This window comes from Oncorhynchus mykiss, chromosome 28, assembly GCF_057628025.1.
Source record: "Oncorhynchus mykiss isolate SJ-2025 chromosome 28, ASM5762802v1, whole genome shotgun sequence".
NCBI classification, from domain to species: Eukaryota; Metazoa; Chordata; class Actinopteri; order Salmoniformes; family Salmonidae; genus Oncorhynchus; species Oncorhynchus mykiss.
In genome coordinates this window covers 29983779-30055468 of record NC_143049.1, presented here as the reverse complement: position 1 = coordinate 30055468, position 71690 = coordinate 29983779, and the positions used below count along the sequence as shown (strand labels likewise).

General features: G+C 42.5%; 6 protein-coding genes across 11 annotated transcripts in view; 4 read left to right on the top strand and 2 right to left on the bottom strand.

Moving 5' to 3' along the window:
* The window catches only part of LOC110508874 (schwannomin-interacting protein 1), an 18900-nt gene extending 10261 nt beyond the window's left edge, over positions 1 to 8639 (top strand). For 2 of the 5 annotated variants that reach the window (XM_021589744.3, XM_021589746.3), the window contains 5 exons: positions 608 to 725; positions 981 to 1184; positions 6569 to 6692; positions 6988 to 7081; positions 7380 to 8639. In XM_021589744.3, coding sequence (XP_021445419.1) covers positions 608 to 725; positions 981 to 1184; positions 6569 to 6692; positions 6988 to 7081; positions 7380 to 7431 — 592 coding nt within the window. In that variant the 3' untranslated portion in view covers positions 7432 to 8639. Of the gene's footprint in view, positions 1 to 607; positions 726 to 980; positions 1185 to 1680; positions 3688 to 6568; positions 6693 to 6987; positions 7082 to 7379 lie in introns of those variants that run through there. The other 3 variants (XM_090226143.1, XM_090226144.1, XM_090226145.1) reach the window with 2 other exon arrangements.
* Positions 8640 to 9401: 762 nt separating this feature from the next.
* LOC110508876 (interleukin-12 subunit alpha) lies at positions 9402 to 11565 on the top strand. Its single transcript, XM_021589748.3, has 7 exons — positions 9402 to 9468; positions 9705 to 9859; positions 9957 to 10043; positions 10174 to 10233; positions 10406 to 10522; positions 10719 to 10763; positions 10970 to 11565. The coding sequence occupies exons 1-7, from the start codon at positions 9447 to 9449 to the stop codon at positions 11123 to 11125; spliced, it is 642 nt and encodes a 213-aa protein (XP_021445423.1). The 5' UTR covers positions 9402 to 9446; the 3' UTR covers positions 11126 to 11565.
* Positions 11566 to 13017: 1452 nt separating this feature from the next.
* On the top strand, positions 13018 to 17612 carry LOC110508873 (zona pellucida sperm-binding protein 3). Its single transcript, XM_021589743.3, has 8 exons — positions 13018 to 13466; positions 15155 to 15267; positions 15350 to 15453; positions 15733 to 15910; positions 16091 to 16208; positions 16288 to 16373; positions 16630 to 16865; positions 17126 to 17612. The coding sequence occupies exons 1-8, from the start codon at positions 13086 to 13088 to the stop codon at positions 17350 to 17352; spliced, it is 1443 nt and encodes a 480-aa protein (XP_021445418.3). The 5' UTR covers positions 13018 to 13085; the 3' UTR covers positions 17353 to 17612.
* A 16697-nt stretch (positions 17613 to 34309) lies between these two features.
* arl14 (ARF like GTPase 14) lies at positions 34310 to 39193 on the bottom strand. The gene has a single exon (XM_036966793.2). The coding sequence runs from the start codon at positions 35338 to 35340 to the stop codon at positions 34726 to 34728; it is 615 nt and encodes a 204-aa protein (XP_036822688.1). The 5' UTR covers positions 35341 to 39193; the 3' UTR covers positions 34310 to 34725.
* Positions 39194 to 41616: 2423 nt separating this feature from the next.
* LOC110508871 (protein phosphatase 1L) lies at positions 41617 to 71060 on the bottom strand. 2 transcript variants are annotated; one of them, XM_021589741.3, is made up of 4 exons: positions 70092 to 71060; positions 50517 to 50691; positions 44503 to 44664; positions 41617 to 43826 (listed from the first exon to the last, which is right to left on the bottom strand). In XM_021589741.3, exons 1-4 carry the CDS (start codon positions 70488 to 70490, stop codon positions 43474 to 43476), a joined length of 1089 nt encoding a protein of 362 aa, XP_021445416.1. In that variant the 5' UTR covers positions 70491 to 71060; the 3' UTR covers positions 41617 to 43473. The 2 variants fall into 2 exon arrangements, with proteins under 2 accessions (XP_021445416.1, XP_036822501.1); XM_036966606.2 differs by lacking the exon at positions 70092 to 71060 and adding an exon at positions 61332 to 61393.
* LOC149970821 (uncharacterized) lies at positions 53128 to 55822 on the top strand. Its single transcript, XM_090225002.1, has one exon. It carries the CDS (start codon positions 53754 to 53756, stop codon positions 54564 to 54566), a length of 813 nt encoding a protein of 270 aa, XP_090081128.1. The 5' UTR covers positions 53128 to 53753; the 3' UTR covers positions 54567 to 55822.
* Positions 71061 to 71690: the final 630 nt, after the last annotated feature.

The window sequence follows — 71690 nt, the reverse complement described above, 5'->3', positions numbered from 1 at the left end:
TTTAGCATGTTAGCTAACCGTTTCCCTAACCCTAACCTTAACCCTTTAACCTAACTACTAACCCTAACTCCTGGTCTAGCTAATGTTAGCAACAACATTTCGGGAATTCCTAAAATATCATACGTTCGGTTACTGGCCCAATGCTCTTCACAGCTAGGCTACCTGCCGCCTCTATAACTGGGTTACTGGTGTAAAAGCAATAGCTCCACCTTTCATGTTTTTGAAAGTCAGACCTCAGGTTAGCGAAGGACAGTGAATGAAATGCAGCCAGGATTTGTAGAGGTTATATGGATCAGGGGTAGGGTTATATGGATCAGGGGTAGGGTTATATGGATCAGGGGTGGGGTTATATGGATCAGGGGTGGGGTTATATGGATCAGGGGTGGGGTTATATGGATCAGGGTAGGGTTATATGGATCAGGGGTGGGGTTATATGGATACATTTGGAATTGAGCGATTATCTCGCCCCCTTGCTTCATCTAACTGTATGCCTCTCACTCCTGCTCCCCTTTTTTCAGGCTGTGATTTGATTGTTCAATCTATCTCTCCCCCTCTCCTTTTCTATCTCCTTTTCTATCTCCCGTCCCTCTCTCTCTCTCACTGTCAGGCCTCAAAGCGGTGTGAATCTGCAGGTGTGTTTTGTGAATGACAGCAACAGTGACAAGGACAGCGATGCAGAGGACAGCAGGACAGAGACCAGCCTGGACACGCCGCTGTCACCTGTGGTACACGCTAAAGATGTAGATGTGTGTGTGGCGTGTGTTCTCATTCACACAACTGATACTTTGGAACCTGACATAACAGGACTAAACAGGAGAAAAATAAGCTAATTGACTGTGGAATGTGTGTGTGAGCACACACACCAATGTGTTTGGGTTTGATGACTATGAAGTATGCATGTATTTACATTACAATCTATGATTCTGTATAACTAGCATGTGTATGTGTACTTACTGTGATGTATGTGTGCGTCCATCCAGAGCAAGCAGAGTTCATCCCTGTCGGACCGGGACACGGGAGAGGAGGACTCAGACCCCCTGGAGGATTGTGGCTTCTGGCGGGTGCAGCGGCGGCTCCAAGAGGAGGCACGGGTGGCCCTGGCGTTGGCTCGCCCTATGGCCCGCATGCAGGTAGAGGTGGAGAGACAGATCCAGATCCACCGCCGCTCGCCTGTCGCCGACCTGGTCAGTGTGTGTGTTGTAGACCTGTCATTTCTGATAAGTTGACTTGGCTGGAGAGAGAGGACACTTGAGGCCATGGTGCAGTCAGAATAACACATTTAATACCTAGGGTGGTGTAGCGGTCTAAGCCGCAGCTTAAGGCACACATGTCTAGTGTTGACATAGCTTAGAATTAAGGCTACTGCCCTTTGACACAACCTCTATCTTTCCCCATGTCAGAAAAATATGTATTTAGAATTATTCTGGGTACATGCATTTACATTAAATATGCAAGATGCGAGATCAAGTTACATCTTAGATGCAAGGGCATAGTACAAAATGAATAGCATGGTATTTCCGTTTACAGTTGTTGGTGTTAAAAGCACTTGCTAAAAAGCCCTATAATGTAATGGCTAAGAAGCCAATTATTCTCAAGATCAGATGTTGGTTGAAATGAAACTGATACCACTTTCAGTCAAACAATGAGAACAATGAGACTTTTTCATGTTTCCTGGTACAGAGAGTGAAATTCTGCCGTCTCAGCCAGTTCCAGATTGGATTGTCATGAGTTCCTGAGGCCTTTGAGAACTCTTTCCTGTGTGATCTGAGGCCCAGGGTGATGGAAAAACACTTGTACTTCAAACCATTTGAACTTACACTACCGTTCAAAAGTTTGGGGTCACTTAGAAATGTCCTTGTTTTTGAAAGAAAAGCACATTTTTTGTCCTTTAAAATAACATCAAATTGATCAGAAATACAGTGTAGACATTGTTAATGTTGTAAATGACTTGTAGCTGGAAACGGCTGATTTTTAATGGAATATCTACATTATTGTACAAAGGCCCATTATCAGCAACCATCACTCTTGTGTTCCAATGGCACGTTGTGTTAGCTAATCCAAGTTTATCATTTGAAAAGGCTAATTGATAATTAGAAAACCCTTTTGCAATTATATTAGCACAGCTGAAAACTGTTGTACTGATTAAAGAAGCAATGAAACTGGCCTTCTTTAGACTAGTTTCTTCTGAAACTCGTCAGTCTATTCTTGTTCTGAGAAATGAAGGCTATTCCATGCAAGAAATTGCCAATGAACTGAAGATCTCGTACAACGCTGTGTACTACTCCCTTCACAGAACAGAGCAAACTGGCTCTAACCAGAATAGAAGGAGTGGGATGCCCCGGTGCATAACTGAGCAAGAGGACAAGGACATTAGTGTCTAGTTTGAGAAACAGATGCCTCACAAGTCCTCAACTGGCAACTTCATTAAATAGTATCCGCAAAACACCAGTCTCAACATCAACAGTGAAGAGGTGACTCCGGGATGCTGGCCTTGCTGGCCTTCTACCCTCTGAGTCGGGAAGCAAGTACAGGGAGTGAGTGTTTTAATAAATAAAACTATAAACACAAAACGCAAACAACGCCCCAACATGAAACAGAGTCAATAACACCTGAGGAAAGAACCAAGGGGAGTGACAGATATAGCAAAGATAATCAAGGAGGTGATGGAGTCCAGGTTAGTGTCATGAGGTGCTGGTGCGCTTGACGATGGGGACAGGTGTGCGGGATAATCAGCACCCTGATGACCTAGAGGCCAGAGAGGGAGTATACGTGACATATTCCATTAAAAATCAGCAGTTTCCAGCTACAATAGTCATTTACAACATTAACATTGTCTACACTGTATTTCTGATCAATTTGATGTTATTTTAATGGACAAAAAACATGCTTTTCTTTCAAAAACAAGAACATTTCTAAGTGACCCCAAACGTCTGAATGGTAGTGTATGTGCAAGCAATTAACGTATGTGCAAGCAATTAACTTATGAGCAAGCAGGTTACTCTTATTATGATTGCAAACAAAGATAATTAGGATATGGCATCCGGATTGGATTGTCCTCCGTCCTCAGTGTGTGTGTGTGACTATGTGTGTGTGACTATGACAGTGTGCGTGCAAGAGGCCTGACAGGCAGCCGTGGCGGGACAGTGCGTTTATTAGCCTCAGCTGGTCGACCTAGTAATTTACTGGAATAAACTTGGTAGTCGACTTAGTGCTTTTTTGGAACAAGCTTTAGCACTTCTAAGAAATTGGGAGCTACCTAGATGTAATTTTTTATATTTTCCCCGCCCCAAAGATTGTGGTGAATGAGTTGTAAATACGACCATACAGTCATTGTGTGTCAGACCGAGTGAATTCCCCCCTGACTGGAGTTTTACTGAACTTGTTGATGTGTGTGTCAGTACCTAAACAAACAATGGTGAGATGATGGCATTTAAGTTGCCCCGGTCTAAAGAAACTGCTCTGAGATCAGGACAACAGAAAGGATTGAATTATTTGCATATAGAGTGCATTCAGAAATTATTCACACCCCTTGACTTTTTCCACATTTTGTTGTGTTACAGCCTGAATTTAGAATGGATTAAATTGAGATGTTGTGTCACTGTCCTACACACAATACCCCATAAAGTCCAAATGGAATTATGTTTTTATTTATTTATTTACCAATTCATTAAAAATCAAAAGCTGAAATGTCTTGAGTCAATAAGTATACAACCCCTTTATTATGGCAAGCCTAAATAAGTTCAGGAGTAAAAATGTGCTTAAGAAGTCACATAATAAGTTGCATGGACTCACTGTGTGCAATAATAGTGTTTAACATATTTTTTTACGACTACTTCATCGCCACACCCCACACATACAATTATCTGCAAGGTCCCTCAGTCAAGCAGTGAATTTCAAACACAGATTCAACCACAAAGACCAAGGAGGTTTTCCAATGCCTCGCAAAGAAGGGCACCTATTGATAGATGAGTAAAACATAAAATAAAAATCAGACATTGAATATCTTTCATCATGATGAAATTATTTATTACACTTTGGATGGTGTATGAATACACACAGTCACTACAAAGATACAGACGTCCTTCCTAACTCCCTTGCCAAAGAGGAAGGAAGCCACTTAGGGATTTCACCATGAGGCCAATGGTGACTTTAAAACAGTTACAGAGTTTAATGGCTGTGATAGGAGAAAACTGAGGATGAAACAACAACATTTTAGTTACTCCACAATATTAACCTAAATGACAGAGTGAAAAGAAGGAAACCTGGACTGGAAAAAAAGATTCAAAAACATGCATCCTGTGTGCAATAAGGCACTAAGGTAAAACTGCAGAAAATGTGGCAAAGAAAATGACTTAATGTCCTGAATACAAAGCATTGTGTTTGGTGCAAATCCAACACAACACATCACTGAGTACCGCTCTTCATATTTTCAAGCATTCTGGTGGCTGCATCATGTTATGAGTATGCTTGTCATCAGCAAGGACTAGGGAGTATTTTAGAAATGGAATATAGCTAACCACAGGCAAAATCCTAGAGAAAAACCTGGTTCAGTCTGCTTTCCAACAGACACTGGGAGACATTCACCTTTCAGCAGGACAATAACCTAAAACACAAGGTCAAATATACACTGGAGTTGCTTACCAAGACGACATTGAATGTTCCTGAGTGGTCTAGTTACAGTTGTGACTTAAATCGGTTTGAAAATCTATGGCAAGACTTGAAAATGGCTGTTTAGTAATGATCAACAACCAACTTGACAGAGCTTGAAGATTTTAAATAATGTGAAAAATGATGTGCAAGTATTGTGCAATCCAGGTGTGCAAAGCTCTTTGACATTAGAGAATTTCGTGTGTAAAATTGATAACAAAAAAAGACATTTAAATCCATTTCAATCCCACTTTTTAACACACACAAAATGTGGAAAAAGTTGGGGGTGTGAATACTTTTTGAAAGCACTGTAATCACCCTAACCCCAAAGGCCCAAATACAGTGCATTCGGAAATTATTCAGACAACTTCACTTTTTTCCACATTTTGATAACGTTTTAGAAATTTGTGCGATTTGAAAAATATATTTTATTTTTTTTTTCCACTGAAATATCACATTTACATAAGTATTCAGACTCTTTACTCAGTACTTTGTTGAAGCACCTTTTGCAGCGATTACAGCCTTGAGTCTTCTTGGGTATGATGCTACAAGCTTGGCACACCTGCATTTGGAGAGTTTCTCCCGTTCTTCTCTGCAGATCCTCTCAAGCTCTGTCAGGTTGGATGGGGAGGGTCGCTTCACATCTATTTTCAGGTCTCTCCAGAGATCTTCGATCGGGATCAAGTCCAGACTTTGGCTGGGCCACTCAAGGACATTCAGAGACTTGTCCGAAGCCACTCCTGCGTTTTCTTAGCTGTGTGCTTAGGGTCGTTATCCTGTTGGAAGGCGAACCTTCGCCCCATTCTGAGGTCCTGAGTAGGTTTTCATTAAGGATCTCTCTGTACTTTGCTCCGTTCATCTTTCCTTTGATCCTGATTAGTCTCCCAGTCCCTGCCACTGAAAAACATCCCCACAGCAGGATGCTGCCACCGCCATGCTTCACTGTAGGAATGATGACAGGTTTCCTTCAGACGTGATGCTTGGCATTCAGGCCAAAGAGTTCAATCTTGGTTTCATCAGACCAGAGAATCTTGTTTCTCATGGTCTGAGAGTCATTTAAGTGCCTTTTTGCAAACTCCAAGCGGGCTGTCATGTGCCTTTTACTGAGGAGTGGCTTCAATCTGGCCACTCTACCATAAAAGCCTGATTGGGGGAGTGCTGCAGAGATGGTTGTCCTTCTGGAAGGGTCACCCATCTCTACAGAGGAACTCTGGTGCTCTGTCAGAGTGACCATCGGGTTCTTGGTCACCTCCCTCCCCCAATTGCTCAGTTTGGCCGGGTGGCCAGCTCTAGGAAGAATCTTGGTGGTTCCAAACTTCTTGCATTTAAGAATGATGGAGGCCAGTGGGTTCTTGGGGTCTTTCAATGGTGTAGAAAGTTTTTGGTACCCTTCCCCATATCTGTGCCTCGACACAATACTGTCTCTGACCTCATGTCTTGATTTTTGCTCTGAAATGAACTGTCAACTGTGGGACCTTATATTGACTGCTTTTTGCCTTTCAAAATCATGTCCAATCAATTGAATTTACCACAGGTGGACTCCAATCAAGTTGTAGAAATAACTCAAAGATGATCTCAAGGATGATCAATGGAAACAGGATCCACCTGAGCTCAATTTCGAGTTTCATTGCAAAGGGTCTGAATACTTACATAAATAAGGTATACATGTATCTGTTATTTATTTTATTTTTTGCAAAAATTCAAAAAAAAAACTGTTTTGCTTTTTCATTATGGGTATAGTAGATTGAGGATTTTTTTTTTATAAAATAATTTAGAATAAGGCTGTAACATAACAAAATGTAGAGAAACTCAAGGCTGCACTGTATGTTGCCTTGTTTCTCTCTAAACATGACTGTACCTAATGTTCCCCTGCTTGTCTAGTTAATGTTCTAACGTTGTCCCCATGTCTGTTTGTGTGCAGCTGCCCCACCTGCCCCATATCAGCGAGGGTCTGATGAAGAGGAGTCTGAGGAGGGGAGACATGAGGGACATGAGCCTGGGCCAGCTTCAGGTCATCACCAACGATCTGCACTCGCAGATACAGAGTGAGTACACACACGTACGTATGCACACGCACCACCGGAGGCTGGTGAGGGGAGGACGGCTCATAATAATGTCTGGAATGGAATAAATGGAATGGTATTAAAACCCATAGAATGCATGTGTTTGATACTATTCCATGAATTCCTTTCCAGCCATTACTATGAGCCCGTCCTCCCCAATTAAGGTGGCCCAAGCCACCTGTGGTACACACCCTATCTACCTTTCATCACCACCATCATAACTCTGTTGTTCCAGGGGCTATGAGGATGTTAAGATAACGTTGTGGTGATGTTGCAGGCCTGAATGAGGAGCTGGTGCAGCTGCTGCTAATGAGAGATGAGCTCCATGTGGAGCAGGACGCCATGCTGGTGGACATAGAGGACCTGACCAGGTGAAGATCATATTGTACAGTACTGTGAACATAGAAGCACACACACACACACACACACACACACACGCACACATACACACACACACACACACACACACACACACAAACACTTGCGCACCAACACCACTAATAGCACCACCATTAGGCCTCTGTAGTAACCTTAGTTCTGGAGGTCAAATGCCATGGAAAGTCTACGCTAACATACAATCTTCTGAAAACAAACTAGTCTTTTTTAAAAAGGATCTAATGATGATTTTTCATGCATGTACCTGTTATTTGTTGTTCTCTCTTGTCACAGGCATGCTCAGAGCCTCCAGAGACACATGGCAGAGAAAACCCTCTCCAAATAAAACCCATAGTCACCTGTCCCCATCATCACCTATGTCACATGACAGCCAGAACCAACTCAGAGCAGTGGTCAACAACCCTGGTCCTGGAGACCAATAAGGCATGCAGGGTTTTGTTCCAGGTCAGCACTTTCACACCTGATTTAACTGATTAATACCTTTAATGACTAGGCAAATGGTTGATTCAGGGTTGTTTTAGTGCTGGAACAAAAGCCTGGATATGCTTTAACTCTCCAGAACGAGGGTTGTTGTCCACGGCTACAGAGGGACCAAACCCAACCGGGAGTCATACAAAGTCCTGAGTTTTAAGAGTTCAGGCAAAACTCCGGGCCCCAGTCATAAACCATGTGTGGTAGTGACAGTTTGATCACAGAAGATGACTAGGGTTCTGTTTGTTGCCCCGCTCAGCCAGTCGTGGTGCTTTGTAGAATACTAAACACACATAGCTGTTTGTGCTGTTGCTAAGAAATTAGCTCCTAGGCTTCCCAGTGTATAAACATTGTGGCAACTACACAGATCTTGTATGAATAATTTATACACACAAATGGATGTAGTCCAGCTGTTGTTGCATAATTCCACCTGTTTAAACATTCTGATGTTTTGAAGCTTTACTGGTTGATCCTTGATTTTGCCAAATGTTTACAGACAGATTGCAATGACCTTTTGTCTGCACTTTAAATTAAATGGAAGATAAGAGTCCTTTTGGTGTTTTTTGTGGCAGAGTTCAAATAATGGGGGTGCTTAACTAATATTGATACCCATATGTTCAAAATATTAACAGATTTTTAGGGCGCGACCAAAGGTCAGTGTGTAATTCGATCCCTGCTTTGTGACCCAAATGCTACTCCACAGAAAAAACAATTATTTTAAGACAAAATATTATTGACAAAGTCAAATCTCAATGGTTAAGAACTAAAGATGTCTGAGCTGACTGTTCTTGACACTGGTAAAGTGATAGCTGGTCGGTCTGGACTAAATAAAGAACCCGTTGCTGAGCAGGAAAGAGACTTGGATGCCTTGTGGCCTGGCTCAAGATGGCATCTTTGTTCAGTATGATTAGTCCATCTTCAGCATTTAGAGAGTGTCATTTTCCATCAGCTCTTTTTATTTATTTATTATTCTCTGTCGTATTATACTAAGGTCCTTCAACCGTATTATGCTGCATTCTGAAAACGTTTTGTGTACAGAGATTAAAATTATGGATAAACGTTTGAAGTGCGTGTCTTCATTAGTTCAATGTTGTGTTCTTATGGTCAGTATTGATAGCCATCTGAACCAGATCTAACTGACAGTAGATGAGACAGTCCAAATGAATGAATGAATTGTACAGAAGGATGCTTGAGGGACCTAAGAAGGCTACATTAGCCTACATGTGCCTTATAAATATATATAAACACATAAAACCTATAAATACAAACCAAACTACAAATTGGATAAGGTTAGGGTAGCCTACTAGCTATTTTCTTCTACGGGTGTTAACAATTACATAATTAAATTGGCATTAATGCTATGACATATCTGAATATAGGCAAGTGACTGTTGCATGTGTGTGCAAAACAGGCAGTTTCTTCCCTATTTTCTCATGTTGCACTACAATGCTCCAAACACTTATGTTATTGAGTTTTGGCCATAGTGAAAGGCAATACTGAATCATTACCTAGACCTAGGCCTAGCCAACCATTAGAGAGCAGAGGAGGCGACCACATATTTTCTACCAAACTGTGAGAAACTGCTGTGGTTATAGTGGCCACAAACAAAACATCTAATACAATCAACTCAACTGCAGTTAATGTTAATTCCAGTTCCACTCTGGGAAAACGTTTCATTATAATGATATCACTGGCATCTAGGAAAATGACACACTGTGACATTGTTACCTGATTTACTTTCAATTTATATTTTCAAACATTGTTATTGTGGTAGGGAATTCCCTGCTCAGGAAAGTATAAAAACACTGAGAGATGAAGCAAGACACACAAAAGAATTAGGATAAACCAAGGATATACATTGTTACTACCATGATGCCAAACGCCAAGCTTTGTGAGTAATCTATAGCCTATATCTCTTTCTCTTCTAACAAAAGTATTGTTAATAAGTAGGTAGCCTATTTATTATTTGCTTAAAGTTAGAATAGGTCAGGTTATCTGAGACTATTTTTTCCTGCATGAGAATATTGCAAAATCATCTAAAAATGATTGGCATATTATTGACAAATGTATTTGTATAGAAAGTTTAAGTTTTAAGTATTTGTTCTACGTTGTTCTTGAACCTGTCAGATTTTGCCACTTGGCTGCTCTTGGTCGCGCTCACTTGTTCTCTCTGGCACGTGAACATGTCCAGCCCAGTGGTGTCGCGCAACCGCCCGATAACTGACAACTGTCTTACTACTGCGCAAACACTACTTTGGAACATCACGGACGCACTTGCACAGGTGAGACACAGGCACATTTTCAAATACTGTTCTTGATGGTAGACTATTTATTTAATTCATATCTGCAGCCTATTCATTAAATTCGTATCAATACTAGGAACACCTGTTCAAAGGAATAAACTGCACGGACCAGGGTATGGAGTTGAACACGAGAACACAGACGGTGCAAGTGTGTGCGCCAAAGGTAAGAAAAATAACCCCATTCTGTGATCTGTATTCAATTTTTTCAGACAATAATGTGAATTTCCCTATAAAAGGCTATATAAAATCAATGTTGAAATCCTTTGCTGAATAATCTATACTTTGTTTGACAGACCAAAAGCACTCAACAGCACTCAACATGTTCCAGAGTGACAAATGTAAAGTTTGATCAGGTAGGCTATTTGCTATTGTCTATAAATTACATATTACTGTTGTTGCCCAGAGCAACAGTTTTTCCCATAAGAAATGGCATGTTTATTTACAGTCTAAAGGGGGCAAATCTAACACAGTGTCTGCCTATATTGGTAACTTTTTGACATGTCATTTTTCCTGTGTATCACATAGGACAAGTGTCTGAGGAACATTGAGGAGGATCTGCGTTGTTATAGTGACATGCTACAAGCTATTGACCCTAAACTGCTTGGACCCAATGTGCTGCAGAGCCTCGGAGAGATTAAGGAGGTAAAATCTGGGAATAACTATGCCAAAATACTGGCATGGAGAGGACATGAACTAAAAAAATAGCCTTTTGAGATATTTCTAACACAACCAGTTTTGTATACGAAAGTCATTGTAGCTGCAGGTTTAGGATACACAAGTCTACTGACATATATGGCCTCTTCTCTCACCCTTTCATTTGCTTTCGTTTTTTAAACAGACGTGCTTCCCCTTGTCTTTGTTGGGAGTCTGGTCCTCTCAGCAGGTAAGAGATTCTCAAAAGCAACCGTGACTAACATAAAGAGGCCTTTCACGGACTAAAATTAGCAGGGATTACATTGGGATGTGGGTGGTGGAATTAATGGTCCCTAAAATATCTCCTAACCAAATATGGTCATTTGTATGTCAACTGTGTGTAACCAAATAGAGATAAAGTTAACTTGACACAGTGTGCACTATGTTTCTTTTCAGGATACACAAGGTTGTAGGCCTACTCAAGGTACTGCTAACCAAAATTCCTTTGATGAAAGGGTACATTTGTGTAAAGTGTTGAAGGGGCTCCAGGTTCGCACCGTAACCATCAACAGAATCATTGGATATATTCATGCTGGAGAACACAATATGTAAGTTGGCATGTCATCATGGACCTGGCAAGCGCCTATGCTGTTGGAGACTATTCCTCATCGCCATCATCGTCGTCATCACCATTCTCCCAAGGGAAAAATAATCAATTCCATGACCATAACAAAGTTGCCTTGTCCTGTGGACAAGTGTTCTTTAATATTATCATCAAATAACAGTCTGATTAAGCTATTGAGGATTTAGAATTTACAGGAGTCAAATATTTATGACTTAATATATAAGTATTTATTTGTTTATTTTTTTTTACTTGAAAAGCTAAATAATATTAAATGTGATATTTATTATCAACCTAATGGGTTGTATTATTTATTTGCCTAATTTATGATTTAAAAATATTTATTTTATACATATCAATATAACTTATTTCAATGTTTACACAGTTTTTGTTTGAACATCTCCAAAATAAAATGCATTTAAGCAATGAATTAAAATAGCCTAATGCCAGCTATTTTATTTCTCTCTTTGTTTTCATGGTATTTTACTCAAACTCTCTCTCTCTCTGTCTGTTTGTATGTGTGTGTGTTTTGCGGTTTTTACTATCCTTGTGGGGACCAGAAGTCCTCACAAAGTTAGCAAAACAAGGAAAATTTGGACAAGTGGGGACATATCACCGGTCCCCATTATTTTAGTCTTAGGGGTTAGGTTTAGGGTTACAATTAGGATTAGGGCTAGGGGTTAAGGTTGGGGTTAAGGTTAGAGTTAGGTTAAGGGTTAGGGGTTAAGGAAAATAGGATTTTGAATGGGAATAAATTGTTTGGCCCCCACAAGAATAGTGTGTGTGTGTTGCCATATATAGTCAATACATTAAACTGAGTTAAATGATGGGAAACAGTAAGATTTATTTCCAGGAAAATACACAGTGGTAACCCCATATCACTGACTTGGGTGGTGCCCAAACCACCCAATATGCTCTTTCTTGTAGGCCTACACTGGTCAATTATATTAATTTCACTTGGAATCATAGCCTACTGTAACTGTGTGGAATATGTGGCCGGTTATTTTGAGGCCGAAGTGAAGACCAGAGAGAAAGTTCAGAAACGACTATACATTTGTGTAGGCGTATAGATTAAGCAGACATGATGACATGTAGTTTACTACTAGGCCTTCCTATACTCTATTATTTTCGGGGGTGGTATGGTTTTAACTGAACACAGCCAAGTGACTCCCACTCATTGGTCCTTTTTTCACTCTCGAGAGCCCGCATGCAGTCGAAAATGCTGACTGACACATTGTTCGAAAGTCAGATTTTTGCATTCGGTTTGAGCTCACAAATGGCCTAATGTTCGGCTATATTGGCCTATGTTCTTCCCATTATTAGTAGCTAGGCCAGGTGCAATAATAAGTTATCCTTTGGGTAATAAATGTCTTACCTCAATAAATTCAAACAGGTGTGAATTTATAAAGACTATGTTGACGAGGAATAACATGTCTATTTGTGAGCATTGTTGGATGTTTTCGAACGACATCCATGCTAGGTTTATGTGATGGGCACGAGGACAAGGTTGGTACATTAGACTGCACCGTCGGTGAAGGGGTGAGGTTGGTCAGCAATTTAAGTTGAGAAGATGGCGAGTTGAGAAGATGGCGAGTACAAAGCAGTCTATATTTTGTATATTTGTATTACGACATGCTGCCTGGCCATAACAGACATGCTGCCTGGCCATAACAGCCTACACAGACAAATATCAGTCATTATCATTCAATGGAAATGTACCACTGACACCCAGTGGAAGGTGCACGGTACTGTCAAAATAAATTCATTAGGTTACACAGGACTTTTTCATCTTTAATTAGCGCTGATTTGACACAGGTGCGGTAACCCCACCTGTTCTCAATGATTGGTCTATGCTTGGAGATTTTTGTCATATAAATGTTTGTAATTCGGTTTAAGCAATTTAGTGAGTCTGCGAAGCCGCCAAACTACATTCAGATTGCAAGCTCACAAATGGAGTTTATGCAAAAATCTCCGTGGTGGGTCGCGACCCTGCTGTCAATTTCTTTCCTCTCTGATTGTTATCAGCCTTTTAATCCTCGTGGTTATAGTTATAAAGATGTCAGTCAGGCCCAATCCTTTAAACCGAGTGAAGAGCCAACCAGTCCTCCTAGGCCGAGAACAGTCCTCGTGAAGTGCCACGAAGATTCTCTTGAAGTCGTGGTGAAAGCTGACCTATTTGACATAGGCATTCTGGTGGACGGCAGCGATTTGCACCTAGGTTCCAATCAAATGGGTAGCAAGGGCGTTGAAGATTCTTGCAGTGCGGTTCCAACGGGGGAGGCAGAGTTTATCATCTTTGCCCAGTTGACCGCATGTGGAACCAAACTCGCAGTAAGTTTTTCGAAAATTGCAGCTTAATTTTAAGTTAATCGTGCCACAGTTCTAAGTATGCTAATTAGGTTCACGTATTAAACAATTTACACAAGGCTATGGGACTCTTGCAGGGGGGCTGAGCTAAAGGGCTATCTAAAGAATGTCCTGAAACGCTTCCATGGACAGGAAGGTAGCCATGGACTCCGCAGCTGCAAATGGTTTCGTGAATCCATGGCTAGAAAGGGGCACACCGCCTAAGGCCATGATAAACCCAGCAAAAAAGAAACGTCCCTTTTTCAGGACCCTGTCTCAAAGAATTCTTAATCAGAATAACGTCACAGATCTTCATTTGTATAGAGTTTAAACGCTGCTTCCCATGCTTGTTCAATGAGCCATAAACAATTCATGAACATGCACCTGTGGAATGGTCATTAAGACACTAACAGCTTACAGATGGTGGATAATTGAGAACTTAGGTCACTAAAGATGCCTTTTGACTGACTCAAACTCCAGAGGAAAGATTCCTGGAGTCCCTACTCATCTGTGTGAACGTGACTGCGGACGGGGCCAGGGAAATAAATTGCAGTGTCCATGCTGTGAGATGCCTAAGACGGGGGATACAGGATGGACAGCTGATTGTCCTTGCAGTGACAGACCATGTGTAACACCTGAACAGGATCGGTACATCCGAACATCACACCTGCGGGACAGGTACAGGATGGCAACAACTGCACGAGTACACCAGGTACACTATCCCTCCATCAGTGCTCACTGTCCACAATAGTCTGAGAGGCTGGACTGTGGGCTTATGAGGCAGGTCCTCACCGGCAACAGCGTCGCCTATGGGCACAAACCCACCGTAGGACTGGCAAAGTGCTATTCACTGACGAGTCGTGGGTTTGTCTCACCAGGGGTGTTGGTTGGAATCGCGCTTAGTTGCTGGAATGAGCGTTACACTGAGGCCTGTACTCTGGCGCATGATTGATTTGGAGGTGGCGGGTCTTATGGTCTGGGGCGGTGTCCCAGCATCAGACTTAACTTGTCATTGCAGGCACTCAACGCTGCGTTACAGGGAAGACATCTTCCTCCCTCATGTGGTACCCTTCCTGCAGGCTCATCCTGACATGACCCTCCAGCATGACCATGCCACCAGCCATACAGGAATGTCAGTGGTCTGCCATGGCCAGCAACAAGCCCAGATCCCCATTGAGCAGGTCTGGGACCTGTTGGATCGGAGGGGCTAGGCCCCCCCTACACACACAGAAATGTCTGGGAACTTGCAGGTGCCTTGGTGGAAGAGTGGGGTAACATCTCACAGCAATAATTGGCAAATCTAGTGCAGTACTTAATGAAGCTGGTGGCCACACCAGATACTGACTTGATTTTTGACCCCACCCCCTCTGTTCAGTGACACATTATTCAATTTCTGTTAGTGATGTCTGGAACTTGTTCAGTTTGTCTTAGTAGTTGCATTTTATGTTCATACAAAGATTTACACTAAGTTTGCTTTAAATAAATGCAGGTGACAGTATGCTTTCTTTTTTGCAGAGTTTATATTGTTAGCCTAAGGTTTGTGGTTCAGGAGTTGTTTATCTGCATATACACAGCACTCAAGTTGTAACTTGAGGAAACAAATTTGCAGTACTTCCATTATGAATCTTCAAGCTGCACATATAACACCCCTAACCTCTCCACCTCTTCCACAGTTTATGGAGACGGAGCTGGTTTATTCCAATATTCTCAGCTATTCACCTGCACCCTCTTCTGGTGTCGTCAGATTTGAATTGGCTGTGATTCCCATCGAATGCCATTACGGAAGGTGAGTTACCTGTAGTAAACATCGATGCCTAGTATTTTGATGATGGGTTTTTAAACACTTAAATAATGTGAATGTGTTTTAGGAGGTATGCTGTTGACAGTGCTGCCCTGGCTCCCACCTGGATCCCCTTTGCCTCAACAGTGACTGCTGAGGACCATCTGCAATTCAGCCTCCGCCTCATCACGGGTAGGATATTTGTTGTGTTCACTTCATTAACTTGTACATTTTCAGTTATTCATGGACCTTAACCTTTTCACACAAACATGCACTCAGTGTGCAAGTTGCCAGTGTAGACCAGTGTCCATATCATCAGCATAAACCATTTGATAATGTTTGCATCAATCTCCTTTCAATGTGACTGGTGTATTATGAAATTCAAACCAATAACATTAGGTATTACACACTAGTATAAGCATCCCCAAATGGCTGTCTGGTTGCACATGCTCATCCCCACCTTCTCTACAGATGACTGGCGCTCTGAAAGGGGATCAAATGTCTACTTTCTGGGTGACACCATACACCTGGAGGCAGCTGTCACCATGGGCAACCACATGCCCTTCCGCGTGTATGTGGAGCATTGTGTGGCCACGGCAACTCCTGACGCAGACTCAAACCCTAGACACCACTTCATAGAGTACTATGGGTAAGGTCATCTAGAAGGTATTGACTGGTGATTGTTGCTTCAGCTTGCCGTAGGATACATTTTAATTTTTTCCAATGCTTGGCTGTTGGCTCAACTGTGGTTCGGTAAACAATAGTAGAAAGCCATCTAGTTGGCTAATTCCTTTCCCTAAACACCTAGCTCCCTGTCTTGCCTAATTAGATGCCTCACTGACGCCCAGCTGACCGGCTCTAATTCACGGTACATGCCCAGGGTCCAGGATGACAAGCTGCATATCATGCTGGATGCCTTCAGATTCTACCAGAAGGATTCCAATTTGGCAAGTGCCCACTCCTGTGTTTAGTCTTGTCATGTTCTGCACCTTTTTGGCCATTCTGATATCCATTCTGTCACCACAGATCTTCATCACCTGCCATCTGAAAGCTGTCCCTGCCATGTTTTCTGTGAAATCAAGGAGTCGAGCGTGCTCCTTCATTGAGAACAGGTATGAGATGGAGAATGGGCATCCTGCCTCTTGTTAAAACTGAATTGTGTATGTAGGCTGCAAACATTAATGGTTTCTTCATTAGCACTGCCAGGGGATTTCATTATGTACAATATTGACTGTAGAATTAGACCTTAAAAAAAATATTGTTAGGTTAACGGATGGATACTGTCAAGTATTTACTGTGCATGGCCTTAATGAGGGCAAGTTATTTAACTTTGAGCTGCAATCGAACCAGATCTTAATCTCATTCCAGCTGGAGGTCAGCAGATGGGAACGACCAGGTCTGTATAAGTTGTGTAGTCTCCAAACGCTTTGTGGAGCCTACTGCCCCCATGACCAGAACCAACACCAAGACTACTACTCCCAAACCAAATTCATCCAGCTTCCGCATTCGCCCAGGCCAGCGCACAGAGCAGCTCCAAAAGGTTGAGCCCAGATCCAAAAAGCCTTACTCTGGTTCCTGGAAGAGGGGAACGGACACAACAGAAGGTGGGTTACGGATGATGCAAAGCCAATCGGAGGAAACCTAGATTCATTGCATGTTTACTATGTACTGGCTTTTGCTCCAGCCTATGCTTTTCTCCCATGTGATTTTTGGTTGCATGTTAAGATTAATGGTCCAGCAATGTGCTCTAGCTAGAATTCAGGAAAGATTTTTAACACTTGAACTGTTTGAATGTCATTGTGACAACCAATAAATGTTTTCTAAAATTAACTTGAGGTTTAGCTAAATCAGAATTTTATTTCAGAGTGGAGCAAGACTACCATCTTGGGGCCCCTGATTGTTGTCCCTACTAAGGAAGTTATCAGCTTGGCAACGGACTCCACGACACTCCGCTCAAAATTGACACCGGGTGAGACCTCAGACTCGGTGGCAGTCCATCCCAAAGAGCTGCAGGAGGCTACAACAGACATCTCTATGGGCACTGGTGGTACTTGCAAAAGTAAAGACAGGAAATGCACGCTTTCTGAATGAGGCACTGCTGTGAACACTGAGTCTTTCCAGTCACACAAGATGGCATCTCACTGGATTGAAGGGTGCTGTGCAGGAAGTCGACTGTGGAACTTGAATGCAATTCACTCTGATGGCAATTGACCAACCTTTGGCTTAAACCACTAACCAAGTTCTTGGTCCTTTTTTAAAGAATTGTGAATTCAAGTTGTTTTGAATGTTGCTCATCTGCTGTTCCATTTCACATTACCATGGCCAATGCAAATAAAAACATTACATCCGTAGTTTGCTTATTTGATTTTGTCTTTAGCTCTTCAATTTATAAGTTTGCATCAATGCTTGCCCCTGGATCATTAAGTCAAGCAATAGGTTTGTCAAATTATGGTTCTGGGGTGGTTTAGCGGTCTAAGCCGCTGCCTCGGGAGCACGTACAATGTTCTGCTGCCAGCATGTGTTAGTCTGACCCTCTGTTCTCAGCACTCCTGTCATGTAGCATGTGTGAAATGACTCTTCTGTAGCATAAGGAACTACAAGATTATGAGATGCATGACGCCCTGCATTCATGACCAAGCGTGGCATTTACCACGTACAACTGGGCAAAATCTATTTAAATGCCCATCTAAAGACCAGTGGGAAACGAATCATCCCTGAGCGCTTAAGTCTCCTAAGAAAATTCCCTGCTTTTCGGCAGATGAAAGAAACAAAGCTTTAAGGTTATTGAACGACTATGATGTGATGGCTGTACTTTAAGTTTATGGTTGCTGCTTGTTGCCCATTAAAGCCATTTTATGCTTAATGTGCCCAAGGCTCTGTAGGGATGGTGTGATGACATAGCAGAACCTTCAGAGGACATCAAGTGCCACATTGCTGTGTGCTTCCCAAATGTTGCTATGTGGATGTAACCGATGTCAAATGGCTAGCTAGTGGGGTGTGCCCTAATACCGTTTCAATCGGTGACGTCATTCTGAGACCTTGTAGTTCCCCTTGCTCTGCAAGGGCCGTGGCTTTTGTGGAGCGATGGATAAAGTTGCTCCGTGGGTGACTAGTGTGCAGAGGGTCCCTGGGGTGAGGAGAGGGACGGAAGCAATACTGTTACACGGTGGGCTTTGACCTGATGGTGGGTGGGAGGTCCTGTATAAACAAAATCACTAGTAGTTCGGTGCAGTGCACAACGTATGAATGCCCAGAGGCCGTATCACTGCCAACGCAGACGGATTGACAATAGTGAATGTATCCAACTGATTTAGAACTTCCAATTGGTAATTTCCACCTTTCCACTTGGTTACGAATGCAGCATTAGCACTTGGTCTTTGGAGCGGACCCAGAACTAATTTGATTTATTAGGATCCCCATTAGCTGACGCCAATGGCGACAGCTAGTCTTACTGTGGGTTGACACACGAAAAGACATTACAGATTGAGATTACAATTGACATTTAACATGTTTTTACACGCCATATATATACGAAAGTATGTGGACACCTCTTAAAATGAGTGAATTCGGCTATTTCAGCCACACCCGTTTGAGAGGTGTATAAAATCGAGCACACCGCCATGCAATCTCCATAGACAAAACATTGTCAGAATGGCCTTACTGAAGAGCTCCGTGACTTTCAATGTTGCACCGTCATAGGATGCCACCTTTCCAACAACTCAATTAGTCAAATTGCTGCCCCGGTCAACTGTAAGTGTTGTTATTGTGAAGTGGTAATGTCTAGGAGCAACATTGGCTCAGCCACAAAGTGGTAGGCCACACAAGCTCACAGAACGGGACCACCGAGAGCTGAAGAGCGTAGGGTGTAAAAATCGTCTGTCCTCAGATGCAACACTCACTACTGAGTTCCAAACTGCCTCTGGAAGTAATGTAAGCACAATAATTGTTTGTTGGGAGCTTCATGAAATGGGTTTCCATGGCCGAGCGCTACTCTGGACCAATGGAAATGCGTTCTCTGGAGTGATGAATCATGCTTCACAATCTGGAAGTCTGACAGGCGAATCTGGGTTTGGCAGATTCCAGGAGAACGCTACATGCCCCAATACAAAGTGCCAACTGTAAAGTTTGGTGGGGGAGGAATAATGGTATGGGGCTGTTTTTCGTGGTTTGAGCTAGGCCCCTTAATTCCAGTGAAGGGAAATCTTAACGCTACAGCATACAATGACATTCCAGGCGATTCTGTGCTTCCAACTTTGTGGCAATTGTTTGGAGAAGGCCCTTTCCTGTTTCAGCAGTACAATGCCTCGGTGCACAAAGCGAGATCCGTACAGAAATGGTTTGTCGAGATCGGTGTGGAAGAACTTGACTGGCCTGCACAGAGCCCTGACCTTAACTCCATTGATGAGATGGTTTTGATTGAGCTGTTTTGTATGAACTGCTGTACATTGAGCTACCGTACCGCAAGAGTTTGGACTTCTGTTTTGAAGACATTGTTAATTTTACCGATGATAGGTGTAGTGTTGCTTCATGCGTGGTATGCGTGAAGCAACACTAAACCCATCAGTAGGCTGGTGCTTGTCAAGCAAGAGCAACGGGCACTGTGTCCCGGTTTTGTTGCGTTCATGCCCTTCCCATTGAGTAGTAGTTTGTAGGCTATGTATGTATCAATGTGACATCTAGATGGTTATCAATATTTGTTATTTCTTGTGTAGGCTGCTATTCTACTTGAAAATAAATCATGGGAGGGGAAAAAAATGGCCACGTTAGCTCCCGCCGGCGACACGACCGCAGCGTAATGCCCAGTAGGAAACACTTCCCATCGGCAGGCAGGTTGATACATCACTGGTGCACTGGTTGCAGTCTTATTGACTTGTCGTGCAGCCCAATCAGTCACGCAAAACGGTCTTAAGTGGCAACAATTCTGCCCAATTAGCTGATTGATTTTCCATACATGCGCGCGCGCGCGCGCGCACACACACACACACACACAGTTTGACACACCCACTCGCCCATATTCTGGTCGCCAAATTGGGCCGCCTCTACCCATACTTGGAAGTAACGGGGCGTGTTTCTCTGCCAGGCGTTGCTGACGCCTGCCAGATCTTACAACGCCTGGATAGATGTTATTAAAGGTTATTAATCTGCGATGGCTACAGTCGTAGCCAAAATATGGGAACCCTTGCATTTTTTTCAAGTAACTGCAATCAAAATACCTGCAATCAAGCGCTTCCTATAGCCATCGATAAGCACCTCTGTACTGGCAGTTTGGTCCACTCCAAATTGAGCAAACTGTTCTAGTTCTCCCAGATTTGAAGGGTGCCTTCTCCCAACTGCTGTTTTCAGATCCCTCCATAAATGTTCAATGGGATTTACAGTGCCTTGCGAAAGTATTCGGCCCCCTTGAACTTTGCGACCTTTTGCCACATTTCAGGCTTCAAACATAAAGATATAAAACTGTATTTTTTTGTGAAGAATCAACAACAAGTGGGACACAATCATGAAGTGGAACGACATTTATTGGATATTTCTAACTTTTTTAACAAATCAAAAACTGAAAAATTGGGTGTGCAAAATTATTCAGCCCCTTTACTTTCAGTGCAGCAAACTCTCTCCAGAAGTTCAGTGAGGATCTCTGAATGATCCAATGTTGACCTAAATGACTAATGATGATAAATACAATCCACCTGTGTGTAATCAAGTCTCCGTATAAATGCACCTGCACTGTGATAGTCTCAGAGGTCCGTTAAAAGCGCAGAGAGCATCATGAAGAACAAGGAACACACCAGGCAGGTCCGAGATACTGTTGTGAAGAAGTTTAAAGCCGGATTTGGATACAAAAAGATTTCCCAAGCTTTAAACATCCCAAGGAGCACTGTGCAAGCGATAATATTGAAATGGAAGGAGTATCAGACCACTGCAAATCTACCAAGACCTGGCCGTCCCTCTAAACTTTCAGCTCATACAAGGAGAAGACTGATCAGAGATGCAGCCAAGAGGCCCATGATCACTCTGGATGAACTGCAGAGATCTACAGCTGAGGTGGGAGACTCTGTCCATAGGACAACAATCAGTCGTATATTGCACAAATCTGGCCTTTATGGAAGAGTGGCAAGAAGAAAGCCATTTCTTAAAGATATCCATAAAAAGTGTTGTTTAAAGTTTGCCACAAGCCACCTGGGAGACACACCAAACATGTGGAAGAAGGTGCTCTGGTCAGATGAAACCAAAATTGAACTTTTTGGCAACAATGCAAAACGTTATGTTTGGCGTAAAAGCAACACAGCTGAACACACCATCCCCACTGTCACACATGGTGGTGGCAGCATCATGGTTTGGGCCTGCTTTTCTTCAGCAGGGACAGGGAAGATGGTTAAAATTGATGGGAAGATGGATGGAGCCAAATACAGGACCATTCTGGAAGAAAACCTGATGGAGTCTGCAAAAGACCTGAGACTGGGACGGAGATTTGTCTTCCAACAAGACAATGATCCAAAACATAAAGCAAAATCTACAATGGAATGGTTCAAAAATAAACATATCCAGGTGTTAGAATAGCCAAGTCAAAGTCCAGACCTGAATCCAATCGAGAATATGTGGAAAGAACTGAAAACTGCTGTTCACAAATGCTCTCCATCCAACCTCACTGAGCTCGAGCTGTTTTGCAAGGAGGAATGGGAAAAAATGTCAGTCTCTCGATGTGCAAAACTGATAGAGACATACCCCAAGCGACTTACAGCTGTAATCGCAGCAAAAGGTGGCGCTACAAAGTATTAGCTCAAGGGGGCTGAATAATTTTTCAGTTTTTTATTTGTTAAAAAAGTTTGAAATATCCAATAAATGTCGTTCCACTTCATGATTGTGTCCCACTTGTTGTTGATTCTTCACAAAAAAATACAGTTTTATATCTTTATGTTTGAAGCCTGAAATGTGGCAAAAGGTCGCAAAGTTCAAGGGGGCCGAATACTTTCGCAAGGCACTGTAGATCTGGAGTCATTGATGACCACTTTAGAACAGTCCAGCATTTTGTCTTGAACCATTCCTGGGTGCTTTTTGAAGTGTGTTTGGGGTCATTGTCCTGCTGGAAGACCCAATACCTTCAACGGAGACGCAGCTTTCTGACACTGGTTATGACATTGCACTCCAAAATGCCTTGGTATTCTCCTGATTTCATGATGCCATGCACATGTCCAAGGCCCCCAGAACATCTCTGATTTCATGATGCCATGCACATGTCCAAGGCCCCCAGAACATCTCTGATTTCATGATGCCATGCACATGTCCAAGGCACCCAGAACATCTCTGATTTCATGATGCCATGCACATGTCCAAGGCCCCCAGAACATCTCTGATTTCATGATGCCATGCACATGTCCAAGGCCCCCAGAACATCTCTGATTTCATGATGCCATGCACATGTCCAAGGCCCCCAGAACATCTCTGATTTCATGATGCCATGCACATGTTGAAGGCACCCAGAACATCTCTGGACCTTCATGTCTGACTGTAGGGAAGGTGTTATTTTCTTTGAAGGATTCATTTTGTTTTGTGTAAACAGAGATGGTGTGCTTTACAATATAGCTCTAATTTGGTCTCATCTGTCCACATCAAGGTCTCTGGCGATGAACTTGTAGCCTTGAGATTGCCCATGCTTGGCTACAATCTTGTGTCTGACTTCTTCCTCAGATAATTATCTGGTTTTATTTATTTTCTCTATGTTCATTGCGGTACATACAGTGACACAAAACAGGAGAATGAGTCCTTTTCTCTATTCAAACTGGTTGAATTAGTCATTTTATATTGCAGGCACCTGCAACTCACCACAACTGACAAAAATATTGTCCTGGCCATTTTAGGATTTCTTTGTGTAATTAGCTAACATTTAGTAAATTCAGATTTTTTTGTTTTGTTAAACTGCAAACCAAAGATGTACATTCAGTATGTGGATACCAAAATATTGTTTTATTTAAACAGTTTCCCGAAATAAATTGTGCATTATTTGAAAAAAAGTGCAAGGGTACCAATACTTTTGGCCATGTCTGTACATTATTATTATTATTATTTATTTTTTTACCTTTAATGAACTATATGTAGCCATTGATTCTTGGATAATATAACTTATAAATAATGACGTATTAGTTCAACTGTATACACCATCAGAACCCCAAATATAATCTTGTTTTACTCCATTATTTGTAAACAATGAAATTGTAAACAAACACTGTATAGCTTCAAACATTGTTTAAACTATCATTTTGATCTCATGGATGGTCAATCCTTGCATCCATAGCTTTATCTATGAATTTGGGGGGTTACATTGGATTTCTCCAGCTTCATCCCTAAACTATTTACTCAAAAGGTGGCGCAGAATCTGTTTTGTTTGATCTGCAGAATGCACCTTTAAGTCCTTGTCATGCAGGTTGTTGATAGCCTACGAATGGAGATGCAGCATTACTTCTTCCCATCGTTTCTACATTGCATGGAAGACTGGCCTACGCTGTTTCTACTCCCTATGGAACATTGGCCTTCGCTGTTTCTAATCTCTATAGAACATTGGCCTGCGCTGTTTCTACTCCCTATAGAACATTGGCCTGCGCTGTTTCTAATCCCTATAGAACATTGGCCTACGCTGTTTCTACTCCCTATAGAACATTGGCCTGCGCTGTTTCTACTCCCTATAGAACATTGGCCTGCGCTGTTTCTACTCCCTATAGAACATTGGCCTGCGCTGTTTCTAATCCCTATAGAACATTGGCCTACGCTGTTTCTACTCCCTATAGAACATTGGCCTGCGCTGTTTCTACTCCCTATAGAACATTGGCCTGCGCTGTTTCTACTCCCTATAGAACATTGGCCTGCGCTGTTTCTACTCCCTATGGAACATTGGCCTGCGCTGTTTCTACTCCCTATAGAACATTGGCCTGCGCTGTTTCTACTCCCTATGGAACATTGGCCTGCGCTGTTTCTACTCCCTATGGAACATTGGCCTGCGCTGTTTCTAATCCCTATAGAACATTGGCCTGCGCTGTTTCTACTCCCTATGGAACATTGGCCTGCGCTGTTTCTACTCCCTATGGAACATTGGCCTGCGCTGTTTCCACTCCCTATAGAACATTGGCCTGCGCTGTTTCTAATCCCTATAGAACATTGGCCTGTACTGTTTCTACTCCCTATAGAACATTGGCCTGCGCTGTTTCTACTCCCTATGGAACATTGGCCTGTGCTGTTTCTACTCCCTATAGAACATTGGCCTGTGCTGTTTCTACTCCCTATGGAACATTGGCCTGCGCTGTTTCTACTCCCTATAGAACATTGGCCTGCGCTGTTTCTACTCCCTATGGAACATTGGCCTGCGCTGTTTCTAATCCCTATAGAACATTGGCCTGCGCTGTTTCTACTCCCTATGGAACATTGGCCTGCGCTGTTTCTAATCCCTATGGAACATTGGCCTGCGCTGTTTCTACTCCCTATAGAACATTGGCCTGCGCTGTTTCTACTCCCTATGGAACATTGGCCTGCGCTGTTTCCACTCCACATTTAATATTGGCCTGTACTGTTTCTACTCCCTATAGAACATTGGCCTGCGCTGTTTCTACTCCCTATGGAACATTGGCCTGCGCTGTTTCTACTCCCTATGGAACATTGGCCTGCGCTGTTTCTACTCCCTATGGAACATTGGCCTGCGCTGTTTCTACTCCCTATGGAACATTGGCCTGCGCTGTTTCTACTCCCTATGGAACATTGGCCTGCGCTGTTTCTACTCCCTATGGAACATTGGCCTGCGCTGTTTCTAATCACTATGGAACATTGGCCTACGCTGTTTCTACTCCCTATAGAACATTGGCCTGCGCTGTTTCTACTCCCTATGGAACATTGGCCTGCGCTGTTTCTACTCCCTATAGAACATTGGCCTGCGCTGTTTCTACTCCCTATGGAACATTGGCCTGCGCTGTTTCTACTCCCTATGGAACATTGGCCTGCGCTGTTTCTACTCCCTATAGAACATTGTCCTGCGCTGTTTCTACTCCCTATGGAACATTGGCCTGCGCTGTTTCTAATCCCTATGGAACATTGGCCTGCGCTGTTTCTACTCCCTATGGAACATTGGCCTGCGCTGTTTCTACTCCCTATAGAACATTGTCCTGCGCTGTTTCTACTCCCTATGGAACATTGGCCTGCGCTGTTTCTACTCCCTATAGAACATTGTCCTGCGCTGTTTCTACTCCCTATGGAACATTGGCCTGCGCTGTTTCTAATCCCTATGGAACATTGGCCTGCGCTGTTTCTACTCCCTATGGAACATTGGCCTGCGCTGTTTCTACTCCCTATAGAACATTGGCCTGCGCTGTTTCTACTCCCTATGGAACATTGGCCTGCGCTGTTTCTACTCCCTATGGAACATTGGCCTGCGCTGTTTCTACTCCCTATGGAACATTGGCCTGCGCTGTTTCTAATCCCTATAGAACATTGGCCTGCGCTGTTTCTACTCCCTATGGAACATTGGCCTGCGCTGTTTCTACTCCCTATGGAACATTGGCCTGCGCTGTTTCTACTCCCTATGGAACATTGGCCTGCGCTGTTTCTAATCCCTATGGAACATTGGCCTGCGCTGTTTCTAATCCCTATGGAACATTGGCCTGCGCTGTTTCTAATCCCTATGGAACATTGGCCTGCGCTGTTTCTACTCCCTATAGAACATTGGCCTGCGCTGTTTCTACTCCCTATAGAACATTGGCCTACGCTGTTTCTACTCCCTATAGAACATTGGCCTGCGCTGTTTCTACTCCCTATAGAACATTGGCCTACACTGTTTCCACTCCACATTTAATATTGGCCTGTACTGTTTCTAATCCCCATGGAATATTGGCCTGCACTGTTTCTAATCCCTATGGAACATTGGCCTGCGCTGTTTCTAATCCCTATGGAACATTGGCCTGCGCTGTTTCTACTCCCTATGGAACATTGGCCTGCGCTGTTTCTACTCCCTATGGAACATTGGCCTGCGCTGTTTCTACTCCCTATGGAACATTGGCCTGCGCTGTTTCTACTCCCTATAGAACATTGGCCTCTACTGTTTCCACTCCACATTTAATATTGGCCTGTACTGTTTCTAATCCCCATGGAATATTGGCCTGCACTGTTTCTACTCCCTATAGAACATTGGCCTGCGCTGTTTCTACTCCCTATAGAACATTGGCCTGCGCTGTTTCTACTCCCTATGGAACATTGGCCTGCGCTGTTTCTACTCCCTATAGAACATTGGCCTGCGCTGTTTCTACTCCCTATAGAACATTGGCCTGCGCTGTTTCTACTCCCTATGGAACATTGGCCTGCGCTGTTTCTACTCCCTATGGAACATTGGCCTGCGCTGTTTCTACTCCCTATAGAACATTGGCCTGCGCTGTTTCTACTCCCTATAGAACATTGGCCTGCGCTGTTTCTACTCCCTATAGAACATTGGCCTGCGCTGTTTCTACTCCCTATAGAACATTGGCCTGCGCTGTTTCTACTCCCTATGGAACATTGGCCTGCGCTGTTTCTACTCCCTATAGAACATTGGCCTACACTGTTTCCACTCCACATTTAATATTGGCCTGTACTGTTTCTAATCCCCATGGAATATTGGCCTGCACTGTTTCTAATCCCTATGGAACATTGGCCTGCGCTGTTTCTAATCCCTATGGAACATTGGCCTGCGCTGTTTCTACTCCCTATGGAACATTGGCCTGCGCTGTTTCTACTCCCTATGGAACATTGGCCTGCGCTGTTTCTACTCCCTATGGAACATTGGCCTGCGCTGTTTCTACTCCCTATAGAACATTGGCCTCTACTGTTTCCACTCCACATTTAATATTGGCCTGTACTGTTTCTAATCCCCATGGAATATTGGCCTGCACTGTTTCTACTCCCTATAGAACATTGGCCTGCGCTGTTTCTACTCCCTATAGAACATTGGCCTGCGCTGTTTCTACTCCCTATGGAACATTGGCCTGCGCTGTTTCTACTCCCTATAGAACATTGGCCTGCGCTGTTTCTACTCCCTATAGAACATTGGCCTGCGCTGTTTCTACTCCCTATGGAACATTGGCCTGCGCTGTTTCTACTCCCTATAGAACATTGGCCTGCGCTGTTTCTACTCCCTATAGAACATTGGCCTGCGCTGTTTCTACTCCCTATAGAACATTGGCCTGCGCTGTTTCTACTCCCTATAGAACATTGGCCTGCGCTGTTTCTACTCCCTATGGAACATTGGCCTGCGCTGTTTCTACTCCCTATGGAACATTGGCCTGCACTGTTTCTACTCCCTATAGAACATTGGCCTACACTGTTTCCACTCCACATTTAATATTGGCCTGTACTGTTTCTAATCCCCATGGAATATTGGCCTGCACTGTTTCTAATCCCTATGGAACATTGGCCTGAGCTGTTTCTAATCCCTATGGAACATTGGCCTGCGCTGTTTCTACTCCCTATAGAACATTGGCCTACGCTGTTTCTACTCCCTATGGAACATTGGCCTATACTGTTTCTACTCCCTATAGAACATTGGCCTACGCTGTTTCTACTCCCTATGGAACATTGGCCTACGCTGTTTCTACTCCCTATGGTACATTGGCCTGCGCTGTTTCTACTCCCTATGGAACATTAGCCTGCGCTGTTTCTACTCCCTATAGAACATTGGCCTATGCTGTTTCTACTCCCTATGGAACATTGGCCTGCGCTGTTTCTACTCCCTATGGAACATTGGCCTGCGCTGTTTCTACTCCCTATGGAACATTGGCCTGCGCTGTTTCTACTCCCTATGGAACATTGGCCTGCGCTGTTTCTACTCCCTATAGAACATTGGCCTACGCTGTTTCTACTCCCTATAGAACATTGGCCTACGCTGTTTCTACTCCCTATAGAACATTGGCCTGCGCTGTTTCTACTCCCTATAGAACATTGGCCTGCGCTGTTTCTACTCCCAATAGAACATTGGCCTGCGCTGTTTCTACTCCCTATAGAACATTGGCCTGCGCTGTTTCTACTCCCTATAGAACATTGGCCTGCGCTGTTTCTACTCCCTATAGAACATTGGCCTGCGCTGTTTCTACTCCCTATAGAACATTGGCCTGCGCTGTTTCTACTCCCTATAGAACATTGGATTGGCCTGCGCTGTTTCTACTCCCTATAGAACATTGGCCTGCGCTGTTTCTACTCCCTATAGAACATTGGCCTACGCTGTTTCTACTCCCTATAGAACATTGGCCTGCGCTGTTTCTACTCCCTATGGAACATTGGCCTGCGCTGTTTCTACTCCCTATGGAACATTGGCCTGCGCTGTTTCTACTCCCTATGGAACATTGGCCTGCGCTGTTTCTAATCCCTATGGAACATTGGCCTGCGCTGTTTCTAATCCCTATGGAACATTGGCCTGCGCTGTTTCTAATCCCTATGGAACATTGGCCTGCGCTGTTTCTACTCCCTATAGAACATTGGCCTGCGCTGTTTCTACTCCCTATAGAACATTGGCCTACGCTGTTTCTAATCCCTATAGAACATTGGCCTGCGCTGTTTCTACTCCCTATGGAACATTGGCCTGCGCTGTTTCTACTCCCTATGGAACATTGGCCTGCGCTGTTTCTACTCCCTATGGAACATTGGCCTGCGCTGTTTCTAATCCCTATGGAACATTGGCCTGCGCTGTTTCTAATCCCTATGGAACATTGGCCTGCGCTGTTTCTAATCCCTATGGAACATTGGCCTGCGCTGTTTCTACTCCCTATAGAACATTGGCCTGCGCTGTTTCTACTCCCTATAGAACATTGGCCTACGCTGTTTCTACTCCCTATAGAACATTGGCCTGCGCTGTTTCTACTCCCTATAGAACATTGGCCTACACTGTTTCCACTCCACATTTAATATTGGCCTGTACTGTTTCTAATCCCCATGGAATATTGGCCTGCACTGTTTCTAATCCCTATGGAACATTGGCCTGCGCTGTTTCTAATCCCTATGGAACATTGGCCTGCGCTGTTTCTACTCCCTATGGAACATTGGCCTGCACTGTTTCTACTCCCTATGGAACATTGGCCTGCGCTGTTTCTACTCCCTATGGAACATTGGCCTGCGCTGTTTCTACTCCCTATAGAACATTGGCCTCTACTGTTTCCACTCCACATTTAATATTGGCCTGTACTGTTTCTAATCCCCATGGAATATTGGCCTGCACTGTTTCTACTCCCTATAGAACATTGGCCTGCGCTGTTTCTACTCCCTATAGAACATTGGCCTGCGCTGTTTCTACTCCCTATGGAACATTGGCCTGCGCTGTTTCTACTCCCTATAGAACATTGGCCTGCGCTGTTTCTACTCCCTATAGAACATTGGCCTGCGCTGTTTCTACTCCCTATGGAACATTGGCCTGCGCTGTTTCTACTCCCTATAGAACATTGGCCTGCGCTGTTTCTACTCCCTATAGAACATTGGCCTGCGCTGTTTCTACTCCCTATAGAACATTGGCCTGCGCTGTTTCTACTCCCTATAGAACATTGGCCTGCGCTGTTTCTACTCCCTATGGAACATTGGCCTGCGCTGTTTCTACTCCCTATGGAACATTGGCCTGCACTGTTTCTACTCCCTATAGAACATTGGCCTACACTGTTTCCACTCCACATTTAATATTGGCCTGTACTGTTTCTAATCCCCATGGAATATTGGCCTGCACTGTTTCTAATCCCTATGGAACATTGGCCTGAGCTGTTTCTAATCCCTATGGAACATTGGCCTGCGCTGTTTCTAATCCCTATGGAACATTGGCCTACGCTGTTTCTACTCCCTATAGAACATTGGCCTGCGCTGTTTCTACTCCCTATAGAACATTGGCCTACGCTGTTTCTACTCCCTATGGAACATTGGCCTATGCTGTTTCTACTCCCTATAGAACATTGGCCTACGCTGTTTCTACTCCCTATGGAACATTGGCCTACGCTGTTTCTACTCCCTATGGTACATTGGCCTGCGCTGTTTCTACTCCCTATGGAACATTAGCCTGCGCTGTTTCTACTCCCTATAGAACATTGGCCTATGCTGTTTCTACTCCCTATGGAACATTGGCCTGCGCTGTTTCTACTCCCTATGGAACATTGGCCTGCGCTGTTTCTACTCCCTATGGAACATTGGCCTGCGCTGTTTCTACTCCCTATGGAACATTGGCCTGCGCTGTTTCTACTCCCTATAGAACATTGGCCTACGCTGTTTCTACTCCCTATAGAACATTGGCCTACGCTGTTTCTACTCCCTATAGAACATTGGCCTGCGCTGTTTCTACTCCCTATAGAACATTGGCCTGCGCTGTTTCTACTCCCAATAGAACATTGGCCTGCGCTGTTTCTACTCCCTATAGAACATTGGCCTGCGCTGTTTCTACTCCCTATAGAACATTGGCCTGCGCTGTTTCTACTCCCTATAGAACATTGGCCTGCGCTGTTTCTACTCCCTATAGAACATTGGCCTGCGCTGTTTCTACTCCCTATAGAACATTGGATTGGCCTGCGCTGTTTCTACTCCCTATAGAACATTGGCCTGCGCTGTTTCTACTCCCTATAGAACATTGGCCTACGCTGTTTCTACTCCCTATAGAACATTGGCCTGCGCTGTTTCTACTCCCTATAGAACATTGGCCTGCGCTGTTTCTACTCCCTATAGAACATTGGCCTGCGCTGTTTCTACTCCCTATAGAACATTGGCCTGCGCTGTTTCTACTCCCTATAGAACATTGGCCTATACTGTTTCTACTCCCTATAGAACATTGGCCTACGCTGTTTCTACTCCCTATAGAACATTGGCCTATACTGTTTCTACTCCCTATAGAACATTGGCCTGCGCTGTTTCTATTCCCTATAGAACATTGGCCTGCGCTGTTTCTACTCCCTATAGAACATTGGCCTGCGCTGTTTCTACTCCCTATAGAACATTGGCCTGCGCTGTTTCTACTCCCTATAGAACATTGGCCTGCGCTGTTTCTACTCCCTATGGAACATTGGCCTGCGCTGTTTCTACTCCCTATGGAACATTGGCCTGCGCTGTTTCTAATCCCTATGGAACATTGGCCTGCGCTGTTTCTACTCCCTATAGAACATTGGCCTGCGCTGTTTCTACTCCCTATGGAACATTGGCCTGCGCTGTTTCTACTCCCTATAGAACATTGGCCTGCGCTGTTTCTACTCCCTATGGAACATTGGCCTGCGCTGTTTCTAATCCCTATGGAACATTGGCCTGCGCTGTTTCTACTCCCTATAGAACATTGGCCTGCGCTGTTTCTACTCCCTATGGAACATTGGCCTGCGCTGTTTCTAATCCCTATAGAACATTGGCCTGCGCTGTTTCTAATCCCTATAGAACATTGGCCTGCGCTGTTTCTACTACCTATAGAACATTGGCCTGCGCTGTTTCTAATCCCTATGGAACATTGGCCTGCGCTGTTTCTAATCCCTATGGAACATTGGCCTGCGCTGTTTCTAATCCCTATAGAACATTGGCCTGCGCTGTTTCTAATCCCTATGGAACATTGGCCTGCGCTGTTTCTAATCCCTATGGAACATTGGCCTGCGCTGTTTCTAATCCCTATGGAACATTGGCCTACGCTGTTTCTACTCCCTATGGAACATTGGCCTGCGCTGTTTCTACTCCATATGGAACATTGGCCTGCGCTGTTTCTACTCCCTATGGAACATTGGCCTGCGCTGTTTCTACTCCCTATAGAACATTGGCCTGCGCTGTTTCTAATCCCTATGGAACATTGGCCTGCGCTGTTTCTAATCCCTATGGAACATTGGCCTGCGCTGTTTCTAATCCCTATGGAACATTGGCCTACGCTGTTTCTACTCCCTATGGAACATTGGCCTGCGCTGTTTCTACTCCCTATGGAACATTGGCCTGCGCTGTTTCTAATCCCTATGGAACATTGGCCTGCGCTGTTTCTAATCCCTATGGAGCATTGGCCTGCGCTGTTTCTAATCCCTATAGAACATTGGCCTGCGCTGTTTCTAATCCCTATGGAACATTGGCCTGCGCTGTTTCTAATCCCTATGGAACATTGGCCTGCGCTGTTTCTACTCCCTATAGAACATTGGCCTGCGCTGTTTCTACTCCCTATAGAACATTGGCCTGCGCTGTTTCTACTCCCTATAGAACATTGGCCTGCGCTGTTTCTACTCCCTTTGGAACATTGGCCTGCGCTGTTTCCACTCCCTATAGAACATTGGCCTACGCTGTTTCCACTCCCCATGTAATATTGGATGCTAGAGTGCTTGTTCTAAACAGGTAGACAATTGTCAAGAATGACAAAGTAAAAACAACACACATTTCTGTGAAAATATACTTCTGGGTAACCAAGATTAGACTACTGCGTTACTGTTAAGTACCATAGATAGGTCAGTGTACGCCCAAAACGGGTGTCAGGACCGTGGAGAGCCAGTCACTCACGATCGCCGTCGTAGGCCTACATCGGATAGCCTTGTTGTAGTTGCACCAGAGTTATCACTCATCTACAACAAGACCGAACATAAACTGTAGCCTATCGATTTCTGGGTTTATCATTACTGATCTTGAGTACAATTCAGACAACAAATTGATCTCTCCGTCCGCCGGCGCCAACTGTTTACCTGTAACAGTTACTGTATCTAATGACAACCCTCCAACAATTGGCCATTGGGTGCTCGCTAATGATTTAATAGCAGGCAGATAATTGCTCATTTGGATTTAATGCCCTGAAAGTGGACACTGAAGTGCACTCTAAAGGCACTTAGTCTTCGGATGATGCAATGAGTTGACTATTTCAACAAAGCACATTTTTAAAAGGCCCATAGCCTAGATATGTATTCCAGTCAATACTATCTACAATGGTCTGGCGATGGTTGTTTTGAACCAAAAGAGAAAATTAACCAAAATAAACGCTCTATATGCATAAAAGGCCTAATTTGATAAACCACAACCAATTTTGTACTCTAGTGATGGAGGTCATCCGTTTATAATCAGACACAGAAATTAGATTACAAGCATTTGGCTCAGTGAGCTTGCTATGTAAACACGTTCGGAGAGACAATATGGATGACAATTCCAGATTCATTTTTCAACACCGCATGTTCAGATGCTACGGCTCACCCAGTGCCATCGATCTATGGTTTTGGCTCATTGCACATTGCCTCTAGTAAACTATAGCGTACGTCGTTCCAACCAACTTGACATGTTTACATTCAAAACAGAAGACTTCTAGCATTTTCTTTAAGAATAATGTGTCTTTATCTCAAAGGTCACACGCCGAGCTTTACATTTTTCTCCTTATTTGTTATAAACATTGGACATGCGCTCCGAAACTGTGGAGAGATCCTTTGCAGAGACGACCAAATATGCTGCACGCACGGTAACGACAGTGTCGTCGTCGGCTGTTGCAGGCACACGGTTCACAGCACCTTCTACAACATCGCAATGGTTACGCGGAAACTCTCCGGGGTCCTCCTTTTGCTCCTTCTGTTTGCCCTGGGCTACTTCATCCAGCGGATTGCCTGCTCGAGACCCAGGCGACAGCTTGACAGCCATGATCCGCACCCGCTCCTGAACGGACGGATAACCGTATCTCAGGACCCGCTCCTGGAGAGCTACACATCGCATAGCCTTGCTACTGACCTAGCTCCCCCTGTCTCTCTACCCGCCTACGATGAGGTGAAGTACTTGCCAACATATGAGGAGACCGTGCGGGAGGGGGACAGAGGTCGGTTGGAGACCACGGAGCAAGCGGGACAAGAACAGGAACCGGACACGTCCACCTGCGCCTCTCCAACAGTATGTCATCGCTGAGAGAACCAGGCTAACTGACCTTCACTGTCAGCATAATGACGTTTGATAACTCTCACAAGTGTTGTTTAGAGCCTATTATGTTAAACTAACACAGATTAATCAAATCGGTCACTCCTGAGTTTTAGTACGCAAGAAGTGCCATATAGCCTTACGCAAAAATGTAATACGTGTGAAAGAGGCCTTACATGTTTAGGTGGGAAAAAGATATAGCATGTAGGGAAGACATTTTATTAGATACAAGACATATATATTAGGTTATAGGTCTACATAAAAGATGAAAAGTGAATTTGACCATTTGGGGTGCGTTTTTACGCATTGCTCCCCAAAGTCCATAATGACATGTTAATTATTAGGTCTATATGCGACTTAACATTATGTATGACCATATTTCTCAGAGGAAATAATCTGATACAAACGTATTAAACTTATTTGGAAAAAATGTCATAGGCTGATTTAAAGTCAATTGAATAGCTTCGTGGATTGATTTCGTTTCCATGTAGTCTATTGCACTGTGACAACCTTTTCAAGAAACACATTGATCATAGTGAAATGTGATATTCATCCGTAAACAATAAAAACAAATTATCATCATTTGTCAATAACTTTTGACATATCCTATCATTGCAAACATTACAAACCCATTGACGTGACTGATTTTGATCGTAGATACTGCACTGTCTCTTTAATATTGTCTTGAACGTCCTCTGATGGTAGTTTGAGCAGGTGTGCCACCTTTTGGAAGCCCTCTATAAGCCCAGCACCGGTCACGGCAGAGCAGGGCTGAACGAACCAGTCCCGCTCAACGCTCATCGTCCTCAGGTGAAAGCGCTCCGTTATCTCCGTGACGGATACGGCCTCGGGAAGGTCCTGCTTGTTGGCGAGGATGACCACAGGCAGACCCCGTAAGAATTCACTCCTCAGGGCGTGATCTAGTTCCCGCCGGGCCTCGTCCAACCGGCGCCTGTCTGAGCTGTCCACCACGAACACCAGTCCAGCAGTGTCCTGATAGAAGCTCTTCCAGTAGTGCCTCATTGTATTCTGGCCGCCCACGTCCCACACGGTCAGAGCAACTGTCTCCCTCTTCTTCTTGGCTTCTATCATCTCCACATTGAAACCGATGGTGGGAACGGTATTGACCGATTCGTTATATTTCAGTTTGTAAAGAAGGGTTGATTTCCCCGCTGAGTCGAGACCCAATAGGAGAACTCGGGCCTCGGGTTGGGGTCTCGATCCCCGCTGTCCCATGTGTGGTAAAGCGTAAGCCGACTACTTGGCAAAGACGCAAGTCAGGGAGAGGCAGTGATATCACTGTTCTCTGCCTCGAGCTGCGGTGTTTACCCAGTGCGTTGCCTTTCTGTTACCAGGTAAGCGATTACATGCTACCTATAAACCTTTCGTTCACCGATAAGCAAGGGTCAAAGTAGGTCCTATATGAAGCAAGATATGACTGTTGTTTGGTTAGGAACTTATCCACCAAATGAGCCAGTCTAGCGTGACTCAAATCAGTGCGCTGTTGACACAAACAATACAACAATGTGACACATGCGCAGATTTGATAGCCTAATGTTTTTATCACACTTCACATGGTAAAATCCTCCATGTGAATGGTATTTAACCTGCTCTAAAGACACATTGAAGCGTCACCTCGAATGGTCTGACCTTTACGTAAAGTTGAACAAAGTGTACGCATGGAGACGAACGCACGCACCCTCTATATCATCAGATAACAGTATATCATTATGTCATTCAGATGTACTTAAGGCCATGGCAACCATTGGTTATGTCATGTGTAGCCTAGCCTATAGCTAAAATAATATATGGGCCATTAGGACACCATATAGAATATATTGCATTTTCCACTTCAATCTGACAGATACAGATACCTTAAATCTCATTAAAACCATCAGGCAGGCAATATAACTTACATTATAGTTACATATCAAACAATGGAGAACAATTCCAAAGGTGTTTAGATGAAAGAGAGAGAAATAAAGAAATAACACATTTTTGCTTGGTTCTCAGTTGCTGCCTGTAGCCTTCAGGCCTAGTATTACATTTAAACTAACTGGTCATATTCAGTTGCAACACAATCTTACACTCAATTAGTGCAAATATGTACAAAAAGTATTTCAGCAAATTTTGTGTGTTTTTGTGTGGCTTAATAATTAGTGTGAAAATACAAAAAAAAATGTGTGACTTAATTCGTAGCAAAAGATACATTTTTCGACTTCATTCATAGGAAAAAATTTTAGGGGCAAACTTAGGAAAAATATTTTGAAAGTTATTGGAGCAGTGCATTTGGGGCAGTGGTGTTCCACACTGCTTATTTTTGTCACACATTTATATATATATATATAAAAAACGTTAACAACCCAATATTGTTAATCGACCAGGTTATCACTGAAATACTTATAATAAAATAGTAGCATTATGTTTTTTATTTATGCCTATGATGTTTTCTATGCTTTGGGATACTGGTGCTATGTCAGATTTTATGAGGGTTGCCAGATTGGAGAAAAAGCTGTATTTGCCTGTTTTTTTGTGGTATCGATAAAGGTATTTGATTGAAGATCGGGATACATTTTCATGATGGGAAATTAATTCATCAATAAATGTGGGGAAACATAATACCTGCAAAGAAAAATATGTTTGGTTTATATTCCCCTGGTGCAGCTGCATGGTATTTGCAACTATAACAAGTCTGGACTATGATCAATTAAGCCATATCATTGCAGTTGAACAGGTTCATGTAAAATAATGAATTATGTTGGTTTACACTTATGGCACTTCCAAGGCCGTTTCATGATGATTATTACCACCGTGTCAATCATGTTTTGTACTTAGGCTATTGTAACAAGGCATTATAGGCCTACTGCCTCTTCCCAGAGGAATACTAGGCTTTCATGGTAATGGCCGTTAGAGTTCACTTTGCCACGTATGAGCCCTGTCTAGAGTCCCTGTTGAAGCTTTCACTTTCTTCTGCTACATTGGTGGCAGCGGTGGGATCACGTCCAGCTCATGCCTATTTATGTGATCTAGTATTGGGAAGCATTCTGTTTTTCAACATTGTGTTGGGTGTAATTACATTGATATACTTAGTGAACAATGGTTAAGAAACAATGGGTGTGACGGATAAAAGTAGTAATTACAGGTGTGATCAAGCCTTACATCAAAGTTGCCCGAAGCTGAATGGAAAGTGCTTTGCCCTGAACAGTTATTCAGAAGAAAATCCTCTGTGACTGTCTCATTTAAATAAGTTAACTCACTAGTGTGTACCCAAAACAAACATATTTTACACATTTACAAACTACCTGTTTAAAGTGCTATTACAAACCATGGTGTTCTGTTGTTACTGAAGCTTATAGAGCTAATAACCTGACAATGATCCACATCATATGGATAGACAAATAATGTGTGTTATGCAGCAAAACACAACTATCCTTTTAATTGGATGCAAACCAGTAATATGAATCACTGTTGATCCATCCTGTTCTGATCTAATGAGATGGCTGTAGGATTTTCTACAGCCTTTCCCAGTCAGGAAGGACGAAGCTAGGTCCCTCTTGGTTTCTAATTGGTGAAGACTGAACTCAAGTTAGGGGTTATATGTCAAACTCCCCTATACCACTTTGCCCAACATCTTATACCCCTGAGGTTATAAATAAACATTTTTTTAAGGTGATATAACTTATATCAGTATTATAGGCCTGTGAAACCCATATCCCAATAACGTCTTTCAGACTGAGAATTTCTCACTGGAAATTGCTGCTGACATTGAACATAGCCTAGGGTTAGGGTATTTAATTCATTTCATATTCTCCTATGCCTCTCTTCCCAACATGTTATACCCCATAGGTTGTAAATAACCCCTTTTTAAAGTGATATAACTTGTATCATTATTATGTGAACCCCATAGCTGAATGGCTTCAGACTGAGCTTTTTTTATGGAGAGCGATTTCCGTTTTATTTACAGTAGTGTGTTGGTTAATTATTGCTTTCTTCAGTGGAAATAAAGAATGTGTATAAAAATGCCAAATATACCAAAAGCTAAATCAAGCAGAGATTTACGACTTTTAACCATGTTAATCATTACATAAAAATGCAAACTACAAACATGTAACCAGTTATAGATAATGAATACATGACAACTAGATACAGATGTTTGATAAATTATTCATACAAAATTCTAGGAGTTGGCTATAACATGAGTACAAACAATGTGAGTGTGTGTGTATGTGTGTAAATGTTCGTGTGTGTGTTTTATCATTTCCCATCATAAAAATGTATCCCCATTCCCCAATCAAGTATCTTCATTGATACACACAAAAAAACAATTAAAAAGTGGAGCCTTGTAACATAGAAAACAGTATTGGTATATAAAAGAAAAAATAAGAACATAAGGCTACTGTTATATTACAATAATTTTGGTGACAACCTGGTTGATTGTGTTGTTAACGCGTTACTATTGCGTTATATTGTGTTGTTAACGCGTTACTTTTAAAATATAAATAAATGTGGGACACAAAAAAATGCAGTGTAGAACACCATTGACCATCATCTCTCTAACAACTTTCAAAAGATATTTCCGAAGTTTGCCCTCCAAAAATGTATTTTCCTATGAATGAAGTCGCACAAAAATGTGTATTTTCCTAATAATTAATTTGCACAAAAAAGTGTATTTTCACACGAATTAAGACACACAAAAACCCACAGAATCTGCTGAAATAGTTTTTGTACATATTTGCAAGAATTGAGTGTGAGATTGTGTTGCCAGATTACTTATGCTTGGTTTAAATATACACGTGATCTTTCCGTAATCACTGGGCGCAGTTGTCAACTAATGTGAAATGTCAATGTGAAATCAACAAAAAATGTTCCCATGTCATTGGATTTAGGTTAAAAACTGTGTGAAAAAATACGAAATTCCCTTAAATCCAATCCGTTTCCCACGCTGATTCAATGTCATCACATTTCATTATTTGGTTGAAATGTCATGGAAACAACGTTAATTCAACCAGTTTTTGCACGGTGGAATTTCTATCTTCATATTACTGTAAATGCCAAACGGTCCCATCAAGTTGCTGACTACAAATACAGCCCACCACAAAACAGAAATAGATGAGTGTATTTCCAAACTCAGGCTGGAAAGAGAAAAAAGACATATCACAATCAAACCCTGGTTGTGTTGATTGATTTCGATGCAGTAGTAGGCTGGTAGCCTAAAAAGGTAAAGTCGAGGTTCATGGGTGTGGCTCCTGCCCTTGGCATATCTCTTCAGTGTTACTGATACCATTGTTTCCCTTACAAAAAAAGATTGCAGTCAGAGTGCAGTTTAACTGCAGTATGCTGAAAATACTGCATCCAAATAATACCACAGTCGACCGCAGTTACTGCACTTTTACAGTTTCAAAACTGCAATCTTTTTGTGTAAGGGTTGCGATGAGAAGACAAGTAACATAAATAAATACATAAATAATAAGAAGTATCTTTGCTGTGGTCATTGTGGACATAAATGTTCTCATCCACATGACGGCGGCATTGTTTCTTTTTCTGCCAGCAGGTGGACTAGGACTGCATATATGCCAAGATAATCCACTTCATCGAGCCTATTATGAAGTCCGTTCCACAGGGTTTTAAATAGTTGACACCTGAATTGTGCTTAAATATGTTTTCACTGAATAGGCAGGCCTATGAACATACTGGTTAAAATGAAACTTGCTCATGCTGGATAACACGTCAAAGAAAATGTAGGATAAATGTGCGCAAAGAACAATGGCACAATGAATGGACCAAGGCGACTCCAGAGTGGAGGCACCGGATTAGGCTGTGCTTCCAAGCATGCATTTTCATCCACAACTGTTAGATTAATTAATGATAATACAACGTTTGGTGTATTAACCTTAGTACAGTGGATGATAACAATATGCTGGATAACATGCACCCAGAGAGTAATCAATCCAATGTAATCATTTTTCTCACTGGTCAGTGCAAGGTGGTGCGGTCAAGCACATTCCCCTGAAACTTCTCTCAATCACTGATCTTCTGTCCCCTTGAGAGAAACACTGCACAAGTACGCCGCGGCGATTACCCACGATTGCGCAGAAACCCGAGAAGCACCCTACTAGAGAATGCTAAACTTTCTCATGAATAGAGACCAATTTAAAACCATAGATGTCACTATGTTTCAGGATCTTGTCCATTTCTCTCTCGGCTTCATCCAAACTCCACCCGTCGGGTCATCCATTACATATACGAGTCCCGTGTCCCGGCGGCTGTAGTGCCATGAGTGGGGTCGCGTACTCCTCTCATGAATCCCGGCGTCATACGAGAGGTCCGGCCTCTTCACCGTCTCTTGGAACCGGATAGTAAGGGCACGCGTGGAGCTTTCGTTCATTTTTTGATACACTGAATTGCGTTTCACGGGCGCCTGAGCACCAAAGCACTGGAACAGCTCCCACACCTCTACTACAGTGGGCTTGGAACCGCGCTGACCCATTCTTCAAAACTAAGACCAAATTCACCTCAAAAGCAGATATGAGTCAGCTCCGGAAGAACCAAAGCTCAGATAGAGACCTTAATTGCAAACACCCTCAAATGTCCTGTCTTTCCTCACGTGTGCTGTTGTTTGCTACACACTTGTCTCGCTTGGCCCAATGACCGAATACTTCTTATAGAGAGAGGCTCAGTATCCCAAATAATGAGCTTAGCTTTCCTGTAAGGCGGCGTTAAGTACAGTGACTTTGGTTTACGGAAAACCTGTTGAATGTTACCACACGTCTCTGGCATTTTGCACATTCGATAAGACTATTTTACAAATGTAGACCTACATGCTATTCTAAGGCCGGTTCCACCTGGCACCGGCCGTCAGTTTTGACTTGGCCCCTAGCTTGCTCGCTGTCTAGGCGAGGCACGCAAGCAACTGCCAAGCCTCTGTAGCTAGTGGTAGGGTGTTTGGTTACTAGAGTTATAGCGCAGACAGAACTATTTGTGCCTGTGTCTAGCAGTCCCAGAAGTGTATCAACAACGTCATATGTTTTCTTTCTGGCTGTGATCTCACCAGCCCGAACATTATTATGCTTGTTGTCATCATTGAGGATTTTCAAATAAAACCCAATCAATTGTTTACTGTCATGACGTGACTGATGGGAAACGTATTCAATGTGTGACAATCCAGCACACTGGTGAAGCAAGAAACATGAATACAGAGATATGATTGTTCGTGCGTCATTGTGGTTTCTCACGGGCCCCAGAGAATAGTGCACAATACTGTTTCTTGGCGGCCATACTTGGTTTGTAGGCTACAGAAAGGTCACATACACATTGCCATACATGAATAAGCAACAGGGGTCAGACAAACCCGTTTATTAATCCATTTGCTGTATTATATATTTTCAATAAATTATTGGACCTATAATGTTAAAAAGTAATTTACTGTGTTAAATCACAGAGTGCAGTGGCAGCTAAATAGACTGTCTGCACAGTCTGTCAAATTGGCAGGAATAACAAACAAAAACAGCAACATTTGACATGGTAGCATTGGATTTTAATACTGACAGACTGCATTCAGCAAATTCATACATTTTGTGTTTGGCAGATTATATGAGTGACTTGTTGGTGAACTGTCTACAAGTGATGCTTGTTTCATTATCAACATATGCATACTGTATGCACAAGTGATCAGTAAACATCTGTGTATGTTTTGTTTTGACAAGATTAAAACTGAAAAAATAAGGCAATTAAGGTCCAAATGATAAAACGGTTTGCCACATCATAGGGCAGCAGGTAACCTACCTGTTAGAGCGTTGTGCTAGTAACTGAAAGGTTGCTGGTTTGAATACCCGACCAGACAAAATAAAACATCTGTCGATATACCCTTGCACAAGGCACTTAACCTTAATTTGCTACAAGGGCACCGTACTATGGTTAACCCTATAAACACCTATTCGGTGTATATGATAATATAACATATATATTTTTAAAATTAAAATTATGTACCTATGAAATAAATACCAGGCAGGTCACCCCTTATACAAGTCAGTATTCAATGTCCATCCATGTCTGAGGACTCCGGGAGATAAAAGAGGAAACCAGCCACTAAGGACAACAGTCAGTGCTGTTCCCTTCCAGTAGGTTTGGGTTTTGCTAGGACGTTGTGAAAGGGGATGGCGGTTGGGTGTAAACATCTGCATTTGGTTCCAAAAGTTGCATATTCAAATCCAGCGATAGAAAGCAGTTTTTATATTTTGGTTTTAAGCCTATCCCAAACCTTCATTCTGAAAGGTTCATGTATAACCGTAATAATTCTGAGTTAATGCCTAAACATTACCCTAACCTAAAAAATGTGGAGTTAAAAAAACCTTAAACACTTTGAAATTTGATGTTTGGAACAACTTCGAAATTTGACGTTTGAGAAACATGAATGAACGTCAAATTCTGAGGTGAGCCTGTGAGAAATTGTTGGAAATACAGTCATAATAGTAGTATTCAATACAGTAGCACACTTGTAAAACTAACACACGGGTGGCCATATTACTGTCAATTAGCCTTCCTGTTTCAGCTGTGTAGCCTTTAACTCAGTCGCCATGGGTAACGGTGCTTTAATAAGCAGTCTGAGATGCACCTCCCAGTCTGTACGATTCCCATGATCGAAGGCATCAACACCTGAGTGCTAAAATCCACAGATCTTTCCTAAACACGGATAGGCTAAACAAATGTCCTATACAGGTCCAGTACCATAATACAGTAACTTAACATCAGCCCTGTTAAGACTATGTTGACGAAAAAGGCAATGGCTGGAACTAGATCAGGGTATATATAACTGATCCTGTATTGGACCAAGAACATTTTTATGGGCTTATCATTCCACCAAAATGAAAAGTCTCAACAGGTGCTTATTCTTTTACAGTTTTCTTTAGGACAGTATCAGTCCTGTGACAGTACAACACACTGCAGCAGGGCGTGCAGAGAACACTAGATCAGTTTGCTTTACTGTTTGAGTCAGAGAGTCATCTCAGTGATGAAGAAGAGGTGATCTCCAGTTGTGTGTTCGTGCTGAATGCCAATGTGTGAGACGGCAGATGGACGTGTGTATGTGTGAGTGTGTCAAGATGATCAAGCACTCCAGCTTCCGAGTTAAGGCCATAATTCAAGCAAAAATACTTCTCTATCCAAAAGTCATAGTCAGAAATGAAAAATAAACTACATAGTTTAGGATGTTGGTGTTGGTGTGGTTATACATGAGTTTCAAAGAGAATGCCAGGTATGCATGTTGCAACAGTTCCCAATCCTCCCCATTGATTGCTTGCTGCACTATCCATACGGGAGGAGAGTCTATCTATAACATAATAACCCCATCACAAACTTGTGACATCACCGCCTCTACTCCTCAGCCTTGCTCCCCACGGGGCCGCTCTTGAACTTGACCACCATGACGGTGATGTTGTCGGGGCAGCCGCGGTAGAAAGACTGCAGCACGATGCTCTTGGCACCGTAGTGCGGCTCGTCCAGGCGCTCGCGCACGAAACGCACAGCCTCCTCGTTGCTGAAGGCGTCCCACAGCCCGTCCGACGCCAGGATCATGAACTCGGGCTGCAGCTTGTCCAGGTCAAAGGTCAACACGTCGGGGTCGGGGATGACCACATTGAGGTTCTTTAGGGGGTAATCGCCCAGCGAGCGAGACATGGCCAGGATGCCCTGGACGCGCCATGAGCCGTTGAAGCTGATGAAGCCCCCTGGTGGTGAAGGAATGGAAGTGCAATGCCCTATGATTAAACTCTCAGTAACTTTATTATCTCACACTGGGACATTGATCATTGATTGTGTACACGGAAAAAAAGTGCAGATGGAGCAAGGGAATTTCTGTATCACAGTCAAATTACATATCTATATTTTTATAGATATTCTATTTACCAAATCCACCTCAGCATATCAGTGCTTCCTATCATTTGTCAGAGCAAGTAATGTATTCAACTTCTCTTGCACTTCAAAAGAGGGCCAATAGGTGGTGAGTCAAGGCTGCAATTCTGCAGTCTCTCCTTTTGACACTAATTCGTTTTAGTGATTCATCCTAGCGTGCCATTGTCATCTGCTCAAGTATGGGAAACATTTTATGTCGTCATGACGTTATGCACTACCTTCCACAGCCAAGAAAATGGTATGTGTGTTTTGTTTCTGTGCCGAACACTAAGGGCCGGTTTGCTGGACACAGATTAAACCTGGTTCTGGACTAAGAAACAGTTCTCCAATTAAAGTGGTCTTTAGTTCATGAGTAGGGCTAATCTGATTCAGGAAACCCACCCCAATATGTGAATTCACTGTGTTGAGTTTAGCTAGGTTTGACACAAACACATCTTTTTAACGCCCCCATAGCGTTGTGGTGCTGTTCACCCATGCTGGTGGTCCGCTCACCTGCCCTCTTGATCCTCTTGCGCTCCTTCAGCTGGTATGGCTTGTGGTCATGTGACAATGCCACAGCGTTTCCGTCCTTGTCACACAACACGCCTCGTGAGTCCCCAACGTTGGCCACCGTCAGCTCCCTGTCCGATAGCAGGGCCACCAGACATGTAGTACCTGAGAGAGGGAGACAGAGGTGATATTTCAATTTAAAGGGACATTACATTCCAAAACCATAGATGATCTAAACAAGCGATGGCCTGGGACGAGCACTCATCTTGACATTAGACTACTGTTATTATCTGAAAACATCTGAGTGTAATTAACCTTTAAGTACAGGTTTTTCACCTGTGATTCTCATTCTCAGAATACCACAAGTGTATCAAAGTCCGCTAACCAACCACAATACTGAGAGCCATACTGTATTTCCATCACAGCTATGAAAGTCCAGGTAACAGGAGAAGGCCCAAATAACATATCTGACAAAGGTCTACCTTTTCATGTCCTCCTCCTCCATTGAAAAATCCAGTGATTTATAAGGTACTGTTTCCAGTACATTCATCTAATCCATTTCTCAGGGCTGACAATAAATCTCTCAGGGCAACAAAGCAGCTTCGTGTACTCCGTGACACTGACTTTGTGTCTTGACCTTCCAAAGCTTGTCTCCATGGAGACATTTCACCCCCGCCATAATAAATAATATTACATTTGATGTATTCAGCTTTACTTTTACAGACCAAATCTGTAAAAAAATCAAAAGTACTTTACATTTCCAAATTATTATTTTTTTCTCCCTTTAGGCATGAAGTGATTGGGATATTTTAAAGAGGGTCAACTCTGACCTGTTTTAACTCTTGTGTTGTCTTAAGGGTAAAAAATGACCCGCCACTATGTTTAACAGCAGAGAAAACTTGAATTTGATGACTTTTCCTAGAGTGACCCCAACATTAGAAAAAGTGTTTCATGTTTCAGTGCCCAACAGGTCATATATCAGATTTTCTCAGATGTCCAGGAGAAACAAAAGAACAATGATTTAGAAGAGGAGGAGGTATCTGAAGAAGAAGATGGGGAAGAATACAACCCAGAGCACGATGCATAATCTTCAGATGAAGAAGAAATCCCCCAAGCTGAAAGAGAGACATTTTTGTCAAAGAACAGCAAAATAACATGGTCCTTGTCACAATATGACAGCCAGGGCAGGATAGAAGCACAAATGGTTATAAGGATGACCCCAGGGCCCACAAGACATGCAGTTGCCCATGCCCAGGATATCTACATTACACCAGCCATAAAAAAAATCATCATGGAGATGACAAATTCATGGCATCAAGATATGGGTGGCCTGTGATGCACAATCCAGATACGCTTGGAAGATGCAAGTCTACACAGGGAAGCCTACCAGTGGAGGACCGGAGAAGAACCAGAGGATGCGGGTTGTGCTTGATGTGACAGATGGACTGAGGGGGCACAATGTCATGTGTGACAATTTCTTCACCTCTTATGAACTCAGCCAGCAGCTCCTAAAGATGAAGATCACCATGGTTGGCACAGTTAGAAAGAACAAGCCTGAGCTCCCCCTGCACTCCTCACAACAAGGGGAAGACAGGCCTTCTCATCAAAGTTTGCCTTCACCCCCACTACCACTCTAGTTTCTTACCTCCCATAGAGGAACAAGAGTGTGGTCCTCCTGAGCACACTGCACAAAACGGCTGAGCTCAGTGATCGTGAGGACAGGAAGCCAGCCATCATCCTGGACTACAACCACAACAAAGGAGGCGTTGACAATCTGAACAAGTTGATTGGAATTTACAGCTGTAGGAGGATGACGGCCCGCTGGCCCCTGGTCAGCTTCCATTACATTATTTATGTGTCCTCATACAATGCCTTTGTGATATGGGACCAGATCAACCCTACCTGGAGGCCTGATAAGCGGAACAAGAGAAGGGTGTTCCTGAGCAGCTGGGAAAGGCACTTATAACCCCACACATTCAAAGAAGGGAGCGCCTCCCCCTCACAGCAGCCTCTGCAGTGCTTGTGAAAGCTGTTCAGGGGGCTGAATCTTGTCCTGATTCACCTGAGGCTGCAGCTGGGGCAGACAAGAGGAGGAGATGCCAATTCTGCCCCCAAAGGACTGTAACACAAATACTATGTGCTGCACATGAGAAATACATCTGCCAAGTCCATGCACACACACTAGCATACTGTTCTACATGTGATAAATACATCTACAAAGTCCATGCACACACACTAGCATACTGTCCTACATGTGAGAAATACATCTACAAAGTCCATGCACACACACTAGCATACTGTCCTACATGTGAGAAATACATCTGAAAAGTCCATGCACACACACTAGCATACTGTCCTACATGTGAGAAATACATCTACAAAGTCCATGCACACACACTAGCATACTGTCCTACATGTGAGAAATACATCTACAAAGTCCATGCACACACACTAGCATACTGTCCTACATGTGAGAAATACATCTACAAAGTCCATGCACACACACTAGCATACTGTCCTACATGTGAGAAATACATCTACAAAGTCCATGCACACACACTAGCATACTGTTCTACATGTGAGAAATACATCTGTAAAGTCCATGCACACACACTAGCATACTGTCCTACATGTGAGAAATACATCTACAAAGTCCATGTACACACACTAGCATACTGTCCTACATGTGAGAAATACATCTACAAAGTCCATGTACACACACTAGCATACTGTCCTACATGTGATAAATACATCTACAAAGTCCATGCACAAACACTAGCATACTGTTCTACATGTGATAAATACATCTGTAAAGTCCATGCACACACACTAGCATACTGTCCTACATGTGAGAAATACATCTGCCAAGTCCATGCACAAACACTAGCATACTGTCCTACATGTGAGAAATACATCTGTAAAGTCCATGCACACACACTAGCATACTGTCCTACATGTGATAAATACATCTGCCAAGTCCATGTACACACACTAGCATACTGTCCTACATGTGATAAATACATCTGTAAAGTCCATGCACACACACTAGCATACTGTCCTACATGTGAGAAATACATCTGCCAAGTCCATGCACAAACACTAGCATACTGTCCTACATGTGAGAAATACATCTGTAAAGTCCATGCACAAACACTAGCATACTGTCCTACATGTGAGAAATACATCTGTAAAGTCCATGCACACACACTAGCATACTGTCCTACATGTGAGAAATACATCTACAAAGTCCATGTACACACACTAGCATACTGTTCTACATGTGAGAAATACATCAAGTCCATGCACAAACACTAGCATACTGTCCTACATGTGAGAAATACATCTGTAAAGTCCATGTACACACACTAGCATACTGTCCTACATGTGAGAAATACATCTACAAAGTCCATGCACCCACACTAGCATACTGTCCTACATGTGAGAAATACATCTACAAAGTCCATGTACACACACTAGCATACTGTTCTACATGTGAGAAATACATCTACAAAGTCCATGCACACACACTAGCATACTGTTCTACATGTGAGAAATACATCAAGTCCATGCACAAACACTAGCATACTGTCCTACATGTGAGAAATACATCTGTAAAGTCCATGCACACACACTAGCATACTGTTCTACATGTGAGAAATACATCTACAAAGTCCATGCACACACACTAGCATACTGTCCTACATGTGAGAAATACATCTGAAAAGTCCATGCACATACACTAGCATACTGTTCTACATGTGAGAAATACATCTACAAAGTCCATGCACACACACTAGCATACTGTCCTACATGTGAGAAATACATCTACAAAGTCCATGCACACACACTAGCATACTGTCCTACATGTGAGAAATACATCTACAAAGTCCATGCACACACACTAGCATACTGTCCTACATGTGATAAATACATCTGTAAAGTCCATGCACAGACACTAGCATACTGTTCTACATGTGAGAAATACATCTGTAAAGTCTATGCACACACACTAGCATACTGTTCTACATGTGATAAATACATCTGTAAAGTCCATGCACACACACTAGCATATTGTTCTACATGTGAGAAATACATCTACAAAGTCCATGCACACACACTAGCATACTGTTCTACATGTGAGAAATACATCTGTAAAGTCCATGCACACACACTAGCATACTGTTCTACATGTGAGAAATACATCTACAAAGTCCATGCACACACACTAGCATACTGTTCTACATGTGAGAAATACATCTACAAAGTCCATGTACACACACTAGCATACTGTTCTACATGTGAGAAATACATCTACAAAGTCCATGCACACACACTAGCATACTGTTCTACATGTGAGAAATACATCTACAAAGTCCATGCACACACACTAGCATACTGTCCTACATGTGAGAAATACATCTGCCAAGTCCATGTACACACACTAGCATACTGTTCTACATGTGAGAAATACATCTGCCAAGTCCATGCACAAACACTAGCATACTGTCCTACATGTGAGAAATACATCTACAAAGTCCATGCACAAACACTAGCATACTGTCCTACATGTGAGAAATACATCTGTAAAGTCCATGTACACACACTAGCATACTGTTCTACATGTGAGAAATACATCTACAAAGTCCATGCACAAACACTAGCATACTGTCCTACATGTGAGAAATACATCTACAAAGTCCATGCACAAACACTAGCATACTGTTCTACATGTGAGAAATACATCTACAAAGTCCATGTACACACACTAGCATACTGTCCTACATGTGAGAAATACATCTACAAAGTCCATGTACACACACTAGCATACTGTCCTACATGTGAGAAATACATCTGTAAAGTCCATGCACATACACTAGCATACTGTTCTACATGTGAGAAATACATCTACAAAGTCCATGCACAAACACTAGCATACTGTCCTACATGTGAGAAATACATCTACAAAGTCCATGCACAAACACTAGCATACTGTCCTACATGTGAGAAATACATCTACAAAGTCCATGCACAAACACTAGCATACTGTTCTACATGTGAGAAATACATCTGTAAAGTCTATGCACACACACTAGCATACTGTTCTACATGTGAGAAATACATCAAGTCCATGCACACACACTAGCATACTGTTCTACATGTGAGAAATACATCTACAAAGTCCATGCACAAACACTAGCATACTGTCCTACATGTGAGAAATACATCTACAAAGTCCATGTACACACACTAGCATACTGTTCTACATGTGATAAATACATCTGTAAAGTCCATGCACACACACTAGCATACTGTTCTACATGTGCTAATTAGAGTTAATTGATTTATGTTCTTTATGTTTTTGTATCTATTATCTTATTTTATTCGTATTTATTGTTGTTGTTTATACACCTTGTGGGTGGGGGCAATATTTAAACAAATGGGAGAAGACTAGTATCTTGTAGTTGAATTCCTCATTGTACAGTATATAAGAATATATCACTATGTTGCCAAAAAAGTTCAAAACGTATTGTTTCCCTTCAATAAAATGCATTCAAAACTACTTTCTGCATATTTCTGCTACTTTCTTAGACTATACAAGTGCTATCTCTTGCTAAGAAATGTATGTTTACACCTATGTAGTACCCTTAGCAATAATAAACCTCTACTTTAGTAAAGAAAAAAATGATGACAGGTGTGTTGTAATAAAAACGAGTGGTGTCCACTGATCAAATGCAGTCTTTCTGCATTGTAAAGAGGCAAAACCCAGATATTCAAAGTTTGTGATGAATGACAGGTTGTTTCTTCATGCAAAATAGATTTGGGTTTTAAAATTCGCCTCTCCCCCTCTGACCCATCTCTGTCCGAGTGTATTGGACTTAATGTCTTAACCAATCTGCAGTATTGCCTCATTTTTAACCCGTCCGACCTCGTACTCATAAACATCTCAGAGAAGGAGTGCTGATCCAGGACCTAAAAGGCTAAACTGATCTTAGATCAGCACTCCTACAGTCCCTCACCTGCTTCGTCGTGATTGGCGGAGAGCTTGTCCACCATGTCTCGGTCTACAGCCAGGATACGCTGCTCCAGGATGCTGGGGTAGGAAGGAACGCTCTCCCTCTTCTCCCTCTCATAGGACAGCAACTGCTGCCTCAGAGCCTCCGGAAGGTGGGCCTTTACATAGTCCGCTGCAGCCTGTGAGAGATGGAGAGAGAGAGGGGAAAAGGGTGGAGAGAGAGAGCAATATAAGTATTTAGAAAGTTTTTCATCACGGTTGTGGTTGAATTTCAGTTATTTGACCGGTCAACTTTCTGATGATTGGTTGATACAATTCTGTTCTTTTACTTGTACAGCGGTACAGAATGCTTGTTTTTTTTGCCTGTAAATGAATCCAGATTAAATGTTTGAACGAGGCACATTTATTTTTCTGTGTTCAGCAGTGTGGTGAGCCTCCGATGCTGTAAATGACTGATAGCCTATTTCTCAAGGACACAGGTTGTCTTAGTGCCCATATTTTGCAAGAATACAGCCAGGAGAAAGTTGTCTGTTTATATCATGGAAATTGTTCAATCTGAATTCAAAGTCCAAACAAGTTCCTCATCTTATAATACATTGAGCCCAAACTACAAGTTTAAAACACAAAAAAGTACTATTGAAATACACACCAAAAGGCATGACACCAATGTTTTCTAGGACCTACCAGAGATATCCAAACAAAAGCTATACATAGTGCAAGACCAGAGAAATTATATTTGACGAGCACATTTTATACCGTATGTAGAAAGGGTTTCAATGTGGCAGGCTGTCTACAGATAATTCATGTGTCTACATACAGCACTGGGTGAATGGAGGCAATATGTAAGAGATTTTAAAATGCATGCTCAAATGCACACTTGGTGTCTTTGCTCATTTCCAATATTAATTAATCAATGAATAATGACTAATCAATTACCATGGGCCAAACCCGGGGGGCATGAAGGTTAACACTGGTTTCCAGTGCTGTTAAAGAGACGGTCTGTTTCTCTTTATATATTCAAATTAGAACAGTTTGATTCCAAGAACACAGGATGAGATGTTACTATCCTTTGTGCAAGCACTCAGTAGTGTACCTTTGGTTCCTAGGGTGTTTCGGCCTTTCACACTATACACCCTCCCCAAAGGCGGCCAGCGACAGGGTGATCAATCCTACGCTTGCGTCCCATTCCCAATTAGTCATAGAAGTTGCCTTGTTGTTGATAGCCAACATCCCATGGGACTATGCATGGCAGGGGCGTCCTCCTTCCTGAGTCAAGCATTGTTGACCGCATACCTCCTGGCCCTCTCACTTCGGGGCCCAGCTGGGGTCTTTCCTCTTCATCCAGAGCCACTGACTGCTGCCTTCTGCCGCCTCCGATACAGCTTTGATTGCCGAACGCTGGCTCTGGCCCTTAATTCCCAGGTCTCTAAGCAGTCTGGTTGTAGATGTTGCCACAAAACCTCTGCAGCCCACCTCCACTGGTCGGACTTCTGTGTTCCAGCCATGATGCCGTGCTTCGGCAGCTAGATCAGCATAGGGCAGATGTTTTCGCTCATAAGCCTCATCTACTGAGTCCTCCCAGGGTACTGTGAGCTCAATGATGAAGACCTTATTGAGCGAACGGGACCAGAGCACCATGTCAGGTCTTAGGGTAAATATCCTTGGTTTTACTACACGTAGAAATGTGATTTCAGTTGGATTTAAAGAGGTGTATTTTCAGTATTTGACTGATTATTTCTATTCTGATACATGGAAAAGAAAACAGAGAAGGAAGGTTCGCCAGGTGTTCTGTGCTGAATTATTCAACATCATTCAAATCTTCCTCTCCATTCCTCCCTCCTTCCTGCTCTCTTTTTTTAGCCATTTTCTTTATGTTCACTGCCTCCTTTCTCCTCAGATCATGTTCATCATATTGAATATTAATTCAGCTGCTGGAAGTTTATATATTTCATTATAGAAGCGTTCAAAACTCTTAAGACTTGAGACGCGACACACTCATGTCATCGTTTGCATATTCTTATACTTTGCGATCAATAGTTCTTGTGTTTTAATCAGTTCTGTAATCAAGCCATCCAATTAACCGAGGCAGATGAGATATTAACGAACAAACTCATTTCACTCATGATGATAATTGTAGGAGCAGATTGATTTGAGAGAGAGGAGAGAAGCATGTAATTAGGAAGTGAAATTGAATAAAATAAATGATTAAAACAGTCTTCATTAGTCACCAGTGTGAGTAATCTCTCGCTCTCTCTGAGTGTAATCATGAATTAGTTCAATTTGTTTGGGAGGAACACAGGGAGCCTTGAATAGTGAATGTAAAGTTACCCATCCAAGAGCCCAAATGACTAAGCCATGTATTCAACCTTTTTTCATTCAATTCAATGTATATTTTGCATCTTGAAATTATCTGACTTTGGTGATGAAGACCATTAAACTGCGAAAAGATTGAAAAAGGATAGAGTTCAGAATTTGCTACATATTTGTAGTTTAAGGACACACTGCTCAGACAGAGACAAGCTGTTCTGTACACGATATTTGTTAAGGAGACATTTTGCTCCTTTTGATACCAGGGGAAAGCAAACATTTATTTTAACTTGCAGAAAATATTTTGTAAAAAAGCAATTGAGCATGTGTCCTCACATTTACCACAAACCCCTCCTGCGACTTGAAGGCGGACTTCTACAGACTTGGGTAACTGAAAGGTTCATACTGAAAAGGTGAACATTTAGTCCTCTGAGTGTGTTGGGTTTGGTGCTTTCTCCAACTAACACATCTCTGTTACTGCCACCACATGTTTGCCAAAAGAGCTCAGCTCAGGATAGGTTAATTCAACACTCCCCCCAGCCCCTTCTGATAAAAAGTTCCACAACACAAACCCATATGCATGCGCTTATAACTCATTCACTCAGCAACCTAGTCTACTGTGCATGTTTCTCTTGACGTGCCTCTGGCAGTACTGACAATGTTGTGGAACCTTCCCCTCGTGATTTCTCAGGAGGACCAGGCCTTCCTTGTGAACCAACTCTACAATCAAGGGGGCCTGCCCGATGTAGGCATCGACGACTCCCTCCTGCGGTATTCTGGGCTCAACTAGTCGGTCGTGTTGCAGGACCACTCTGCCCAGCTGCTGGCCTTTGTGGGCAGCCAGGCCCCATCCTACGTGGCCAGCCTGGGTGCGGTTCTTGCCGGCCTGAGCAGTGTGCCCAACGCAGTGGGCATTGGTGCTCTGGTGGTCTCCATGATCTTAGAGATCAGCGCAGCAGGTCACGGGGAGCCCCAGCGAGACGTGTCCCACCTGCTCTGCCGTGTCTTTGCTGAAGAGAAAGCTTCAGAAGTGCGTGACCTGATGGAGGAGTACCTGAAGCGCTACCGGATGCATGTGGGGGCTAGTGAGCACCTGCTGAAGGACACGCGCCGTCTGGAGGCTGAGCTCAGCTTGCAGCTGACTCGTCTGAAGAACTCCATGCTGCACGACGGCCACATTAGCACGCGGGCACTCAAGCACTGGGTCAACAGAGCCGCCTTCCACTCCCAGATGCTGGTGCACCAAGCCCGTCTGGAGCAGGACAATGGGACAGCTGCCCATGCAGCTCTGGGCTCCTACCTGCAGGAACTACACCCCCTGCTGGCCGAGTACAGGAGTTACAGAAGCTCCAGCCTGGAAATGGTGAAAGATTGGTATGGTTCTTGTCACAAGCGGGAGCGAAGGAGGAGGCAGATGTGTTCCGGGGATTGTTGGCCATCATGTTCAGTTTGTGACAAAGAGACTGGCGAGACACGAAGCGTTCCACTCCTAAACAAAGATTCATGGTATCTACCAAGAAGCTATTGCAAACAGATCAAAGAGGCCTACATCAATCACACATTCTCAAACTATGACCAGATCACAGGTATGAAGGGTTATTTCACAGCCATCCAGGTGAACCTGACCAACCTTATAGCTAAGCGTGGCATCTTCCATGTTCCCACACAACTGTCTCTAGCAAACCAAACCCAACCCAGGCAACAGGGTTGGAGTCAATTCACTGGTGTACAGATGGAAAAGTATTAATAAAGATGATCAAGTTACCCAGAAACCCCTGGATTTCAGATAAGAAGTTCTGACTTGAACGTGTGTGTTTTTTTGGGGGGGGGGCTCTGATTTGTGTGTTCCTGGCAAAACTCCCACTGAGAACAAGGTCCACCTTCATAGTCATAGCTCATGCATGTCACTCAGTCACCATGACCACAGGAAGGGTAACAGGATCACGCATGCATGCACACACACACACACACACACACAGCAGGGGTGGTAAGGGGACCAGACAGGAAGGTTAAATATTTAATCATAGGATAGGAATAGTCTGAAAGTTCCAGATAGATATGTAAACAGCCTGACCTTTCAGACTCCACTACACAAGGCCAAGGACGTCCCTTATCTTAAAGGGTAGGTAGCATAAACGTAACCACATGTAACATATGGGTTTGCATTAGCATATGCATTAAAAGTCCCAATGCAAAGTTACACCTCACTTTTCTATTTGTTTTAGTTATTATATTTAAAAAAATCTGAATTCTGAATGCTGGAAAAAAACAGGCATGCCAGCCTACTCCCTATAAAGTAAACTGTAACAGAAATAACTTCAAATTAAACCAAATCGATTACACTAAGCAAACTTACAAGCAAATACTTTGTGTGTATTGTTTCTTGCAAGGTTGCTAGCCAGCTAGCCTGCTAACGTTACATTGCTATCAACACCTAGCGTACAGCTACATTAAAGTTAACCAAAGTTTTCTAAATATATAACGGCATCTAACCAGTTATCAAATAATGTTACTGGTATATGCAGTTATCTTAGCCAGCAAGCCATCCAGCTAAAGTTAAGTCATTTTAGCCTGCTAGCTAACCAGCTAACTAGCCAACCACCACGGTCTATGTAAGTAGTAAACCAGAGAACAACTAGTCTAGCACAGACAGGAACTCCCATTCCAAATCTTGCCTTCAACTGGTTATACTAAGCCATCAAAGTCCTCCTGGGTGAAATGATTACTGCATACAGTAGACGTGTGCAGGGTTCCCATGCTCGAAACTACTCGCTTCAACCTGACAAATCGCTCCGACTTCAAAGCTTGCTTCTCAGTTTTGAGCCACAAATGAGTCATAACCCCGTCATTGTGGGTATTACTGCACTATGTGGGTATTACTGCATTAACTACAAACAACGGAAAACGACTACAATACTCACTTGACTACTGCTACCAAACGCACAGGAGAAAAAGAGTTGCAGTTTTTCCACATTATTGCATGTTTTTTTTTCTTTGTAGATGTACATAGTAGCTCACCAGCGCTAACACTTGGTCAGAAATATGTAAAAACACTAAAACATAACTGTTTGTAGTTATAGGTAACCAGATTGTGACTACAACTCAGTTACTGAGTCTTTGACCACACTGTGTTGTTGCTAGAAATTCATGCTTCTTTCCCTTTAACAGGATCTATTTGTAATTATTTTTTTTTTTACCTTTATTTAACGAGGCAAGTCAGTTAGGATCAAATTCTTATTTTCAATGACAGCCTAGGAACAGTGGGTTAACTGCCTTGTTCAGGGGCAGAAGGGCAGATTTTTACCTTGTCAGCTTGGGGATTCGATTAGGTTACTGACCCAGCACTCTAACCACTAGGCTACCCGCCTCTAACCACTAGGCTACCCGCCACCCCATATTAGAATGTCATAGAGTGGAACTTTCAATGGTTGAAAGCAGGGCCTGGAACCGGTTCAGGGTACACAACCGAAAACCGGAAAATAAAATTTTTCAAGGAACAGAAATGGTTAATCACATTCTGTCAAGGCATTTTCTTCTATTCCCACAAAAAACGCCTATCCAAAGCCCTCAATCTGTCACTCAGAAAGTTATTCCAGTGTCTGCCTGCCAGCTGAAAATCTTTGCCTGTGTGTGTGCGTGTGTTTGGGCTACCTGTGTGTTTGGGCTACCTGCTCCCCCCCCCCCCAAAGAAGTATAGTCTACTGTACCGATGTTACCATAGTCTACTGTACTGATGTTACCATAGTCTACTGTACTGATGTTACCATAGTCTACTGTACTGATGTTACCATAGTCTACTGTACTGATGTTACCATAGTCTACTGTACTGATGTTACCATAGTCTACTGTACTGATGTTACCATAGTCTACTGTACTGACGTTACCATAGTCTACTGTACTGATGTTACCATAGTCTACTGTACTGATGTTACCATAGTCTACTGTACTGATGTTACCATAGTCTACTGTACTGATGTTACCATAGTCTACTGTACTGATGTTACCATAGTCTACTGTACTGATGTTACCATAGGCTACTGTACTGATGTTACCATAGTCTACTGTACTGATGTTACCATAGTCTACTGTACTGATGTTACCATAGTCTACTGTACTGACGTTACCATAGTCTACTGTACTGATGTTTCCATAGTCTACTGTACTGATGTTACCATAGTCTACTGTCCTGATGTTACCATAGTCTACTGTACTGATGGCTACTTTACTGACGTTACCATAGTCTACTGTACTGACGTTACCATAGTCTACTGTAGTGACGTTACCATAGTCTACTGTACTGATGTTACCATAGTCTACTGTACTGATGTTACCATAGTCTACTGTACTGACGTTACCATAGGCTACTGTCCTGATGTTACCATAGTCTACTGTCCTGATGTTACCATAGTCTACTGTACTGATGTTACCACAGTCTACTGTACTGATGTTACCATAGTCTACTGTACTGATGTTACCATAGTCTACTGTCCTGATGTTTCCATAGTCTACTGTACTGATGTTACCATAGTCTACTGTACTGATGTTACCATAGGCTACTGTACTGATGGCTACTTTACTGACGTTACCATAGTCTACTGTACTGATGTTACCATAGGCTACTGTACTGATGGCTACTGTACTGACGTTACCATAGTCTACTGTACTGATGTTACCATAGGCTACTGTACTGATGGCTACTGTACTGACGTTACCATAGTCTACTGTACTGATGTTACCATAGTCTACTGTACTGATGTTACCATAGTCTACTGTACTGATGTTACCATAGGCTACTGTACTGATGTTACCATAGTCTACTGTACTGATGTTACCATAGTCTACTGTACTGATGTTACCATAGGCTACTGTACTGATGGCTACTGTACTGATGTTACCATAGTCTACTGTACTGACGTTACCATAGGCTACTGTACTGATGGCTACTGTACTGATGTTACCATAGTCTACTGTACTGACGTTACCATAGTATACTGTACTGATGTTACCATAGTCTACTGTACTGATGTTACCATAGTCTACTGTCCTGATGTTACCATAGTCTACTGTACTGACGTTACCATAGTCTACTGTACTGATGGCTACTGTACTGACGTTACCATAGGCTACTGTACTGATGTTACCATAGTCTACTGTACTGATGAATACTGTCCTGACGTTACCATAGTCTACTGTACTGATGTTACCATAGTCTACTGTACTGATGTTACCATAGGCTACTGTACTGACGTTACCATAGGCTACTGTACTGATGTTACCATAGTCTACTGTACTGATGAATACTGTCCTGACGTTACCATAGTCTACTGTACTGACGTTACCATAGTCTACTGTACTGACGTTACCATAGTCTACTGTACTGATGTTACCATAGTCTACTGTACTGACGTTACCATAGTCTACTGTACTGATGTTACCATAGTCTACTGTACTGATGTTACCATAGTCTACTGTACTGATGTTACCATAGGCTACTGTACTGATGGCTACTGTACTGATGTTACCATAGTCTACTGTACTGATGGCTACTGTACTGACGTTACCATAGGCTACTGTACTGATGTTACCATAGTCTACTGTCCTGATTTTACCATAGTCTACTGTACTGACGTTACCATAGTCTACTGTACTGATGGCTACTGTACTGACGTTACCATAGTCTACTGTACTGATGTTACCATAGTCTACTGTACTGATGTTACCATAGTCTACTGTACTGATGTTACCATAGTCTACTGTACTGATGGCTACTTTACTGACGTTACCATAGTCTACTGTACTGATGTTACCATAGGCTACTGTACTGACGTTACCATAGGCTACTTTAGGGGTTCCCAAACTTTTTCACTCTGGGTCCCCCTTCCAGCATTGGGGAACATGTAGCGCCCCCCGTGCGTGCATGAGCCCCGTCAATTTTTATGTGCACAAGCACTGTTCATGACAAACTGTTCACACCCCTCTTGTTGGTGGAGAGAATTGTGCAGGTTTAAAGCTTATTTCCTGCAATTCTACACATTTTGTCATGGAGTGCAAAGAAAATGTTGCAGTTTTGAAGAAAAATGTATTGCAATTATATACATGTCTAATGAGTATTGATGTGATATTTAAGGCAACAAAAAAATTACAACAATATTTATGGGAAACCTAAATAAAAAAACGTTAGCTGACATGGTCTAGTTGATCTGGACATTTATGACAAGTTATAAATAGCTCTCTAAGGTATGCAATGACTAACATGACAAGAGGAACTGATGTCGAAATTGCAGCTTGTGCATTCTACTATTCCAACTTTCACACTGACTGCTGAAGTAATTTAATTAGCTTACTACTGTTGATTTCACAGGTTAAAAAAGGACCAGAAAGGAACACTATAAACCAGTTTCTTTTTTTGTTGTCTCAAACCGGTTCAGAACATTATATTGCTGGTCAAAACAGTGGAATGGAACGGGAAACAACTGTGGTTCTGTTAACAACAAAAAGATTGGAAAATAATTTTGGTTCCAACCCCTGGTTGAAAGTCAAAGTTGGTTTGTTTAACTGGCTTTGGTTTTCAGAGTGCTTTTTAAATTGTTAGAAAATGCAATGTAACAACAAGAATGCATGAAGCATGCACGAGAGCATCAGCTGTTCAGGACAACTGTGTGATCACCCTCTCCGTAGCCGATGTGAGTAAGACCTTTAAACAGGTCAAAATTCACAAGGCCGCTGGGCCAGACGGATTACTAGGACGTGTATTCCGAGTCTTCACTGACATTTTCAACCTGTCCCTGACTGAGTCTGTAATACCAACATGTTTCAAACAGACCACCATAGTCCCTGTGTCCAAGAACATTAAGATAAGCTGCCTAAATGACTAACGACGTCTACAGCCATGAAGTGCTTTGAAAAGCTGGTCATAGCTCACATCAACACCATTATCCCAGAAACCCTAGACCCACTCCAATTTGCATGCCGCCCAAACAGATCCACAGATGATGCAATCTCTATTGCACTCAACACTGCCCTTTCCCACCTGGACAAAAGGAACACCTATGTGAGAATGTTATTCAGTGAATACAGCTCAGCGTTCAACACCATAGTGCCCTCAAAATTAATCACCAAGCTAAGGACCCTGGGACTAAACACCTCCCTCTGCAACTGGATCATGGACTTCCTGACGGGCTGCCCCCAAGTAGTAAGGGTAGGTAAAAACACATCCGCCACGCTGATCCTCAACACGGGAGCCCCTCAGGGGTGCGTGCTCAGTCCCCTCCTCTACTCCCTGTTCACTCATGACTGCATGGCCAGGCATGACTCCAACACCATCATCAAGTTTGTCGATGACACAACAGTGGTAGGCCTGATCACCAACGACGATGAGACAGCCTTTAGGGAGGAGGTCAGAGACCTGGCCATGTGGTGCTAGGACAACAACCTCTCCCTCAACTTGATCAGGACAAAGGAGATGATTGTGGACTACAGGAAATGGAGGGCCGAGCACGCCCCCATTCTAATCGAAGGGGCTGCAGTGGAGCAGGTTGAGAGCTTCTAGTTTCTTGGTGTCCACATCACCAACAAACTATCATTGTCCAAACAAACTAAGATAGTCGTTAAGAGGACACGACAAAGCCTATTCCCCCTCAGGAGACTGAACATATTTGGCATGGGTTCTCAGATCCTCAAAAGGTTCTACAGCTGCACCATCGAGAGACTGGTTGAATCACTGCCTGGTATGGCAACTGCTTGGCCTCCGACCGCAAGGCACTACAGAGGGTAGTGCGTACGGTCCAATACATCACTGGGGCTAAGCTTCCTGCCATCTATACCAGATGGTGTGATAGGAAGGCCCTAAAAATGGTCAAAGACTCCAGCCACCCTAGTCATGGACTGTTCTCTCTCACATGACAAGCGGTTCCGGAGCAAAGTCTACGTTCAAAAACCTTCTTAACAGCTTCTACCCCCAAGCCATAAGACTCCTGAACAGCTAATCATGGGCTACCCAGACCCCTCTTTTACACTGTTGCTACTCTCTGTTTATTATCTATGCATAGTCACTTTAACTTTACCTACATGTACATATTATCTCAATTACCTCGACTAACCAGTGCCCCCGCACATTGACTCTGTACCGATAACCCCTGTATATAGCTTCGCTATTGCTATTTTACTGCTGTTGTTTAATTATTTGTTTCCTTTATTTTCTATTTAACACTTTTCTTTAATCTTTTTTTTTCTTAAAACTTCTTAAACCATTGTTGCTTAAGGGCTTGTAAGTAAGCATTTCACTGTAAGGTAACCTGTTGCATTCGGCGCATGTGACAAATAACATTTGATTTGATAACAGCCTAGAGAGAACTGCTAACTGCTAATTCAGCCAAAACATGATGCACATCTTGTTGAATAACCAACAATTACAACTAAATTAAACTTCTCCCACAAAAGATAAAAAGGTAGAGAGGATGAATCTACATGAATCTCAAATTTGATCAATTTTAAAAATGGAAGACTTGAATACCTGTTACAGTGGTCACCAACCGGTCGATCTCCAAGCCACTCCTAGTCGATCACCAAACATTTCTGTAAAAAAAACAACGATAAAGCCTTGCCTTCCTATTTAATTTTTTTCTCTCTGTTGGCGGTAGGTGCACCTGATTCAGAAGCCCTGCGCCGGGAAGGCAAAGAGTTCTCATTAAAAACCATGACTAGAGAGAGACTAAACAAATACAACAAAAAGCTGCTGTTTTCATTAGTAAGTTCATGTTTAAGTTGTTATTCAGCACTGTCAACAATTTGTCAACAGTTTTATAAGACATAAAATGCATGTTCTCCGTAATTCCACTCACGCTACAACCAGCACTGCAGCTGCAATGAATGAGTGTAGTAAAGTGTTTCGATAAGCTTGTGTTGTTAAAACTTGTTAGGGCTAGGGTATTTTTTCAGAATTTCCGCCTGACTGATGTGCCCAAAGTAAACTGCCTTGTTACTCAGGCCCTAAAGACAGGATATGCATATAATTGGTACCATTGGCGAGAAGACACTCTGAAGTTTGTAGAAATGTAAAAATAATGTAGGAGACTATAACACAATAGATATGGTAGGAGAAGCTGCAAAGAAAAAACAACCAGAATTTTTATTTTTGAGAGCCCATGCTCTTCCATTATAACGTATAGGGACTAAGTTAAATCCAGCTCCCAGATTGCAATTCCTATGGCTTCCACTAGATGTCAACAGTCTTTGTTCAAGGTTTCAGGCTTGTTTAATCCAAAACGAGGAAGAATTCTGTGTTTTGATACAGGAACACAGAGCTGGAAAACAGTCTGTGTGCGCACGATGAAGAGGATGGCAACCTGCTAATATCACTTTTCTATTGAACATACTTCTTTCCGTATGAAATATTATAGTTTAATTACATTTTAGGGTACCTGAGGATTACATAGAAACGCATTTTGACTTGTTTTAACTTCTTGACGCTACCCATCCCTTAAGCAGGATAATTGTCATCAGAAACCGCTGAATAGCATAGCGCCACAGTCAAATAATATGACTAAAAATATTCATATTCATGAAATCACAAGTGCAATATTGCAAAACACAGCTTAGCCTTTTGTTAATCCACCTGTCGTCTCAGATTTTGAAATGATGCTTTACAGTGAAAGCAATCCAAGCGTTTGTGTAAGTTTATCGATCGCATGACAACTTTAAGTACACTTAGTATCAGGTATCTTGGTCACGAAAATCAGAAAAGCAATCAAATTAATCGTTCACCTTTGATGATCTTCGGATGTTTTCACTCACGAGACTCCCAGTTACACAACAAATGTTCCTTTTGTTCCCTAAACATGATTTTTATATCCAAAAGACCTCCGTTTGTTTGTCGCGTTATGTTCAGAAATCCACAAGAAAGAGCGGTCACGACAACGCAGACGAAAATTCAAAATAATATCCATAATGTCCACAGAAACACGTCAAACGTTTTTTATAATCAATCCTCAGGTTGGTTTTAAAATATATATTCGATAATATATCAACTGGGAGTTTAGGTTTTTCAATGGGACAGGGAGAAACAATGGCCACTTTACTCTGTTGCGCAAAACTCACTTTGAGAGCCCCCACCTATCCATTTACGCAATGTGATCTTTCTCGCTAATTTTTCAAAATAAAAGCCTGAAACTATGTCTAAAGACTGTTGACACCTTAGGGAAGCCATAGAAATAAGAATCTGGTTGATATCCCTTTAAATGGAGGATAGGCATGCATAGGAACAGAGAGGTTTCAAAATAAGAGGCACTTCCTGATTGGATTTTCCTCCGGTTTTCGCCTGCAATATCAGTTCTGTTATACTCACAGACAATATTTTGACCGTTTCGGAAACTTTAGAGTCTTTTCTATCCTAATCTGACAATGATATGCATATTCTAGTTTCTGGGGCTGAGAAATAAGCAGTTTCAAATGGGTACGTTTTTTAGCCAAAAATGAAAATACTGCCCCCTACACGCAAAAGGTTAACCAAGTTTAGCGGTAGCTTTTTGGATTCCTTTCTCTGCATGTTGAATGAATGGATTACTCAAATCGATGGCGCCAACTAAACTGACTTTTTGGGATATAAAGAAGGATTTTATCTAACAAAACGACACTACATGTTGTAGCTGAGACCCTTTAGATTGCAAATCATAGGAAGATTTTCAAAAAGTAATATTAAATCGCTATTTGTGAATTTATGAAACGTGCTGGTTGAAAAATATTTTGATGTGGGGCGCCGTCCTCAAACAATTGCATGGCATGTTTTCGCTGTAAAGCCCATTGTAAATCGGACAATGCAATTAGATTAACAAGAATTTAAGCTTTTAACCGATATAAGAGTATGTACCTAAATATTAATATCCATAATTTATTCATTTGAATAGCTTTGATAGCTTTGATTATTTATTTGAATTGCGCGCCCTCCAATTTCACCAGAAGTTGTTGACAGGTGTCCCACTGACAGGACGCCTAGCCGTCAGAAATTTTAACTTTTTATGGCTGCAGGAGCAGTGTTGAGTAGCTTGGATGAAAAGGTGCCCATTGTAAACGGCCAGCTCCTCAGTCTCAGGTGCTAATATATGCATATTATTATTATTATTGGATAGAAAACACTCTAAAGTTTCCAAAACTGTAAAAAATATTGTCTGTGAATATAACAGAACTGATATTGCAGGCGAAACCCTGAGGAAAATCAAAACAGGAAGTGGCTTCTATTTTGAAAACTCCACGTTCCATAGCCTTCCATTGCTCCATTTAAAGGGATATGAACCAGATTCCTTTTCCTATCGCTTCCTCAAGGTGTCAACAGTCTTCAGACATAGTTTCAGGCTTTTATTTTGAAAAATGAGCCAGAGCGATAACATCGCGTCAAGTGGTCACATGAGTTTTGCTCGCGCAACAGAATTTGGATAGGTATTGCTTTTCCCTCTCCTACCGTGAAAGACATTTGCGGTTGATATATTATCGATTATATATTTTTAAAACAACCTGAGGATTGATTATAAAAAACTTTGACATGTTTCTGTGGACATTATGGAAACTATTTGGAATTTTCATCTGCGTTGTCTTGACCGCTCTTTCCTGTGGATTTCTGAACATAACGCGACAAACAAACGGAGGTATTTTGGGTCTAAAAATAATCTTTATGGAACATTTGTTTTGTAACTGGGAGTCTCGAGAGTGAAAACATCTGAAGATCATCAAAGGTAAATGATTAATTTGACTGCTTTTCGGATTTTCGTGACCGAGCTACCTGATGCTAAGTGTACTTAATGTTTTATCGTGCGATCGATAAACTTTCACAAACGCTTGGATTGCTTTCGCTGTGAAGCATCATTTCAAAATCTGACACAACAGGTAGATTAACAAAAGGCTAAGCTATATTGCACTTGTGATTTCATGAATATCAATATTTATAGTAATATTTATTGTATGTTATGCTATGCTATTCAGCAGTTGTTGATGACACTTATCCCGATATCGGAATTGCAGCCATAACAAGTTAATAAAGGAATATTTTACTTTCTCTGGTCATAGGAGTAACAACATGAATTGGTGCATGAGGCAGAAATAATGCAATGCGACTTAAGTTTCACCATCAGCTGGAAGACTGTCTCCTTTTCTCAGTGTAGGAAGGGATAGAGGAGGGACGGTGAGTCTGGTGAGAGGCAGCCTCATCGCTGCTCTCTCCCTCACCTCAGACTGACCATCAGCTGGAAGACTATCTCCTTTTCTCAGTGGAGGAAGGGAGAGAGGAGGGACGGTGAGTTGGGTGAGAGGCAGCCTCATCGCTGCTCCCTCCCTCACCTCAGACTGACCATCAAATGCAGAAAAAAAGTGAATTATTATGCTTACTCAGCTGTGCCTCACAAGAAATACAACAAATAATCTATTACCAATGTCTTCATACACCTAAAATGTGGTAATATAATTTCAAAATGGTCAGAGGAACCACATTGCCAGGGCAATTCAAGCATACATAGCCAATGACCATGTATTGGGCCTATAGCCTACTGCACAAACCTCATGGCTATATACAGTAACTGTTTTTAATTGGATAATGTTGAATAGGTTTACTTTTTTAAAGTCATGCAAAAAAAAGTGGTAGATCTTGGCTTGCATTTTGACTCAGAATGTGATCTTGACTCCAATGATTCCCACAGTTGTGTCAAGTCCATTCTTGATACACACAGGAAACTGTTGAGCGTGAAAAACCCAGCAGCGTTGCAGTTCTTGACACAAACCGGCACGCCTGGCACCTACTACCATACCCCGTTCAAAGGCACTTAAATATTTTGTCTTACCCATTCACCCTCTGATTGGCACACATAGACAATCCATGTTTTAAGGCTTAAAAAACCTTTAACCTGTCTCCCCCTTCATCTACTCTGATTGAAATTGATTTAATAAGTGACATTAATAAGGGATCATAGCTTTCACCTGGTCGGTCTATGCCATGGAAAGAGCAGGTGTTCTTTAGGTTTTGTCCACTCAGTGTAAATCTTTTAGTATTTTGATTTGGACACAGTCACAATACTAAAGTGGCATTCGTGACTTCTAAAACACAGATGTGTAACAGTGTGTAATAGAGTAATAGTATTGTAATAATGTGTAATAGTGTTTGTGTAATAGCTTTGTTATAGTGTGTAATAGCTTTGCAATCGTGTTTGTGTAATAGCTTTGTTATAGTGTGTAATAGCTTTGTAATAGTGTGTAATAGGGTGTAAGAGCTTTGTAATAGTGTCTGTGAGAAAGAGAAACCTGGCTACAAGCTCACTGTGGACACTGAATTGGCAGATGGCTCCCTATACATGTGGTCTGAAGGCTACCTTGGGCATTCTCTGACCCTTGACAGTCAAAGGAAGAAAAAATGGTTCACACCATGTGCGACACACAAAGCTTCAAGACTGGTTCTTTGTGTGGGTTTGCAATTCAATTCCTATGTCTTTGAGCTGAGGACAACACACAAAAACACAGAGGGTGATTCTAGTTTCATCAAAGGGTAGTAGTGGTAGGCGACATACACAGGGCCTTCTACTAAATAGTGAATAGGCCAGCGGAGAGACCCTGTAAATCGTACTGCAGAGGATTTAGATGCTGCCTACTCAACTTAGATTCTGGTCATGGTTAGGATGGCCTAAGACCGTGTGACTTTTAAAATGCTCTGTTTGATAGTTTAATGTACCCTGAAAGCTGGAGTGAGAAGATGTTTTGTTTGGACTTAACTCTCTCATTCCAAATCCAATGAGGATGCTGTGCTGACCACAGACGCTAATGATGTTCAAAAGCATCCTTTGTGTTTTAAGCTAATATTTCTAATTAATGGTGATAAACATATAGGCCTCTTTTACCAGGCTATGGATTTGAGAAACACTTACCCAGTGGGACCCATCATTCAGGGCAAGTGGGGCAGGGCCCCGCCTGTTTTGAGACCCACCTGTTTAGCTAAAAAAATAATGGGTTGCCTGTTTTGCATGTTATTTTGGCATTAATATGTGTCACATAACAGTTCGCAAACAATGTAAAAACGAAATAATTTAGTTAATTAAGCTGCATACAAACATGGTCTCTTTTTTTGCTTTCTTGAGTAAGGCAGCTCCAAAATCTAAGTGTTTTAGCCTAGCTCAGTGATTTCTGTGGTGGTGGGTCAGCCAGCGGAAAATACGGAGTGTAGGGGTTGGTAACGTTCTCTAGTTGCGATGTGATTGGCTCAGTGTTCTGTCACTCATGGGGACACTACTTCACCGCAAAATCTACGGGGAGAGCTCATAAATTCAAGCCCCTTGGGTGCTGCCGTAGATTTACATTAGAATTGCCCATCCAAGAAGGCTCAAGGTCATTGGCCACAGATAAATTACGTCAAATCTCGTTATATCTACCGTAGCTTTGGTTGAACTGATCATGTCAACATCATACTTTCAAAATCTTAGCTAGCAAGCTAGACAAGCAGTCATCTTCATGAATCAAGTTGACAATTTATTGGAAAATCCTTTTCAATCCTTGTCATATGAAGAGAAATTATAGATCAAACGTATTGGTGCTCATCGGCCATTGGACATAAACATTACACAACAAGTTGTAAATCGCAAATTCAACAATGAGTGGTTTGGAAGGAATCAGTGGCTAACTGTGAGTGTTGCAATCACTAGCCTGCTATTCAGTGGAGTGGGTGTGTGTTCCAAGTCTGAGTTTAATATGGCTGCAGGGGCAGTATTGAGTAGCTTGGATGAAAAGGTGCCCATTGTAAACAGCCAGCTCCTCAGTCTCAGTTGCTAATATATGCATATTAATATTGGATAGAAAACACTCTGAAGTTTCTAAAACTGTTTGAATTATGTCTGTGAGTATAACACAACTCATATTGCAGGCAAAAACCTGAGAAATTCCACTTCCTGTTTGGATTTTTTCTGGGGGTGGCAGATTTTCAACCAAGCTCTCATTGAAATTACAGCGAGATATGGATGAGTTTTCACTTCCTACGCCTTCCACTAGATGTCAACAGTCAATAGAACTTTGTCTGATGACTCTAATGTGAAGGGGGGTTGAATGAGACAGGAAATAGTCACCACTGCCACGAGTTGACCATGCTTTCACTATGCGCGTTCACAGGGGAAGGACCTGCGTTCCACCGGTCATCTGAAGTCATTCTAATTCTCCGGTTGGAATGTTATTCAAGATATATGTAAACAACATTCTAAAGATTGATTCAGTACATCGTTTGACATGTTTCTACTGACTGTTACGGAACTTTTAGACATTTCGTCACGTTATAGTGGACGCGCGAATTGTTTACCAAACGCGCTAACCAAAGTAGCTAATTGGACATAAATAACGGACATTTTCGAACAAATCAAGCATTTATTGTGGACCTGGGATTCCTAGGACTGCATTCTGATGAAGTTCATCAAAGGAAAGGGAACATTTATCATGTATTTTCTGGTTTCTGTTGACTCCAACATGGCGGCTAATTTGGCTAATATTCTGAGCTCCGTCTCAGATTATTGCATGGGTTGCTTTTTCCGTAAACTTCTTTTGAAATCTGACAAAGTGGTTGCATTAAGGAGAGCTATATCTATAATTCCATGTGTATTATCATCTACATTTATGATGAGTATTTCTGTTGAAACGATGTGGCTATGCAAAATCACTTGATGTTTTTGGAACTAGTGAATCTAATACGCCAATGTAAACTCAGATTTTTTGATATAAATATGAACTTTATCAAACAAAACATGTATTGTGTAACATGAAGTCCTATGAATGTCATCTGATGAAGATAATTCAAGGTTAGTGATACATTTTATCTCTATTTCTGCTTTTTGTGAATGCTATATTTCGCTAGAAAATGGGTGTGCTTATTGTGGTTTGGTGGAGACCTAACATAATCGTTTGTAGTGCTTTTGCTGAAAAGCATATTTGAAATCGGATACTTTGGTGGGATTAACAACAAGATTACCTTTAAAATGATATAAGACACATGTATGTTTTTGGAATTGTAATTATGAGATTTCTGTGGTTTGAATTTGGCGCCCTCTATTTTCACTGGTAGTTGTCATATCGATCCTGTTTGCGAGATTGCAGCCAAAACAAGTTATAAGGGTCTCTTTTCCAACCTTAAAAGGATAAACATTAATATGCCATGGGACAGAAAAGGTTGAATAGATTGTCCATGCTGTCAATCCAGCATTACTTCTGCGGCGCTCATAACAACTGGAAACTGGGAAATCTCATTTTTCAGTGAGTTCAAGACAACTGCGGAACTCTGGAAAAAAGTGAGCCCTGACTGGGAAAATAAGTTTTGAAAGGTCATCCAACTCGGAATTCCAAATCGAGAACTCGGGCCTCTTTCTACAGCGCCGACCTGAAGTTCACCGACATCATGATTGTTTTTTTTCAGTTCCCAGTTGTCTTGAAAGCACCATAAAACCAGAGAACGGCAGTCATTGATTACAAAATGTGGCCACAAGAAGGACCGCCGTGCCAACTTCCTGTTCAAGCTAGCACAGCAGGTGAGTCCAAAAATGTATTTTATGCTGCTGCATAAATTGTGTAATAGTCTGTAGCTAAGAAAGTAATACTAAGTGCATGTTGTGTAGTAAGCTGTTAGTAGCCCATGTGCCTCACCCTAATAATTTGGTCCCTTTCCCCCTCATAATTTAGCCTACTGTTCTGACTTGGTGGTGCACATGTAGCCTATAGCCTGTTTTAGAGAAATGTCATCAAACATTGTAAGAGCTTTCATTGTCTGCTTATATGCCCCCTTTATTTATCCTACGGTTCTGACTTGGTGTTCTGGGAGAATACTGTAAGAATGGCCCATGTTCTGAATTATTTTGCTGTACATTTCAAAAGTACTGAACAAATAGTTCTTGACAATGACAGTCCTAGCTCGGATTGCCTCTTATTCGCTCGTTGTTCCCTTATGCCATAGTTTGTACATCTCAATTGTCAGTAGAAACCACATTTGTTTAAACAAGTCATATCAGTTATGTTTTTTTAAAGGCAGTAAAGGAGGCTGAATGAACTGTTTCGCTGCCAGACAAGACTCCGCTGATAGCCAGGTGTAGCGCTGGGGAGGATTCATTCACTCCATAGTGCTGAATAGAAAGCTCTGCTGTTGGGACAGCTTTATGTAGGCCCTAACGGTTGTAGTGCAATGAATGTATTGTTTAGTGTTGTGTTGTGGCTGCATCTAAAAACCTTTGGGGAGTTTGCCCCATCAAGATTTACATGCTAAAATAGCCACTGCACCTACCTCACCACCGTGACCGTCAAATATCCCGAATATAGACGGGTGACTCTTGTTGGTGATGTCGGTGAGCACCTCGAATCGGTCCTCCATGTGGTCGCGCCGCCCCTGAATGGAGTACACTGCTACATTGTTGTTTTTGAAGTCCCAAGTTTTGGAGAACTCCGCATCTAGGACATTCAGCCCCCCCAACCTGTCGTTTTGCATCATCTCCGCCACTTTCCCCTTCACCATGTTCACGGCATCCCGGCTGGACTTGACGATGGTCTTCACCTCGTCCGTGTGGAAGAAGTAACTCCATAAGGCCAAGCTAATGCATAGCAGAAACAATGTCTCTGGCCTGAGGAGGAAATAACGCATGATCCGACCCAGAAGAGACAACAGCGTCATTGTGTCTCCTATCATCACACGCAAGAAAACTGTTGACGGTTGCCTCTCTCGTGCAGGTCAATTCACTCCATTATATCCGTTCAAGGGAAAAATAAAAAACGTCCACCATCAATGTTTGATGTCAGAACTGCTATAAATATATCAAACTGGCTTTAAATTGTCAATGCAGGCTATTTCCAGCCTTAACGCTCAACGGAATGTAACACTGAAGAGCAAGAGCGAATGACGAAAGCGGGCTTGAAAGACAAGTGAGACTGTCCTGGCTCGCGAAATAACAGCTGAAGCACGAGGATTCGCCGAAAAAACTCGTAATGAAGTCGCTGTAGTCTGTAGCCCATTGTAGGCTTCGCGAATAACGGGAGACGACCCACCGGAATGTGAGGAGGAGTTGTCACCAGGGGCGGAGTAGGGGTTTCAGTTTCGGTGGCCTGTTTTTGCGGTGACCCCGTTTCTTGTGTGGGAAACGCTCCCATTCAGCCTCTACTCACCCGCGTCAACAACAACCCCCTTGCGCACCCCCCCCCCCCCGTCTTCAACTCTATAGTCAGTGATGACAGTGTGCGCAGCTGCTGCACAACGTCCTATGATGGATCATGATCACAACAGCTGCAGCAAGCGAGGGTGTTTATAATAGTCTTAATATTCAGGATTTGTAATGTAGGTCTGTCTTAATGTAGGTCTGTCTATAGCGTTCCTCTTTGCACATTTTATTATCAAATGTATTTTAAAATTATTAGGCCTAATAAGCATATTACACTGGTATCAGTTGTTAGTATTAGGAGGGAACAAAAGCCTGCACGCCCACCAAAGGCTGCCCGGGAAACGGTTGGTGACCATTGAATAGCCACTAGCCTATAAACTGCATCCAAAGCACAACATGAGAAATGTTGTAGCTCTCTGGCGGCTGACTCCAGTCCTATTTTTTTATTTATTTAACTAGGCAAGTCAATTAAGAACACATTCTTATTTACAATGACGGCCTAGGAACAGTGGGTTAACTGCCTTGTTCAGGGACAAAATGACAGATTTATACCTTGTCAGCTCAGGGATTCGATCTAGCATCTTACTGCCAGCAGCATACCACCCTGCATACCACTGCTGACTTGCTTCTGAAGCTAAGCAGTGTTGGTCCTGGTCAGTCCCTGAATGGGAGACCAGATGCTGCTGGAAGTGGTGTTGGAGGGCCAGTAGGAGGCACTCTTTCCTCTGGTCTAA

Coding starts and splice junctions, on each gene's coding strand:
- LOC149970821 (XM_090225002.1), top strand. CDS start 53,754: ATGATCTTAGAGATCAGCGCAGCAGGTCACGGGGAGCCCCAGCGAGAC.
- LOC110508873 (XM_021589743.3), top strand. CDS start 13,086: ATGGAGTTTATGCAAAAATCTCCGTGGTGGGTCGCGACCCTGCTGTCA. Junction 15,454..15,732: donor CAGCCTCCGCCTCATCACGG/GTAGGATATTTG, acceptor CCTTCTCTACAG/ATGACTGGCGCTCTGAAAGG. Junction 16,866..17,125: donor GGGAACGGACACAACAGAAG/GTGGGTTACGGA, acceptor ATTTTATTTCAG/AGTGGAGCAAGACTACCATC.
- arl14 (XM_036966793.2), bottom strand. CDS start 35,340: ATGGGACAGCGGGGATCGAGACCCCAACCCGAGGCCCGAGTTCTCCTA.
- LOC110508876 (XM_021589748.3), top strand. CDS start 9,447: ATGATGCCAAACGCCAAGCTTT. Junction 9,469..9,704: donor GATGCCAAACGCCAAGCTTT/GTGAGTAATCTA, acceptor TGAACCTGTCAG/ATTTTGCCACTTGGCTGCTC. Junction 9,860..9,956: donor TCACGGACGCACTTGCACAG/GTGAGACACAGG, acceptor TATCAATACTAG/GAACACCTGTTCAAAGGAAT.
- LOC110508871 (XM_021589741.3), bottom strand. CDS start 70,490: ATGATAGGAGACACAATGACGCTGTTGTCTCTTCTGGGTCGGATCATG. Junction 50,692..70,091: donor TTGACGGTCACGGTGGTGAG/GTAGGTGCAGTG, acceptor CATCTCTCACAG/GCTGCAGCGGACTATGTAAA. Junction 43,827..44,502: donor CAAGAGGATCAAGAGGGCAG/GTGAGCGGACCA, acceptor CTTCACCACCAG/GGGGCTTCATCAGCTTCAAC.